Source organism: Coenobita brevimanus, chromosome 88 (genome assembly GCF_032717465.1).
Source record: "Coenobita brevimanus isolate Jiangsu-jjx chromosome 88, ASM3271746v2, whole genome shotgun sequence".
NCBI classification, from domain to species: Eukaryota; Metazoa; Arthropoda; class Malacostraca; order Decapoda; family Coenobitidae; genus Coenobita; species Coenobita brevimanus.
In genome coordinates, this window is record NC_137041.1 from 1119958 (window position 1) to 1192046 (window position 72089).

At 43.6% G+C, this 72089-nt stretch overlaps 2 protein-coding genes across 2 annotated transcripts; one reads left to right on the forward strand and one right to left on the reverse strand.

Moving 5' to 3' along the window:
• Window positions 1–29707: 29707 nt before the first annotated feature.
• LOC145411154 (uncharacterized) lies at window positions 29708–46721 on the reverse strand. Its single transcript, XM_080281209.1, has 12 exons — window positions 46361–46721; window positions 44200–44336; window positions 42454–42563; window positions 41088–41308; window positions 39474–39636; window positions 38545–38654; window positions 35562–35694; window positions 34682–34829; window positions 33316–33426; window positions 32701–32831; window positions 31580–31742; window positions 29708–29797 (listed from the first exon to the last, which is right to left on the reverse strand). Exons 1-12 carry the CDS (start codon window positions 46719–46721, stop codon window positions 29708–29710), a joined length of 1878 nt encoding a protein of 625 aa, XP_080137335.1.
• Window positions 46722–64897: 18176 nt separating this feature from the next.
• On the forward strand, window positions 64898–65740 carry LOC145411156 (uncharacterized). The gene has a single exon (XM_080281210.1). The coding sequence runs from the start codon at window positions 64898–64900 to the stop codon at window positions 65738–65740; it is 843 nt and encodes a 280-aa protein (XP_080137336.1).
• The last annotated feature ends 6349 nt before the right edge of the window (window positions 65741–72089 follow it).

Below are 72089 nucleotides of genomic sequence, written 5' to 3' on the forward strand. Positions count from 1 at the left end.
AACAAATAAATAATATAAACAAACGACAAACAACTACAACGAAACTACATTTGTGTATTAACTCTTTTACTATAACGTCATCTAATTTCATTCTTCTTATAACCACACGAATTAGTTCAGCATAGGACTTCCTCTGACCTGGCGAAGATCCCTAACCCTCTTCAACTCGAGTGATGCCCAGGTGTAGTCAGACCGGAAGATTGATTTGACTAGTAACCAAGGAGACACATTCGTATCTCGGGACTGTGGCTCGTTAAATTTCATGCAGACAAGACAGTATTCAAACTGCAGGAGTGACCCAGTTCTATCAAGTGAAAACAAATAGACTATAGAGGTGAAGGGGTAAAAAATATATGCCTTTTTTTTTCTTTGGCACACAATATATAAAAATATCCAAACCTCCATTAAATATTCAGTACCGTTACTATGACGTCACACTATTTTCCTGACTCTGCAAGAAGAATTTAATCTATTTTGGCAATTTCACTGTGTGGGAATGAATATATCTGGTCTGGGTACACTAAAGGAGTTTGGAAACTAGTGTGTGTGTATGTGTGTGTGTGTGTGTTTGAGAGAGAGAGGGGGGGGAGGGGAACAATAAAGAAAAAGGAGAAAACGGAGATGACAGTGAAGAAAGAGGAGAAAATGAAGATGATGAAGAAAAATGAGAAAATGGAGACGATAAAGATAAAGGAGAAGGAGGAGGAAGAGGAGGGGGAGCAAGAGGAGGAGGCTGGAAGAGCTGGAGATAAGCAATACAGCGTAACTTTCCCGAAACGAGAAGAAAAAGAGAAGATTCCGTAAGGGCTATCTGGGCACTGCAGTAGTGACTTCCCTGAATCCGGCTAAAGTGTTGTTATTGATCTGGCGACTGACATACCTGCTTATTATTTGTACGGGAGAGAGAGAGAGAGAGAGAGAGAGAGAGAATTTTGTCACCAGTCATTTCTATTCGCCTGTTTTCTCTCCAAATCTAATTCCATCTTAATTTCTTTCATTATCTTACTCTTTTCCTTCATCTGATTTCCAGCCATCATAGAAGAAACCTCTAACCCGCAATTCAGCTCAAGAGATCCTGGGCAGAGAACAATATCATCTCAGTGGAAAATGAGTCATCGTAGTGAAGGGACTGATTAGGCACATTATAATCTCAAACTAATCTGCGTCACTGTACTCTTCTCCCTGCACTCTAAACTCTCTCTCTCTCTCACACACACACACAGACACACACACACAAATCTTTAAAATACGATGCTCACTACGGGTACGCCAAGATAGTAACACTTGTCAAATAAACTTGCTCTTATCATCACTGCATGTTTTATTTTCTAAATTCACTTACCTCCTTACACAGGCTTTGTCTCACGGTATCCACAACTTAAAAACCACTCGAAGATGCGAAAACAATCACTCCTTTAACGTAAAATACGACCACACTTCACGAAAATAACATAAAAACTTCTTCGTGGATGCGACACTGAGGATTCAAACGCTATGTGAATGGCTCCCAAATGTTGTACTCACGATGCAAAATTATAAAACAAGCATATTTTGTATATCATAATAGCTCGTCATTTCAGTCACATAGGATGTAGTTATATACAACGAGTATCAGAAAGAAATCTTTCCATGTTATTAGAAAAGGATATAAACAAGAAAATAAATCGTACGTCCGCCAGCTACATACAACAGTTGGTGCCCATGTTGCTATAAAAAGTGTAAAGTAGAGTAAAATAATACGAAAATGGTATATATAATTAAATTTCCTAACTATCTATAAATCGGACTATGAATGGCTGCAGTTTAACCATTACGTGTCCTACAATTAACTCAAAACTGACGTTGCACGGAGTAATGTTGCCGTATGTGTACGTTACAAACCTACCCCCGTGATATCCCGACCCCCAACAAACCTCCGCCAGCTTCCCTCCCTCTGCAGTTGTATCTCATTATTTCATTTTTGGCATCATCGCACTATTTTTATAGAAAACCTCCTGTGCAATGCTATTTATTGTACTGCAGTTATTAATTCCCTTTGTTTTATATAAGACAGATCAGTTGTATGCAGAAATTATTTGAGTAACACGATTCGGAAGCTAAGGCACGAAGAGTGCATAATTTCCCGTATTACATGTACACAAAACCAGCATTACAATATTGTTTTTGTATGGCAATGTTTAATTATGCTTAGTTTATACGGCATAACTAAATACTGCACAGACGTGATTCGAACAGCACTGCTGGCTACGGCATTCAACTGCAGTATTCTTCTCCGTAACATCTAACTTTACGTGGTGCTGTCTTGGTAAGGTGTCTCACAGGGCCTAACCTTTCCTACAGGGACGATGTGGGTGTGTCGGCGCTGCAGTGTGCCAGGACGGCTAGTATATATTGATGGTGGAGCAGATCACCATGCCAACCAACCCCACCTGGTCACTAGGACAACACCGCCTACCCACACCCCCACCTGCATAAATCACGCTACACCTCATTATGGATGCGAAATAAACAATGATAATGATGTTGGCTAAAACAGAGGAGGACGAAAGCAGAACCAAGGAAGAGAAGAGGAAGGCAATATTCAACCGTTCCAGTTCTAAATCCCCCTAAACTGAAGAAAATCGTCTGAAGATAGCAAGAATGAAAAGACGTTCCTGTACTGAAGGGGTTAAGGGGTTACACAGAGCACACAGACCTTGCAAGTCCCTACGAAGGTGATCCGGTATTAGTGCTAAGAGAATAAGGTATATCAATCGTACAAGCATAAGAGAGAGAGAGAGAGAGAGGGAGGGAGGGGAGGGGAAGGGGGAATAAATGAGATAGAGAAATGGGAAAGGAGACGTCAAGAGAAAAGTTAGTGAAAAAGTTGAAAGACAAACGAAGGTGCTGGAGAAAAAATGGGCACTGAGAGAGAGAGAGAGAGAGAGTTCCAAAAAGGCCTTAATAAAAGAATACTTAACCCCTCTCCCCATTTGTTTTTCCCGCCAAAAGAACAGAGCGAAACAGATGCGCCTGTTTGTCTTATAACTCAAAGCCACGATAGTCATTTGTCTCCCGGGAAGCAGGAAGGGCTTGGAAAAAACACAAGGAGTCGTTATCGCCGCGGTTTAGAGCAATTAGAGGATGTAATGAGGGTGGGAGAAGGGGGGGGGGTAGGTGGGTTGAGGAAGTGCGGTGATGGATGTTGCTGCTGTTTGGAAAGTCATGCTCCCGGGGTTCAAATATGGAGGCTCAAAGTACGTGATTTTAAATGGATTAGCCACATCATTATCCACTTACGGTACCCACGTGAATTTTATACAAACCTGTCAGGATTAAGTCTAAACTTTCCCGGCATTCGACTCAGGTGTGCATCTATCCTTAATGAGTTGGTGGTTAACATAAATACCCACGATAACACCTAAGGGGGTAACTGCGGTAACCTAGAGGATGCAATGGTGTTGTATCACAGGTCCAGAGATGACTACCGCCGCTATGTGACTTGTGTTTGTCCCACCTTTACCCATTCACCCTTACTGATACCAAGAATTAAATTTATTCCGATTCAGATAGACTTTTCGCAATGTAGTTAAATTATAGAGTCGCCTTCATTAACCTCTTCACTACTAGAAATGTCGTAAATTAAATGAAACTTTGAGTTAAGAATACAGGCAGTTTTCTTCCATCGCCCGTGTGTGTGTGTGTGTGTGTGTGTGTGTGTGTGTGTGTGTTTGACGGATCACCCACTCATACACCATCAACCCAGCCAACACCTATGATTACCTCACATCCACTTGACCCCCTAGTGACCTCCTGCACCCCTCTTCCTTCAGTAGTGACCTCTGTGACCCTAGAGGCTGTTATTGAAGCATTACATCACATAAAAGTCACATACATCACCTTGCTCTTGCTCTTAGGGAAGGAGTAAAAAGTAATGATGATTTGGGCAGAAATTCACTTGGGAATCATTTTTTCCTTTCATTGCTTGCTCGAACTCCCCCCCCCTCTCTCTCTCTCCATTCATCCATCTATCTATTTTTAAATCTGTCGCTACTACTCCTTCGCTATGATCACGTCAAAGTTACGCACTGCTTGAAGAGGACCACACACACACACACACACACACACACAGTCGGAGCAGTAGTTGTGTTGGGTGGATGAGTAGAAGGCAGGAATAAGAAAGAGAGAGAGAGAGAGAGAGAGAGAGAGGAAGAAGGAGAGACAGGTAGAGGAAAGGAAGGAAAAAGAAATTGTATACCTAGATTTAGCGACCCTCTGGCATGCTACTGTTGGAATGTCAATGGCTGTGTGGTTAGGTAGGAAGGGAGGAAGGAAGGAGGGAGGGAGGGAGGGAAGGAAGGAAGGAAGGAAGGAAGGAAGGCAGGTAGGTAGAAAAGAATGAATGAATGAATGAAGGAAGGTTGGTAGGCAGGAAAGAATGAATGAATGAATAAATGAAGACAAGAAAGAAACTTGGTAGGTAGGTAGGCAGGTAAGGTATGGGTGGACGCGTTGTTGAGGTACGAATGTGACAGGTAGGCTTGACTGACAGGTACAGATGGTGCTGGGTTGCCGTACCTTCATGACGATAATGGCACGAGTTTTGTTATTTATTATTAATGTGTTTATTTCATTATTTTTATCGGTATTATTATTATTATTATTTTGGAGTGACAGGAGGTCTTGGTGTTAAATTCTACACTTGATAATACTGATAGTAATTATTTTAATGGAGAGAGAGAGAGAGAGAGAGAGAGAGAGAGAGAGAGAGAGCAGATGCAGTGAGGAGATCAAATATGTAATCCTCTCTCGTCTATCCTTCATGACAAATATAATAAATACAGAATTACAGCGTCAGCCTTAAATATGGATTACGAGGCGGATATAAAAGACAGCATCTGCATTCATGTGTGTGTGTGTGTGTGTGTGTGTGTGTGTGTGTGTGTGTGTGTGTGTGTGTGTGTGTCCAGAAGCAGGGCCGGGCTCCAAATAAATGCAAGAATGGGAGGTTTGGGGGGGTCGGGAGGGGGGTGCTGAGGGGGGGGGGATTGCAAGCGACACTGTCTCTGAATATTGCATGAGTACACAGAGACATACATTCTCTCTCTCTCTCTCTCTCTCTCTCTCTCTCTCTCTCTCTCTCTCTCTCTCAAGGAATATAAATGGTAGACTGCCCATATAAGGAACCCAGAGGAGTGGCTTAGAAAAGGGGAGGAAGAAGAAATGAGAGAGAGAGAGAGAGAGAGAGAGAGAGAGAGAGAGGAAACAGGATGAGAAAAAAAACTCTCTCTCTTTCCCTCCCCTCCTTAACACTCCATCTTCCAAGCCACAAGGAAGCATAAATGAGATCGATGGTGAGACCGCGTTCACCTCCTGCATTAACACTTCTTCGTGACTAGCAAAACCTTATATGTTCATCCCCTTCAATCTAATCGCGTATTCTTTATTACATCCTCGCTACCTCCATACGATTTAATTTATGTATAGATGATGATGGTGATGATGATGATGATGATGATGATGATGAGGAGGAGGAGGAGGAGGAGATGAAGGAGGAAGAAGAGGAAGAGGAGGAGATGAAGAAGGAGGAAGAGGAGGAGGAGAAGGGATGATAGGAAATGGAGAAGGAAGAGGAAGATGATGAGAAGGAGGAAGGACAGGAAGGGGAACAGGAGGAAGATGAAAATGACTTAAGAAGAGGAAGGTGTGTGTGTGTGTGTGTGTGTGTGTGTGTGTGTGTGTGTGTGTGTGTGTGTGTGTGTGTGTGTGTGTGAGAGGTGTGTGTGTGAGAGAGAGAGAGAGAGAGAAGGAGGGCAGGAAAATTATTGATAACTTATTCGACATGTGTGTGTGTGTGTGTGTGTGTGTGTGTGTGTGTGTGTGTGTGTGTGTGTTACTGCTCCTGACGGCGCCGGAGTGTCGCAGGGAAGGTTCTTGGCTACACGCGACTTGGGGAGGAAGGAAGGGGAGGTGAGGTGGGGGTGGGGAGGAAGGAGCGGGGGAGGCAGGTAGAAGGGTTGGAAGCTAGGAAAGGGGGAGGGGGAAGAATGAGGAGAGGTGAGGAGGAAGAGAGGGGAGGAGAGGTAAGGGGGAGGAGGAGGAGAAGGAAGGGTAGGAACCGATGGGGAGGAGGAAGAGAAGGAAGGCTAAGGACTAAGGAAGAAGAGATAGGAGAGAAGGGGAGGAAGAAAAGATACTAGTGAGGAGAAAGAATTTTAGGACGAGAAAAAGGTGAGGAATGAGCTGGGAAGAAAGGCAGGTAAGTTAATAAGCAAAGACGAGGAGCTAAGATGGGGAGATGAGGGAGAAAAGGAGGAGAGGAGGGGGGCTGAGACAGGGAGGAGGGGTGGGGGAGGAAGAGGTGGAGAAGAGATGAGGAGGAAAGTTGGAGAGAAACTTGAAATAATAGCTGGCGAAAAAATGAGAGAGAAATGGAGACAAGAGTAAGTGAAAAGAACTGAATATAAAAGCTAGGGAGAGAAAAATTGGAGGAAGAGTTAGAGGGAAAAATTTAGAGGGAAGTGTTGGAGAGAGAAATTTGGAGAGAAAAGGTGGAGGAAGAGAGATGGAGGGAAGTGGTGGAGGAGAAGGATAGATGAAAAAGTTAAACTGAATTGGAGGAAAGATCTGGACAGGTTAGAATAATAATAATAATAATAATAATAAAAATAATAATGAGAGAGAGAGAGAGAGAGGGAGAGAGAGAGAGAGAAAGAGAAAGAGAGAGAGAGAGAGAAAGGACTAAATCACCTCAATAAAAATCCTTAACTTCGACTGCTTGTGCTTTCATTATTTCTAACCTCATCCACCCATCCATCCATCCATCTATCCATCCATCTACCCATCCATCCATCCATCTATCCATCCATCTACCCATCCATCCATCCATCTATCCATCCATCTACCCATCCATCCATCCATCTATTTATCTATCTATCCATCCATCCATCCTTCTCATTCATTCATCTATCCCTTCAATCTATCCAGCCAGCATACACCCAATAACTCACCTATCCAGCCATCCACTAACGCACAGTTTAATCCAGCGAGTAATCCAGCCACTAATCCAGCATATCCACCCCACCTATCCCCTCCCCACGGTCCAGCATATCCACCCCACCTATCCCTCCCATGGTCCAGCATATCCACCCCACCTATCCCCTCCCCACGGTCTAGACGGGGTTAGGAGGGGTATTGATCCCTATGACGTCATTCCCCGCACCATGCAGAGGTTGGGGAGGGAGAGGGGAGGGGAGGGGAGGGATAGAGAGAAAGAAGGGGAGGGGGAGAAATAAGGAAAGGGGAGGGAGGGAGAGAAGATGAGGGTGAGAAAAAAGAGGAAGAGGAGAAAGAATACAGTTAAGGTAAGGATAGAGGAAGGGGGAGGCAGGAGAGAAGTGGGAGAGGGAAGGGAAAGGTGGGTAGGGGATGGGTGGGCAGGGGGAGAGAGAACCTTAGGGATGGAAGGGTAGGGGAGGTAAGGAGGAGGGGAAGAAAAGGAGGAGGGGGGGAAAGGAGAGGTGCAGGACGGGGGATGTAGGGGGAGGGAAAGAGGGGAGGGGAGGGGAGGGGAGGGGAGGGGAGGGGAGGGGAGGGGAATGGAGCAGTGAGAGTAAAGTTAAAGAGGATGGGAAGAACTGTACGGGATGAAGGGGAGCTGTGGTGAGGGGAAGGGGAAGGGGGGACAGTATAGGAGAGGGAAGGGTAGGGGAAGAAGAGGTGGGAGAGGGGAAATGGGGCGAAGGGTGGGTGGGAGAAGAGATGAGACGAGGGAGAAGAAATGTGAGTGGGAGGGGAGGGAAGGAGAAATGAGGGAGAAGGAGGGGAGACACTGACAGGGGATATAAAGATTAGGGGGAAGACAGTTCGGCTAAGGGGAAGGGGGAGAGAGGGGAAGGGGAGGGAGAGAGGGGAAGGGGAGGGAGAGAGGGGAAGGGATGATAGGGGGAGAAGGGAGAACGAACAGAGGGGGAAAGAGGGGGAATGAGGGGAGACGACAGGGTAGGAGGGAAATCGGAAAGAAAGGAGGGGGGAAAGGGATAGAAAAGGGAAGAGGGTAGAGAAGGGAGATAAGAAATAAGGTAGATAAGAAAATGGAAAGAATGGGAGATGAAATAAGAGAAGAGATGGGGAGAAGAGACAAGGGAAGAAGAAGAAGAGACAGGAGAGCTAGATAAAAAAAGGAGAGGAATGAAAGGAAGAGGTGAAAAGCAAGGCAGAGAGGCAGGAAGGGGAAGAGGAATGAAAGAGGAGGGAAAGTGAAATGGCGATGACTGAGTAGGATGACGTGGCAGAGAGAGAGAGAGAAAGAGACAGATAGACAGACAATCAGACAGACAGATAGACAGACAGAGGAAGATTTGTAGATACAGATCATACAGACCTTGTGGGAAAATTTCTTACAAGGAAGAAGTTAAAAGTCTCTATTACATTAATCTCTCTCTCTCTCCTTCTGCAGGAAGGTGACGGAGGTTTTTTTTTTTTCCCCTGCAACACTCCAAGGCTCTGTATCTATCTGACTGTCTTTATCTATCTGTCTGTCTTAATGTAAAGGGATTTGTGTGTTTGTGTGTGTGTGTGTAATTCACCGGGTGGGTCAGGATCACTTGATGGCCGTGATGGTCAGCTTTTACCCTCCCGGAAGGGAGCTGAGAGCTCATATAGTTCGATCTAAGGGCAAGGCTGTGACCTTCACACACTCGTCCCCTTGCTCCAGGGGGACAGTAACCACCCACTTCGTCAGTGAAACTTTTCGCAACCTGAGCGAGGCGCGAACTCCCGTCCACCAGTTGGCAAGCGAGAACGTTACCACTGCACCAGCGAGCGGTGAGAGAGAGAGAGAGTCTGCCTTAAGGATGTGCTGGAGCTAGAGAAGTATGGAAAGTATGTATTTGCACAAGAGACAGTATTTATTATTACGTTATGTTAGTATTAAAAACAACACAAAATATAAAATGATCCCCTCTCCCTCGCTACTTATCTATCTATCTATCTGCCCCCCCCCTCCCTCTCTCTCTCTCTCTGTTTTCTTCGTAACTTCTCTCTCTCTCTTCTCAAACAGGGTGTTCCAGAAAAGCATCTTATCAACAAGAATCTCTCTCTCTCTCTCTCTCTCTCTCTCTCTCTCTCTCTCTCTCTCTCTCTCAAAACAATTTAGTTAACCTTAAGAAAGCACATTTTCTTCCAAAAACAAAAGAGAAAACGTTGCAGCTTGCAGGGTTAACTATCAAATAATTTTCACATTCCTGCTAATATACAAGATTTCCAGAATAATTACAATGTTTCTTAGCGTCAGTGTGGGTAGACTAGAGAATATGAAGCACAAAGTAACTATAAGTAACTATAAAAAGATGTGAATAATAAAAATGAATCTGTTTCCGGTATTCCAGCAAAACATGAAATATCTCCAGCCTCAAATTTGTTCCCCCCTCACTGCACCGCCCATTTCAAATATCGGATTAAATATGTAGCATTACGTCCCCTCAGAAATATGGCTTGGCCCCACCTTGCACCCCCTCCTGTCAATCCATCTAGATCTACGCTACATTTCATAGCACGTCTAATGGTGGCTACATAGACCAAATTTAAGCACTGTCGATCAAAGGGCAAACGAATAAATAAATAAAAGTAATAGGCAAAAGTAAATAAAGTATATAAATATCTCAATTCTATCTATCTACTACCAAACGATGCATCATGTAAGGGGTAGCCAGGACACACAAACGTCCAGGCGCCTCTGTCCTTACTCATCAACGACCCTCTTTCCTAAAACACACCACCACCCTTCAATATACACAGGCCCACTCTCGTTCGCCATCTCCCCCCTAACCATATATCTTCAACACTTCCCCGCCTCTCTCGACTATCACCCAGTAGGCTACCAATCACACTCACCTCCTCGTCCCAGCCTCTTACGCCTGTAGTTCCGAGTCAAAAGGAATTCCAAACTTATCTTATTGTTTTCTTCATTAGATTCACAAGATCATTACCAGTCCCTCTCTCTCTCTCTTTCTCTCTCTCTCTCGACCCCATATGATTTTTTTATTTCCTTTTTTTTTATCCCCAATTACTGTAATAACAGTTTCTATGGTACCTACTGCTACTTACTACCACTACCACTATTACAACAACAACAACAACTACTACTACTACTTACTACTACTACTACTACTACCACTTTTACTTCTACTACTACTACCAGTACTACTACACCTGTTACTGCTAATACTACTACCACAAATACTACTACTACTACTACTACTACTACTAATAATAATAATAATAACAACACGTCATCGCAGTGCTAAGTTTAACATTATTCTCCTATGACAAAAAATCGCTAAAAACACCAAGGAACACATTTCACTTTATTTCACTGTTTTTTCTTAATGTCACGATGCTTAAGTTTATTATATACACTATTTACAAGTGACTGTGTTTGATAAGAAAAAGCGATTGTGTGTGTGTGTGTGTGTGTGTGTGTAATTCACCGGGTCGGTCAGGATCACTTGATGGTCGTGATCGTCAGCTTTTTACCCTCCCGGAAGGGAGCTGAGAGCTCATATAGTCCTATCTAAGGGCAAGGCTGTGACCTTCACACACGCACACACCCGTCCCCTTGCTCAAGGGGGACAGTAACCACCCACTTCGTCAGTGAAACTTTTCGCAACCTGAGCGAGGCGCGAACTCCCGTCCACCAGTTGGCAAGCGAGAGCGTTACCACTGCACCAGCGAGCGGTGTGTGTGTGTGTGTGAAGTCAGTAACGTTACACTAATAAATAAAAACCTACGCTGCATCTGGTTTAATGTCAATAACTATGAAGATGTGGTTTTAGCGTGGTATGTGCCTCTGTTATGTCCCTCCCCCAGTGTTATGTGTTATGTTCCACCCCCAGAGTGTTATGTTATGTGTTATACTTGGTGCAGAACATATCAATAACATCACAGTCGAGCAGTGTGGGTGAGGTGGATAGAGTGGATGAAATACCTCCACATCCACCTCCTCTGTCCATTTCCATTCTGTCCAGATCACGAGAGGCCAGATGGAGGAGTGGGTAACTGTGTGGCTGTGTGGAAGGTTCTGGTTGTGGAAGTGGTGGTAGCTGTGGTGCTGGTGGTGGTTGTAATTGTGGTTGGGATGATGATAATGGTGACGAATGGAGATGTGGTTGTGGTAGTGATGAAGGTTGTTGTAACAGTTGTGGTGTTTGTGGTGGTGAGTGCTGTGAAGACTGCTGGAATATTTGTGGTTGTGGTGAAGAATACTGCTGTGGCAGTGATGGTGAGTGACTGTGTGGTTGTTGTGGTGGTGAATGGTGATGGAAGTGTGGTGGTGAGAGTTGGAATACCTGTGGCTGAGGTGGTGAGGTGTCTGATGGTTGTGGTGACGAGTTGTATTGTGGTGACGAATTATTTGAGTGTGGTGACTGATACTGTGACTGTGTATAGAGGTTTTGTGGTGACTGAGAGTGGGATTGTGGTGATGGCGGGTGGCTCAGAGATTGTGGTGATGGTGAACTGTGTAGTGAATGTAGTGGTGAAATGCTCTGCTGTGATGATGGGCAGAACTCTGAAAATGCGTGTTGTGGTGTGTGGTGTGGCAGGTGTGGTGGCGGTGGTGATGTGTGGGGTTGTTGGTGTGGTGGTGATGGTGTGTGGTGTGACTGTGGCGCTGAGGGTGTGTGGTGTGACTGTGGTGGTGATGGTGTGTGGTATGGCTGTGGTGGTGATGGTGCGTGGTGTGACTGTGGTGGTGACGGTGTGTGGTATGGCTGTGGTGGTGATGGTGTGTGGTGGGGCAGGTGTTGTGAAGATGAGTGATGCAATTGCTGACGTGAATAGTGCAGTAATGGTGATGAGTTAAGTTGCTGTGATGATACAGAATGTGATGTTACCTCCTGTGATGAATGTTGAACTGGTGCTCCGTTCTCTTGCCTGACAAATAACTGCTCATGATTCTGAGTGTTGGACTGCTGATTGTGTAGGGGGGATTCTTGCTGATTCTCACAGTGGTTAATTGGTGATTTTTGTTGACTCTGACTGTGACTGTGTGTAGGTAACTGATGGTGGTTACTCACAGACTGTTTTTGGTGACTTTGATGGCTGGGAAAGGACTGTTGTAGAGAATAGTCATAGTTTCCTAGGTGGGTTAGGTCTGTGTTGTGGTTATTTTTGGAGCTGTGGTAGTTGTGATGAAGGGTCTGGTGGTAACTGTGGTAGCCTGATTGTGGAATCATGGAATGGTCTTTGTAGGTAGGGTGGCTATTGGCTGTGGTAGCTGTGGTTGCGCCAGTTGTGGCAGGAATGAAGGTTGCATCCACTTCTGAAACGCCCTTCCTCTCTTGGTCTTCGTCTTGTTGTTGTAGTTGAAACTGCTGTAGTTGTTGTTGGTGGTGGTAGTAAAGGTACTGCTGGCTTGTAAATGCTTCCTTCTGCTGCTGCTGTTGTTGCTGCTGATGCTGAAGATGTTGTTGTTGTACATGAAGTTGCTGAGGCTGAAGGATTTGTAGTCCCAGTGATGACTGATGATGCATTTCAGGAGAAGGGCAAACAGCATCATTTGATAAGGGCACTTGTAGTTTTTGTTGTTGCTGCAGGTGATGCTGTATATCTTGATGCTGTTGTTGTTGATGATGATTCCTTTGTTGCTGTAGCTGCAGCTGTTGATTCTGCTTCTCTTGCAGCAGTGCTTTTGTTTCCTGATATTGCGACTGCATTTGATGTTGATGATGTAACAACTGATGCTGCAACTGTATTTCTTTCTGGGATTCCTCTTGCAGTAGGAAATTAGAATCCTGACACTGTTGCTGTTGTTCATATGGTTCGTCGTGGTGTTGTGCCTCCTGATACACTGGCCTGGTCTCTTGATATTGCTGATGTTCCTGCTGCTGATGGAAATGCTGACTCTGCAACTGGATTCCTTTTTGCTCCTCCTCTTGCTGCTGCTGATGATGATGATGAAACAAAAGCTGATGTTGTACTGGCATCCCTTGTTGTTCTTCCTTCTGCTTCATTGCTTGCTGTGGATGTCCTTCTTGTCTCCTTTGGCTTCCCTGTGCCTTCTCCAGCACCCCCTTTAAATCCTGCTGTACTTCATGTTGCTGATTTTGATGCTCCTGTTCCTGTTGATGTTGCACTGATATATCTTGATGTGTTTCCTGCTTATTTTGCCTCTGTGGATTTGCTTCACCTCCCTGCGCCCCGTTCACCAAGCCTTCAAAGCCCTGCGAGTTGAGGATGGACAGGAGTGAGCATCTTAACTGCTGGACTACGAGACGCTGAAGGACAGGGTTGGAGGTCAGCTCTTCCTCTAGGTCAAGGGAGGTCAGCACAGAGGCAAGGTCAGCAGTCAGACTGGAGATGGAGGAAAAGGAGGAGGATTTGCTGAGGTCAGGACACGAAGAGGCTGAATGTTGCTCCAGGCTGAAGGACTTTGTCTTGGAACATGGCTGATGTGTATTCGAATATGCATGAATTGTGTTCAGATGTGGCTGGTCTGTGTTTAAATGTGACTGGCCTGTTTCAGAATACTGTTGCTCCGTCTCTGAAAATCGTTGTTCTGATTCTGATTTGTATGTTGATGACTCTGTCTGGATAGGTTGGCCTTCACTTTCACAGCGAGATGAAGCAGAAAGGCTTGATTCGCAGACAGATGACTGATGGACGCCGATTGCTGGGAAAACACTTCCGCTGTGGCCTGGATGGGTGTTGGGATTTACTTCAGTTGGCAAGGTGACTGGCTGCAAATATGCTTCTGCACTGGCTTGGAAGGGTGACTGAGCATGTCCAGTAGTGATATCAGGAAGGGGCAGAGGTGGTAGGGAGGGCCGGGTGGTGGGCAGATGGAAGGGAGGTGACCATGGGCTGCAGGAGGCAGGGTCAAGGTCACACAGCTGTGTCTGTATCTCCGTCACCTGGCCAGGTAAGAGGTCACAGCTCAGAACAAGATGATCCTGGACTTATCCTACAGTAAAGCAAGCAGGCCCACATTATCTCTTAAGGAAGCTGAACCTTGGCTACCACAGTCCAGAGCATTAAAGCAGGTGTCAGGCCTACACCCCTGGGAGAATGTCATGACTGAAAACTTCCAGCTGCCTCTTAGGAAACTGAACTGATGTGCAGAGAACCTGATCTTCATCCCAACTGGTGTCTGAGACTAGTAGGTCATATTCTAGTATTCCTTATATATCCATCTCGTCCCTCCTCTGATTTTCTAATGCTTGTCATCAAAATTTCTTTAAAAGATTTTTTTTTTTCCCCGCAGTGCTAATAAGCAGTACATTCCTGATGTTCTGAAGAACATCAGTGCTTTTGCGCTGACACCCTGCCGAGGCAAACTCTTGCATCTTTGTCTACTTCTACCTTTCCTTCTGCTAGACCTTGGCTCTTATTCAGCCTGTGCCAAAAAAGGATGACCACTCCCAGCCCGCTAACAATCACCTAATTGCTGTAACATTTTTTATTTCCAAAGTCTCTGAAGTTATTCGTAAGGGAATATTTTGCGACATCTTTCCTTTCCCACTGGCAATCTTCTAACATCCCTCTATTCCCTCTATCTTCTGGTCATCATGTCTTAAGGATTTTGGTGAAACTTTTGCTGTTGTGGCAGACATCTCAAAGGCTTCTGACAGTCTCTATACTGCAGAGCGGCATCTCTCTTCTATCACTATTATTCTAGTCACTGTTTTTCTGAACTCTCTGCTTGCATCCCTTCCCATTACAGCAGGCATGCAACACCCGCCTAGCTGCAGACTCTCATCCTTTGTCTCTTCAGCTCATGCAGGGGTAACTGGTGCTCCTATTCTTTCATGTACACAACTGGTAAACTCTGGAACCGTCTTTCTGAAGTTCTGTCTGTCTTTCTCGCTGCCTATGCTCTCCATTCTTTTAAGTGCAATGTGTCCAGGCATCTTGAATGAATCCTGAATCTGGCTTTCTTTTTTGTGCAATTTTAAAATTCGTAAAGGACGATTTTTGCACAGTTTCAGCTTGGGTTCCTTCCTTTCTATATTTTGCATATGCATATGTATATATACATATACTGGTGTATCTATATCTATCTACCCGTATCTATACATTATCTACATCTAAATCTGTCTACTAGTATCTATGAAGCATCTACATCTATCTATCAATACATACACATAAATTATTTTCACACAGCCCAGTTTCATCCATATTTTGTGCAATCAACCAAGGTTCTACATCCATACCGATATTTTAAGAACAACACCACAGAGTTCAAGGTCAGATTGATTTAGCACACAGTATAATGCATTGTTAAAGAGCCTACTGCACATACCAGTACTTCCAGCTCTTCCTAACTCACTTCCCTCTTCCCGCCTCTCATCATTTTCCCTCCCTCTCTCCCACTTACCTCCTTCTTGGCCAGCCTGAGATTGTAGTCGTTGTGCTGGTCATTGAGTTCCCTAAGGTCTGTCAGTTTAAGGAGGAGGCGAGGGTAGAGGAGTGGTGCGTTGTGGGCTCCATACCGCCATCCCACGTACTTCCTGCAGAGATAAGGTAGTGTTCAGGGCATACCCACATCTGCCTTTCTGTGTGTGCCCCTACATCATGCTTACCACCTTCATCCCTCCACATATTCACACATTACTTCTACGCCTCTTAGTGCAATCCTCACCCCCATTTACACTCCAAACACAATCATATCCAAACACACTTTTTCACATAACCACACACCACTTCACATTCACCTCCACACCTCTTCTACACCCCACCACATCATTATACCCACCTTGATTACACCTTTTCCACATCCCACCACATCAACATACGCCTATACACCCCACTACATCACCTCCACACCCCCATACATCCCTCCAGATCACCTCTACACCCCATGCACCCCTCTACACCACCCCTACACCTCTTTCACACCCCCTCACCTCAGCAAGTGAAGGTAGTGGTCCTGCCTGGCCTGCACCAAATCAGCGGCCAGCAGGGAGGGATGCTCGCTAGTGAACAGCACAATCAGTAGCAGCAACATCATTACTGGCTCATCCACACCTAACTCCTTCAGGCTGTGGAGAGAGGGAAAGTGTGAGGGAGGGAAAGAGATAGAGAGGGAGAGTGTGACGGAGGGAATGTGAGAGAAAGGAAGGGAGATTGTGAGGGAGGGAAAGAGACAGAGAGGGAGAGTGTGAAGGAGGGACTGAGAGAGAGAGAGGAAGGGTGTGAGGGAGGGAACAATAGATGGTAATAGAGAAAGTATAAGAATATATGGGAAGGAGTGAATAAGGGAAGGATGATGGCATAGTGGACATGGAGAGCTATGATTAATACTGACGTAAATTGACAAAAAGATCCAGCTTCCATTATACATTAGCGATCTCTAGTACAGTACAGATATTCCACTTTATGCTTCCAGTCCTACCAACCTACCTGTGTATAAACTTCATATGCATCTCGTACAGTTCACACGACACGAGCTTCTTCATGTCCTCAACGTGCAGTGTGGGGGCATCGTGGTACAGGGTGTGGGAGGTGTCTGGCCATCTATTATTGCTGGTGTCAAACGTCTGTACGCCACGGATCAAAGACATTTCAAGGATACCACTGCGCAGGAGGATTTCTTGGTCCTGGAAGAAAGATTCTTGGTTAGTGATGAAGGGTGAGTAATCTTAATCTGGAAAGCATGTAGGCTCCTTCCACAAGTGTGTGGTTAATTTCAAACCTTTGATTTGGTGCATTAGTGGTATATGAACTGTAAAAGGAAGTTAAATATACGTAACCAAGGAATAGATCAGCACAAGCCAAAAAATTATAACATGAATGATCGTAAGGATGATGATAATACTCCTGATGATAACGGCCATCTGATCAACAACAACAGTAAGTCAAGATAAAATATATAAACTAATTCCTTTCCTATACATTCTCCCCCCCCCTCTCTCTCTCACCTGCTGCGGTAGACAGGTAAACTCCGGGAACAGCGTGGCAAAATAAGCAAATCTTCTAATGATGGTGGTAAACATGGCAATTATCTGCACACTGGGCCGACCCACTCTAAGCCCGAGAAGCTCTCTCACGTAGGGCACCTCGCTGTAGGCACGCTGGTAGTTCCGCACCGCACGCTCTATCTCGTCCCTCTCCTGTGTGAAAAAGGTGGTTGTACTGTGTGTGTGTGTGTGTGTGTGTGTGTGTGTGTGTGTGTGTGTGTGTGTGTGTGTGTGTGTGTGTGTGTGTGTGTGTGTGTGTGTGTGTGTGTGTGTGTGTGTGTGTGTGTGTGTGTGTGTGTGTGTGTGTGTGTGTGTGTGTGTGTGCATACATGTCTTTTCCATGCATGGGAGGGACTGGTTCATAAGGAGTGCCAAGGAAAAAAGATACAAGCAATTATTCTTAGTTTTGATTATACATTTATCCTTTCCCAAGAGAAATTTAGGATTATTTTGAGTAATTTTGACAAACTGTTATTTTAATTCCTTTGATCTGTTTTGAGATTACTCTGAAACGGGTATTTTGAGACAGAATCATTTAAATTTTTGTTCTTTAGTCACATCAGATCTATCCCAAAATCTTTCAAAACCAACCCACACCACGCACCTCCGTCATGTGTATTTTGAAATTGAATCCTTTTAATCTTTATTCCTTAGTCAGAAAACATGAAATCTGTCCCAAAGTCTTTTAAAAACCAACCCCACCACGCACCTCAGCCGTCATGTGGTCCAAGATGGCTGCTGGATCTGGTTCAAACGGCACCAACTCCCTCTTCTGGTCCTTCAGCACCGCCCTGCCCCGCCCACCGCCACCCATCCCCCCTACAGATGTCAGCTGCGACCTCCTGGCCCTCCTCTCAGCCCTTTGACGCATCCTGTGGTGACGTTCCTCCTCCGACATAACCCAAGAGGACTCCATGCCGATTGAGAGGCACTTTTTGTACCTGTGGAAAGGGGTGGGTGAGGAAGGCATAGATCGATGGTTAGATGGATTGATTTTATTTAGCAGTTGGCTCAATTAATTAAAGATATGGATTGGAGAGGATGGAGATTGAAAGACTAACTAAGGGAGTGTATGTGAGTGAGGTGGATGGGAGTGAAAAGGAGAGGGAGGCCGAGGATGAGACGGAGGGATGAAGTGGAGAGGTTTATGAGAGAGGGGGGGAGGTTGTAAGTTGGGGGCATGGCAGCGAATTGGAAGGGGACAGGGCAACATGATGTCGCTTTGTTTATGGCCACCCCTTACGGGATCAAAGCGTCTGGCTACAGATAGATAAACAGAGATGAGACAGAGTATTAGTGCCAACATACCACCACTTGCTGTTAGTCCCCCACCTGCAGAACTGACAACACCTTCTGGATGCGATGTTGATGACACAGGTACGCACGTAGGGGCAGGTGAAGTTGAGGTAGGCGTCGTTGTGGACAGCACGACGGAAGAACGCCTTACACGAATCACAAGAAAGACCTGAGAAAGATAAAGTGTGTTGGTGTGAGGTCTCCGGGTTATATAACGGAACAGTGAAGGACAGGGAAGAACAGTGAAGAAAGTTGTACCATTTTAGTGCAGTAACATCCCTCTAGTGCTGGAGAGGGGCGCCTTTATGTGGTGACATCAACATAACCGGTTGGCTCAACTGCCTGGTAGTGCAGGCGACTCTTAACTACTTCCCTATCCCTCAAAAGGATGATGGTGAACTGCAGGAGTGGGCAACCTCAGCAAGCAACCAACTGGTCTCACAGTATGATGGACCTGGGGATACAACTACAACAACAACTACTACTACCACTGCCACTGCTATTCTTTGCCACCTGAATGCACTTGTTTATACTGTATTGCAAAGTTCGTAGCTCTCTCTCTCTCTCTCTCTCTCCCACCTCCACCATCACAGAGCAGATCCTTTTACACCTTCCTACAAGTCCCACAACGTCTGTATACTCTATGTAACCCACCTCCGAAGTGCATGCTCTTGGCCCTGTCCCCACACACACGACACACCCTTCCTCTTCTTCCCCTGAGGCCTTCGCTCGGTGTCGGGGAGGGGGGACTGCCTGAGAAAGAGGGAGGAAAAATGAATTGCTGATGAAAAATGATAAAATATGAGGTTGTAATAATAATGGGAAAAAGATGAATACGTGAGAAAATAGATGCAGAATTATTTACTTTATCAGTGGGAAATACACGACTGCTGCTGCTGGATAATTAGATGATGATGATGATGCTATAATAACTGTCACTGAATTATACTAAGTCACCTCATTTCAACCCACCCAGTATAAACAAACAAACAGATAAATAAATAGACATACGTAGAAATAGGCCTCTTCCTCTCACTCCTTCATCAAACCTGCTTTTTTGGTACTTCAACAGCCACACCTAGTCGATAAAGTTAATAGGTCACAACGAGAAAAAAGGCAAATCCTCTCTCTCTCTCTCTAAACAGGACGGAGGAGGGTTGGGTGCTCCTACCTGACACCTCCATATCTAGGTCTTTGCTGCTCACACACAGATCCTCTGTCCCCACCGCCACACTGACGCAGCTGCTGGGGGCTGTGGTGGCTGTGGAAAATAGTGTGGTAGGTGTGGTGGTACCTTCATTTTCCTCCTCCATACTTGTACTCCTTCTCCCACTCTCCCTTGCTCCTTGCTCGCTCTTGATGTCTCCGGCCTGCCTGTGGACAGATAATAGTAAACATGAAGACAACTTAACACCCCACGCTGTGTTCCCACCTTCATTTTAATCCCCACCCCCCGTATTTATTTACGTTCACGTAGAAGTATATAGATAAATAGATAGATATATATGTGTGTGTGTTTGTGTATGTGTGCGTGCTTGTGTGTGTGTGTCAATAATCAAGTGAGGAGATTAAAAACAAACAATCATCAAAGCCAAGGCCATTTACGTCCACGTGCGGGTGCATAACAAACGATAAGCAAAACAAGACCTGATGAGGAATTATTTATACTCTTTACCTTGCCCCAGATTTTTGTCTCTTGGCTGCTTATTTCGTCTTTTGGCTGCTTATTTCGTCTTTTGGCTGCTTATTTCGTCTTCTGGCTGCTTATTTCGTCTTTTTACTCTAACTTGCCTCAGACTTTCACCCTTTTGCAGTTTATTTCCGTTAACTCCAGAGAGATAAAGACAATACTGCCACTCTATTCCATTTTTATACACTTCTTCGTGACGAGCATCGTATCTAGCGTTAATTCATTGTTACGACTTGGTACTCGCGCAGCTGACAGCCACTAAGGAAGAAAATTTTGTGCGAGAGAGAGAGAGAGAGAGAGACGTGGGAATAGAACCAGCCTGTGAGATAGCATATCAAAGAAACTATAAGCCTATCTCTCTCTCTCTCTCTCACTGAAACACACACACACACACACACACACACACACACACACACACACACACACACACACACACACACACACACACACACACACACACACACACACACACTCGTCTTCAACCTCACATATAAATATTTAGTGATAACCAACACTTACATGATGGTGGTAGCTGTGATGGTGCTGGTGGTAGTTGTGGTAGTGGTGGTGGTAGTTGAGGTGGTGGTGAAAAATAATTGTGATAGTGATGGTGTTGTTAGTGGTAGCAATGATGGTAGAGAGTGTGATAGTAGTGGTGATAGTTGTGGTAATATTGCAAACAGATGTGGTAGTGGTAAGCGTGAATGGTAGGAGTGGCTGTGGTAGCAAGGGTGATAGTAGTGGTTGTGGTAGTGGTGGTGAGTTGTGGTTTTAGTGGCTGTGGTAGCCGTGGAAGTACTGATGGTAGTTAATGGTAGTGGTGGGTGGTAGCAGTAGTGATAACAGTAACTAGTCCCCTTATATTTCCTCGACCCTTCTTCTACGGCTGTTGGGCAGATACTGAGTATGAGTGTCTGTGGCAGGTACTTCTATGTCCACCCCCACCCCTACCCCTTCCCCCTCTCTAAACCCCTACCCCTTCCCCATGTCCCTCTCTAAACCCCCACCCCTTCCCCCTTTCCCTCTCTAAACCCCTACCCCTTCCCCATGTCCCTCTCTAAACCCCCACCCCTTCCCCCTCTCCCTCTCTAAACCCCTACCCCTTCCCTCTCTCTATATCTCTCCCCCTTCCCTTCTGTATACCCCCTACCCCCAACCAGTCCATCCCCCTCCTCTATAAACCCCTACCCCTTCCCCCTCCCCCTATACCCCTTCCCTACTCTCCTCCTTGTCCCTACCAGTCCTTTTTCTCCCCTCCCCTCTCCTCCCCTTCCCCCCTCTCTATGCCCCCTCCCCCTTCAATCCTTCTCCCTATGGATCAATTTTGGGCTAGTTATATACCACATTACAGTAACAGTGGCGAACCTGAAAGAAAGATAGATAGATAGACAGATAGAGAAAGATATGCACAGGTAGATAGATAGATAGACAACTAGATAGATACACAGATAGACGTACAGATAGATAGATATACAGACAGATAGACCAATTTTAGGCCAGTTATATTCATTATATTAACACGATACAGTATTTGGAACACGTTGCTGAGGTACAGTGTCTAGAATAAATCAGTAAGGAAGAGACGTTACGAAATATACGCAGTGGAATGCAAGACTAAAAGAGAAGATGCCTGTTTTGCTCAGTAATGCACGAGAGGGTACTGAGGTGTGATGGGTAGAAGAAATCGGTAAGGAGGGCTTGTCACGACATCCTCACAAGCACTCAGAACACGACTGAAGCAAAATATATGATGGTACTCAGCAAATGGCCTTATTTTTGGTGATATCAGTATTACGCATTATTTTTTTATTTATTTATTCAGCTATATCAACGCGCAAAAAGTCCACTGCACCACTGCAAGGAGAGTGATAGCTAAAAATAGTAATCTTGTCCCAAGCTAACCATGCACGGAACCAGGAGGGCATTGCCGCGTGTGGGGCGGGGCGGGGCTGGCCAGAGCGACACAGGCGGTCATCACAATTGCAGTCATGGTGGTAGCGGGCGGTCAGGTGGGCTGGGGTCAAGAGGGGTCACGCGTGCCGGACACTACACACACCTGCACGCCCACCGCCACCACCTCCATACCAACACAACCCCACTTCCCTACCCACACCCCGGCCCCACCTCTCGTCAGCATATCTACGACCTTAGGCGCCAGACGTTATATTCCCCCCCCCCTTTTTCTTGGGGGTGGGGGGGGTAATTCAGCTTTTGGGAGACATCTCAAAAGGGGTGAATCAAGGCTATATCAAACGTCTCCAGTTCAGGGTCCCTCCTAAGATACCCAACACCGTCTGAAGGTGGCAAATATATATACGTCCTTGGTGTCATGGCGGAAACTTAGTGACAACGTGAAGAACCAATACTCCCACACCCAGACGAATAATTTAATCAACCTGTCCAATTTAGTTTAGGACAAAAGCGGTCATCCATGGTTCAGTACAGAAATGCAAGATGTACCGAATGTGCATCACCTCCTGAGACCGAGGAGTCTTTTGAAGCTTCACTTTGCCTGGCAGTAACACACATCAAACACACGATTCCATATGCCTTGACCCCTTCATGTATAGACACTTCCCCCCCCCAAAAAAAAAAAAAGCTACAGGAATTAAATGTCAATGCTATACTTTTCAAAAAAAAAAAAATAAATAAATAAATGTGATAAGCGCCGTAAATTACATGCCACTCCTCCCTCGCTGTATCAGAAATTTTCCACATAGCCTACACAACCCCCCACTGCGCCACCTCCCTCCCCGCCCCGTGATTGCAGGTGGCACAGGTAGACAGCAGAGGCAGGTGAGGCAGGCAAAGAGGGAAGGCTGGACAGGAATGAGGAAGCGTAGAGAGAGAGAGAGAGAGAGAGAGTACCGAAACTACAATAACTTTCACATTAAATACAAACTATCAAGATGATGTTGATGACGACGACAATGATGCTGATGATGTGTACAACTGACTTAGTCCAGGTCTTCATTATTACACACACACACACACACACACACCTGCACACTCATGACAAACTCAGGACGCGTGTTGGTAATAATGTATACAGTGGCTCATGCGGAAAATACTCCTAAAGTTTTCTACACCCTAGTCATGGCAAGTGAGGGGGGACTTCTTTTCAGATTTCTAGATTTTTCACCACACAACGCATTTAATATCCTGCTGCTGGTGAGGTAGGCCTTCACGTGGTGGCACTGATATTGACCCGGCGGTGGACCTGCCCGGTTATACTGTATAAACGTCCCTCAACCCCCTCTCTATCCTCCCAAATGAGGATGGTGGATTACAGGACAACTTCAGCCTGCTGTCCACGGGGTTCACATTCAGATGAGCCTGGGGTTACAACTACTGTATCTTGCTAAAATCTTACCTTACCTTAGATGTCTGATGGAGATGATATTCTTACGTCTATTAAACTTCAGGAGGAGATCGTTTATCTTCTTAATATTCTTGTGAAATTATACTAACCCCTTAAAGATACGGCATTCCATTCTTCTATTCCAGTGGGTTATATTATCAGGAGGCACTGGTGGGTCGGGAAGGAGCCCTTCTAGTTTCCTACCGTTCTCTATTATCACGTAAATTGCGGGGGTAACTGGCGCGTCCATCCATATTCACAAGGGCGGGACACTTCACTGGGACGGCGAGATCTGTCGTTTTATACTCCTTTCCCTACCACCGACCGCGTCTCCTCTCTCCAAACCCTTCTCTGTCTGTCTCGTTTTCTCTCATCCATCTACATCTCGTGTATTTTCTTCTCATTGTCTTACCCATCTTGTCTCAAGCGTATCCTCTCCTTTTGTCTCGTTCATCTAGCTATCTGTATCTCTAGCGTATTCTATCTGTGTTTCGTCTACCTACCTATAACTCTGACGTATTCTTTCGCATATACTGTACAATTTTTATGAACTCGCCTTTCTTTGTAATGTACCGAAAACAATAATTCGCAGACACTTCAATGATCGACAGAATGGGAAGGAAAGTAACGCGATTTAAGTGACCCCACAGTTGTCTGGCATCAAAGGGAGAGAAATGGAGGTAATGGAAGGCGGGGGGAACATGCTGGCGAGGGAGGGATGGGGAAATGGGTGGAGGACATGATAGGGGGTTATTTGCTGACGAGTGGGAGGGGAGGGGGTGGAATGCGAGCGCTACCCCACGTGGACCGACTGAACAATTAGTATTTCTCATCGTGGAAACAATCTTAGTTTTAGGCAATATTTTCATTACACTTGACTCAGATGTTCATCCACCCTTTCTGGTTGGTACGTAAAAAGAGTACCTAGAGTAATACGCTGGGTAAATAGGGGTAACGATGGTAACCTTAAAGAGTAACCTTGTACCCCATGACAGTGGGTGAAGAAACTCACCATAAGCTTAATGGCCAAAGACTCTATGTTACGGAGATGAGCACCACGGCAAAGTGTCTCAAGGCATCTGCCCCATTACCGTACTGTTCTTACTCGACGCTCATCATTAAATTTCCTATGATTTTGACCTAGTTAGACTGCAATTTCCTTCAGCTGAATAAAACTGCCTGGAAATATCCAATATACTCCTAAATCTGATATAGTTTCTAACCTACATTAAGACTGAAATTTCACTCACCTCATCTCAGTAAAACGATGTGGCAGTGTCTGAAAAAGATAAAATTAAGTAAATATCCATCATACCGTGCTTCACAACAGGTCTACAAATCATGAATTCGTAATGGAGGATAATTATGCAGATTTATACAGCGTTGGTCAGTCGTTAAATTTTCTGGGCCGTCAACCTCAAGAGAAGAGTAAATATTGCCAATTCTTATCCTGTCTTTCTTCTGTACCATCAAGATTGTGTAGTAAATACGTTCATGTTAAATCTAAATTCTCACACACACACACACACAATCTATTGCCAAATGCTTTAATCCCAAAGAGGTGGCCACAATAAATCGCTTCCATAAAAAGCAGAGGAAAGGCTGAGAAGCGTGAAATCACAGAAGCTAGAAACAAAAAAGTATAATGGAGGTACAAAAATAATTAAGGAAATCATCACCCTGACCTCATTTTCCCATTAAAAAAACAAGAGGTCAACAATGACAGGAAAGTTAAGAGGAAGAACAAACGTCAGCATGCTCGTTCACTACTATTCAAGCCCCCTAAATCCTGACTCCACCTCATAGGCATAACTATCTACTAATTTTGTTCTTATATTTCTTCATGGACTTGCTTCACAATACCTACGATATCGGTCAACTAAGTTGAAAAGGCATGGACTACCCTTGTCATGTTCTCCATAAATAATTCAGTCAACTCGATGCTTTACCATTTACCTAACCTCCATTGCTATGCCACACTTTCTCACACTTATTTACCAAGTGCACAAGAAAACAGTAACGTACAGTACATTAATTTGCTTTCCTATGTCCAATGATAAGGGATCAATGGCTCAAGTGACCACTAACATAATTTATGTAGAAAAAACAAGTGTTCACCTGAGTGGCTGGTGGCCAGAGAGTAGCCACATAATTTATGTCCGGAGGGTATTGAGAGCAATTTAACATCATTCAAATGTTAGCAAGATGTGGTAGGCTTTGAGTGTGTTGTGTAGAAATAAGCAAAGTATGCCAAGCATGTCATGTTAGAATTAGTAGATATGTCCTAACACTAAGTGGTCAGAACTTTGTTTTTACTCTAATAGAAATGGTATGCTATACTTGAGACTAGTGTAATACTGTACTTTATGGTGGTGAAACTTGGACATTAAACAGGGACGTGCATAGCAATCAGGAGGGCCAGACGGACAAGCACTACTGCCCTGAATGACAATAGTAAATGAGCAGCCAAGAGATCAACTGAATATGTACTAAAGGCACTGGGTATCTAATACACAAGGGAGGGCTGATATGGTTACTGTTGATCAGCTTGTCTGTCTGGCCAACCAGACCATTTATTGCAGGCAACTGCCTCTACAAGGTTGTCCCATGCAGGAAACTGATGTCCCCTTACAGCTGACAGCCTCACCACAGCAAGGCACAAGTAATAAGAATGAAGGTTTGGTTCCTGGATGGACCCTGCATTTGTCTCTCACCATCTAATTAATGGGCACCCCAGCAGGCTCCAGTTTACCCAGTAATTTGATTATATAGTTACCATCCATTGTAATTAATTTCCTAGGTTACAGGAAACCATTAGGATAATCACACACTGTAGAGCCACCTGAAGTGGAAAGAAGAGTGATAAAAAGTGACAGGAAGGAAAGAAAGGGGTAGGAAGAGAGGAGGGGACACACACACATGGAATAAGAAAGGTAAAAAAAAGAAAGGGCTGCACTGAATCAAGTGAGTAGATGATGGTTGCCAAGACTGACGGATGAAATTTGGATGAAAACATCTAAAAATGTGTATGCAGAAGGTAAAATACCGAGATACATCCATGACGACTCAGGATGAGGTCTTACACAATGATGTGAGGTTCCCACAAAAAGTGGAGCAATATAATAGTTATAGAGAAGGACAAGAAACAGGAATGCTCGAGTCAGAGGTATGTGAGGATAGAGTAGCTCGAGACATTTATGTCTCGGCCATCCAATTCAGGAGTTACCAGGAGGGAGCACATTTTTGGATATGATTATGAAGAGAGACGCTGTGAGGGACTGTGCAACACGGACTGCTGTCATCAGCAGAACAAGGCTGACATACAAGCATGTAAAAAGTCTTCCAAAACAAAACTAGTTAAAACAAATAAGTGGTGGTCTTTGAAAAAACATTCAAATACAGTACTATGCAATTACACTTTAATAACCAATCACTTTCATTACAAAAATGAACCTGACCTTTAAATCAGTCAGCTGTGCACTGCTAATTGGGCTGTAAATAAATTTTTATGCCTTCAATATGGTAATTAACCTTTATATGGTGGTTGGGAAAAATCACAATCTTGTCCTTATTACCCACTTTACTTAGATGGGGAAAACATCCATCCTTGAGAGGTTAAAAAATATATATATATATATTTTTTTTTCAATGATACCATGCTAATATCTCTCCACTTGAAAAGAGACGATTAATAAGAGGGTATTACACCACCACAGTTAATAACATCCAACCCTATACCCTTCTGTAGTAGAAGCCAGAAGTCGTTATTAAGGCTGTTAATAAAGTAAAATACATAATGCAACGGTGATGAACTTAAAAACTTGGTCTAATTACCGTTTCAAAAATACATCCAGTTACCTCTGGGAGATTCAAATCTTTGTGTGGATGGCAAAGCCATCATTTTAACTGAAGTATACTTAAAACACATTATACATACTGCAGTTACATAAAGCACATTCACATACAGTGCACTATTTGATTCTTGCTCAGTAACTTCCACAAAAAATAATAATGTAGTTATACCTTATACTGAGAAGATCTAAAGGCAAAATTAATTGTTGTTGTTCTAATATTTGGCTACTACAGAATGAGAACATAATGGGGTTGGTGACTTGCCTACACCCCTAATGACACTACATAATCATCCACCTACCATTTGAGGATCCAAACCTGCACACCATCCAATCTTTATCCTAACTAGTGCATCACATCAATACAATAAACAAAAAAAGGGGATATGTACTGGCTAATATGAACAAAGTACAGTACAGTATAAATGCAGTAATTAGCTAGACTTTACTGCAACTACATTACATGCCATCTGAATATATTGTATCCATTACTTACTACAACTCAAAACAATAACCTAATACTCAAATGGTGCTTACAAGACAGCAACAGGCACCATCATAAAGGACATGCATCACTCAAACACAAGATAATACTCTGTTTAGAAAATTTAAAAAAGAGGTTGTTTTTAATGTATAAAATCCCACCTCTTTAATAATGCTATACAATCTACAGAGAGTGCTTGCTTGAGGTGGGGACAACCCCCCACACACACTAATTGAGAAAACAACCTAATTAGCCTATAATTTGTACTTTACCTAAGGCTACAAGAAACATAACTCATCTATTGTAACATACAGTATAAGTCCTGTAATCCAAACGTCAGGGGACCAAGGGTCTTTCGAATTAGTTTTTTTTCTAACTATTGGGAGGGACTTACAAATATGTACACCCTCTCAAAATTTTTTTGGCACCCCTTGCTCTGATACTTTTCGCAACGATCACTGTTACAGACGGCGAGAATACGTGGTGTGGTTGATACCCCTGTACCTCTCTCCCTCTCCCACTGGGTTTTATCATTAGCAGATGAACTGACACATACCAGCAACACAAGGCTAGAGATAACAACGCAACATACTTCAGGAATTGATTCAGAATGCTTCGTGTGGTGTGGCATAATATATCATGCCGTAAGAGTGCCAAAAAAAATTTTATGGCCTGTACATCATCATTAAAAAAACACTTCATATGATATGGGTGATTGTTTTACTCACTGGAAATTAACAGAAATGTAGCTCAGTAGTTGGTACATCCAAGTACAAGCCAGATAAATCCCCCCAAAAAAAATCCACTTGGTTCACTTTGTTTTCACTCAATTCACTCAACAATAACTCACTGTAACCACCCCTTACGGGATTATGGCGTCTGGCAATAGATGGATAGATAGAATTCACTAAATTTTCACTCAATACGCTTAAATTTATTACTGCATTTAAAATTACCTTATCACTACAGTATTCTTTAAAACTACAGTGGTGTCAGTAAGTCACCCGATAAATCCACTGGTAAAGCCCATATAAAGCCGCCTTGAAAATTCAGAGTATTGGAATATACAAATTATTGGTGGTCAGATTAAAGGACTTTTACTGGAGAAACTTTCACTATAAGCAAGGAGCCTGTGAAAAGACTGAGCATAAACTAAACTCAATTTTTTCCAATAACATTAAAATTCTAGGAAACTCACCTGGGATACATGGAAATTATAATCTTTAGTGCTGTAATTCCAACACTTATTTTCTCCCAAGTGATACTTTTTCACATACTCTCCCTAACAAAAGTTCTTGGAGTATAAGAAGCCAAATGAACAAACATTTTCTCAACATCGGAATGAATATCTTACTTATAAGAAAATATCTTAGCAAAAAATACATGCTAGAAGCCTTAAACACAGCCTCCTCTCTCCCTGAGTCTTAAGGCCACCTTTAAACTCAAAATAATACTGAGGTTGCTACATCACTAGGCTGATGAGTGATGGAAGCCCAAACATCTCTTCCAGCTTCATACAAAGGGTAAGACTACTTGCAGCTCAAATACAGTAATACTAAGGTTGCCAAATGACTGGCCTAATACTAAGGATCCCTCAATAATACTAACCCCTCCACCCTGAACACACACGTTGTTCAGTGGCGGTGGAAATAAACAAAAAAATCAACATTATGGTAGAGGGATTAATGTAGGCTGAGTTTATCCCTTCAGCATTACAGGGTTGTCCACAGCAGACTATAATCAACTAAGGAAGAATAAATGAGAAATCACGACTGCAGTGAGAAAACTAAACAATTTGCTGTTACTGGCGCACTTTGGTGTTTTTTCAGGCTAACATCACACATTACAGTACTGATGATATAAGCACTAGCAGTTGGAGGGATCAATACCATCCGCACTGATTCTCAGGACTGCTGGAATTTCCATTAGCAGAATAAAATCATCCGGTCTTAGCCTGAATAAAAAAAAACAAAGTGAGTAAACTGTGGACAAAAGGGACAGACTAGCCAAAATTACAAACAGCAGACAATACACTGCCATAAAATATAAAAGATTACCCTGTATCTAATCTTATCCATTGCTAGGGCTTCACTGCCAGTTTCTCCTCCACCTGCTGCCTCTATTGAGCTGTTGTTGCTCCAGCTCCTTTGACCAGGACTGTAGTGCAGGACTTACCGCCTGAAAGGGACCACATTCAAGGTAAGCAAAATCTCAAACATTACATGTATCTGCTTTGTGAGAAATGTCACAGATGATCTGACCGTTCAATTTGGCCCGTTCACTTCAAGAATGCACTGTACAGTATCTATTATTCTTGTCACCACCTTCACTGACAGGCCTGGGACTGTTAGAATTGCAAATGAAGAGCTGAGAGGAATGACAGGACGTTACAGTGTTGTGATGAAAAGAGGTGGATTGAGATGCTTAGGGAATGTGGAGAGGAAGGAGCATGACAACTGGGTGCAGAGGGTATAGGGTGTGAACATGAGGATAGCAGAGGCAGACCAAAAAAAGACCTGGGATGAGGTCACTGAGTACGACCCCAAGGATAAGGGACTAATAAGAGTGCCTACAAGAGACTGAGCGGCGTGGAGAGCCACCATTATGTGACCAAGGCCAACACATACAAGCATGCTGGTGCCTTTATAAACAAACTAACACGAAGAATGAATGAATCATCTGACCATTTTATTCAATATTTTTTGAAAGATCTCTCAAAATGGAGGGGTGATACAACAGCCTTCTTCTATACTATCATTGCAACAGATCCTTCTCAGCTTGAATAAAATAATCTGATGATGATGATGATGATAAAAAATGTCATCGGACTGAACGAGTTAATGGTTTACACTAAAGGTCCTACACTCATTGTACTCTAACTTGGCCTATAATTGCCATCTCCATCTTGAATGCTGAGCTGTAACAGTAAATCAACACAAGATTATTCTGCTAACCATGAAGAAGTGTTATGGACAGCATTTATTGCTGTAACACTGTCTTTTTCTGCCACTGAGCTATGAGAAGTATGCTGTAGAGGTACGAAATCTGTGTAGAGTTATTGTAAAACAAGGAAAGTTGGGCACAGATTGTCATATCATCTCAATAACATGACTTCAATATACTGGTATAATTTATCATTTGCACAACTCAATGCATTGATATAAAGACCCCAAAAGGTACCTATATATTTATTGTCTGACGCTGCATCCTGTAAAAGGTACCCTTAAGAATATGACCTCTGGGTATTTCTGTTTCTGCTCAGTAACAAACCATTATCCTACAACACATCATCCTCTCACTGTATTCCTCCATCTCATTTCCGGTGTCCTTTTCTTTACTCTCTCCTTGCTAATTCTGTTATATTATTCAGCTTCAGGGAGACACCACTTTGGTATTTTACACTGATTATGCATTTCACAATGATAATACAATTTACTCCGATCTAAAGTTACAAAACAAAATAATGAGCACAACGATGGATGTGTTATGTGTACAGGCAGGCTGAGGGAGATACAGGACGAGGTGGTGTAAGTCTGATAATGCTGACAATTAACTAAAAAATTCAAAGAAAATGAACTAACTTCAACCTGACGTTATAAAATACTGTACAATAATGAACATCCAGAAGGCTGTGCTATCCTGTTTTTGTGTAAAGGCAGACCATGAAAAACAAGGGACAAGGTGGTCTGTGCTGACCTCAGAGCTAAAAGAATGCAATATTAAAAAGCTGGTGGGGGACCGATTGAGGTGAAGTGGTGAAATGATGATGATGATAACCCAAACCATGGAAAAGATGTAAATTCATAGTGGTGGTTGTCATAATGACATATATTATGTGGGGTGGGGTGGGGTGGGGGGAAGGAGTGACAATGATGATGACAAGGAGGATGACCCATTCAACATGGAAAACAGGCATAAAACAAAGTAGTGGAGATGGTGATGATGATAATAAACACTCACTTGTCCAGCCTTCTCAAGGATATCCACAAGTTTGCTAGACATCTTAAAGTCCCGGCGGGTGACGTAGGTAAAGGCAATCCCCTTCCGGCCAGCCCTGCCTGTGCGGCCCACTCGATGGACATATTCCTCCAAGTCTTGGGGGCAGTCATAATTCAAGATGTGCCTGTTTAGCAAGAAAACTTATTAGTATTTTTGGACTGTACTTGTCTATATACCCTACCTACTACCTGATACCATATAAACTCCAGCACCCTACCTCTACATACAACACGAGAGAGAGAGAGAGAGAGAGAGAGAGAGAGAGAGAGGTGGGGGGAGGGTCTATTTCAGGCCAGTCTTCAATATCCATACCTACATTTTGAGTTTCCATCACATGAATAGCAACCATTCAAACCACACAACCACAACTTAGTATTCAAGTCATGAGGGTGGCCCAGATTCATCACTAGAACATAAACTGGTTATACTGAACAACACATAATTCATGATACAAAGGAGATGTAGCACCTTGGACTTGGTTGGTTTTTTCTCCTTTTCTTGGAGGGAGCAACTTTGCAGGTGGCTAGTGTTTGGTAAATAATATAATAATAATCATCATCATCAGCTAATCCTGTGCTGCCCCATGAGAAATGTAGGAGTCCACGGCTTGGCAAGTTGGTCCTGACACTGAAGATGAGTGACCAGCCTCACTCATCCCTGAGTAGCATTACCTGGGTAATAAACCACAACCACACCTTGGATATAAACCTGCACCACCTCAATCCAACTAGAGCACCTTAACTGCCCACTGAACCACCAGGCGCCATAATCTGGTTATATGGTTACCACCCAGCATAATAATGGTTTCCTGGTGTACAGGAAACCACTGGCTTGTCACTCAGTGTTGGGTCACCGGTAGACAGAAGGAAGAGGAAAGAATGAAGGAAAGAGAGCCAGAAGAGGAAGAATGGAAAGAAGGAAGGAAGAGAGAAAAAAGCAGGCACCTGAGAGCAGCACTACATTGAGTGAGTGGATGGTGAGTGCCCCCACCAACCACTATTATAATAGCAATAATAATAATAATAAAAATAATAATATGATAATAATAATAATAATAATAATAATACAATAATAAAACTTACGTAACATCGGTGACATCAATGCCCCGTGCGGCAATATCTGTGGCCAACAGCACGTTTGTTCGTCCAGTACGCAGATCATACAGTGCTGCCTCTCTGTCTTCCTGCTCCCTACCGCCATGCATGCTTTGGACCTGGATATTAAAGCACAACTCAGGTATATGGAGCAGATGGAGAATGAGAGATACCTGATGAGTGTATGTGAGTGAGGTGGAGGGGCAGAGGAAGAGGGTGAGGCTAAAGATAAAATGGTGTGATGAAGTGGAGATACATGATGGGGCAGGGTGCAAGATGGAGGGAGAGCAGCCAAATTGCAATGTCAGGGCAACATGGTAATGTCTGTGGTCACCCATTACAGAATTAGTGCATCAGACAATAGGTAGAAATGTCATTTCACTCACCAATGTCAGCTTAACATTATTTTCCACTACAAAATGAAGTGCAGGGGCTCTGCAAAGGGACAGCATAAATGAAGAACTATCAACAGAATGCTTCCAACCACAGTGCTTCAATGTAAAGCTGTCACAGTGTCTTCTATCATTGAACTAAGAGAAAGAAATTTCCAAGGGAGAAAAATAAAGTTAAGACAAAAGGACTATGATAAATCTGATAACTTACATTGAGTCCCTGCTCTAACATGTCCACAGAGAGATAGTCCACTGTATTCTTTGTCGCCACAAACACAATGGCCTTGTCATCTTTACCCAGCCTCTTGATAAACTTCACCAGCTGGAAGATAACACGTCATATTAAGACCGGCCCCACTAAACACCATTCCTACTTAAATTGGGTAAACAGTGTAATCCATGGCTGTAGGTAACAATTTAATACATACAGCAAACCTATCAGCATATTTTGGCATATTATGACAAGCAAGTACCTATCTAAATCACTGAATTCTCAAATGCAATACAGTTAACCCTTGATATAAGAAACTAATTGGGGAAAAGGGTGTGGCGTTACATCCAAAAGTTCTCTATATCCGATGGTTGTTATTAACCGAGGGATTACCAACCCAAGGTCGCTACATCCGTGAAGTCGGGTGATCCTGCGTGCGCAACCATAACTTACTCTAAGAAGTTTCACATGGAGAATTCACTGGTTTATGTCGTTATACAGTACATGTACAGTAAATACCATCCAGTATGAAGTTGTACATATAAGTACAATGCCTATAATGTGATGTAGTACTGTTACAGTACACTTACCATGCCAGGGAGAGAACTTCCGCCAGATATAGCAACCTTTGGTAGCTATATCCAGCGGAAGTTTGCTCTGGAAATGGTGGGTCGTTATATCCAAATTTCGCTATAAAAGGTTCGTTATATCAAGGGTTTATTGTACCTGTAAAAAATTTGGCATGCATCATAACTGTACTAATTTCCATGAACAGTGAGCACTCACACATGCACACACAAATAAAAATAATTACTTCCAACACTAAAATTCTACAACTTCAAAACTTTAGGTGCACTGAAATGCATGCTGATTAGCATGTCACGTAGTCTGAATTTGACATCAACGGTAAAGTATGAAAATGAAGCGTAGCACGTACGTGGTATAGAACAAACGAGTGAAAAAGATTTTTAGTGGAAAGAGGAATGAAATATGCTTGCTCTCCTGTTAAGAAAATTCTACAGGGAGTTCTCAGATGACACCAAGGCACTGAATGTGATGATTTATACTGGGGGGTGGGGGGAACTTTCCTGTGTGTGTGTGTGTGTGTGTGTGTGTGTGTGTGTGTGTGAGAGAGAGAGAGAGAGAGAGAGAGAGAGAATTAACACCTGAATATGGTGCTAGTCACAAAGAGGTACTACAGGAAGTATATACAGCTGTAACACTGTCTTACTTGGTCACCAAGCTACAAGAAAAATTGTAAACTGCAAGAGAAAAAGTCTCAACCTAGTATAGGGAGACAAACTGTAACTGATTAAAAAAATAAATACCTGGTAAGTAAATAAATAAATAAGTTGTCACAGCTTACCATACTCTTCTTCTCGGCTGCCCTGCATACGATGACATGCTGAGTCACAGTGTGTGTGGCCCTCAGCTCCAGAGTGCCCACAATAACATGGACGGGGTCCTTCAGCAGTTTCTCCGCCAAGTGATGCACTTCCTCAGGCCAGGTGGCACTGTGGAGGAAAGACACTAGTTATGTTAACATCTTTTTTATGGTATGGTTGATGAACATAAATTCACCCCCTCCAAACATTATATATATATATATATATACATTTCTGTCTCTCATTCCTTCATTCTTTCCTCTTTCTTCTGCCTATGGGTGACTCTACATTGTGTGACAAGCCAAATGATTTCCTGTACAACAGGACACTATTTACTAAACTGGGTGGTAACCATATAACCAAATTTTGGCGCCTGGTGGTTTAGTGGGTAATTATTGTGCTCCAATCGGATTGAGAAGGTGAAGGTTTATATCCAAGGGATGGTTGGGTTTTATTGCTCACATAATGCCACTCAGGGATGAGTGAGGTTGGTCACTCTCATCTTAAATGTCAGGACCAACTACCTAGCCCCGGGCTCCTACGCTCCTCATGGGGCAACGTAGGATTGGATGATGGATGGATATATATATATATATATATATATATATATATAATATACTGTCCAAAAAGGGACAACACAAAACAGCTTTCAACAGTATGAAATTACGAAACCTGTCTTATGAACAGATTTACAAAAACTAGTCTATAGGTATGACAAACATTTAGTGCTGTACACAGCAAAGTGGAAGAGTGCTACATGTATATAGGGCATAAAATAGAAAATGATGATGATGATATGATGGCTCTCTCTCTCATAAAATAATGCTATCTTTCAACAAGTGGTGCCATGTGTTAAGTTACCTGGTCATCACTGTCTGGCGATCAGGGCGTATGTCTAATACAATTTTGCGTATCTGTGGCTCAAACCCCATATCCAGCATACAGTCGGCCTCGTCCAGAACCAGATACGACACCGAACTCAGGTTGATAATACCTGCAATGCCATTCACATCATTACAACCAAAATCTTACCATTACAAAGGGGTCTGGTTGGCTTACATGACAAGAATCCCAAGGACGGTGAATGAACTTAAAGAAAACTCAATATAACTCTAACCTCTCATCCCTTTTCTGTCCAACTCTCTAATGCAAGGGTTAACCGTTACTCCCAGTCCTTCATTTATGCAACAGGTCAATTCTGGAACTGTCTCCCTCTGTCTGTATTTCCTGCTTCTTATGATCTCCAGTCTTTCAAACGCAGCATGTCCAGGCATCTCGAAATGATCGGATCTTGAATTTGACTCTCTCTTGTAGTTTGATTTTCTCTTGGATGGAACAGTTATTGTGGGCTCGTGGTCTTTGGTTCCTTCTTCCTCGCATAGAAATATATAAGCAGCATTTGAAAACATATAGAGAAAATATCAAAAGACCTTAGTTTGGGGTGTAATGCAGTGTAGTTTATGAATCAGTGATACAAAAAACACCGGGACTTACCATACCATTATCACTGAATACTCTAATAAATGAATAAACTGATAAACAGAACACTGAGGGATTACTACCATTACTGAATGCACTGACACCATTAAGTAAATTACACTGCACATTTGTTGTCATCGACAAAGATCCATAACCACTTTAAGACATATCTAATGGTCAAGTGTAGTCAGACTGAAGGATAAATCTGACTGGCACCCATGGAGACAAATTCCTACCTCATACCTAAGATTCATCATATTCCATTCAAGGTGTGGATGGCTAGGGTGGTTATGACCATGTATATGGGTGCTTGCACCCAGCTAAGGATGAATGGAGCTTTAAGTGAGGAGTTTTCTGTGAATGTTGGTGTGCATCTGAGGTCAGTCTTGAGCCCCTTGTTGTTTATTATGGTACTTGAAGCTCTCTCACGTGACTTCAGAAATGGATTCCCATAGGAGATGTTGTGTGCTGATGATTTGGTGTTGACTGCAGGGAATGAAAGGGAGGCAGAGGAAAGAGTTAGGAAATGGAGATCAGATGGAGCACTAGGGCTTAAAGTAAATGCTGATACAACAAAAGTGATGGTATCTAGGGCTGGGGGCTGTACTGTCAAAAAAAGAGGAGAAGCAGCCATGTGCGATTTGCCACAAGGGCGTGGGAAGTACAGTAATCCCTTTAAGACCCAGATGCTCAAGTCCCAGACTCCGTCCTAGATATTTTAGGCATTATTTAATTTAAAAAAAAAAAAAAAAAAAAAAAAAAGTATATGTTCATCCCTACTCAAAATTTGCCGCGTGGTGGCAAACGGCTGTGTTTTGGCACAAACTTCCGGCAACGTCTGCTAGAGTGCCCCTAAATCCTCTCCTCCCAAGTTCCTGCCTACCTACCATCGTGACAGCACGCTCATCGCCATGGCTGCGCCACGTGCTCATTTTTGTGAATAAACTGCAATACCTCGCCACTAGATCACATGGTAATTAACAGTGTTGTGCAGTGTTAAGAAATTAGAATTCAAAGTGCAAAGGATTAAGTGCACAGTGCAACATTGGTGTGTTGCAAGTGGCATGGCACAAGTAAGAACAGAATGTGCAGTTAAACAATTATAATTCACAGTGCACAGGATTAAGTGACGCGCAACACTGGAGTACTATACGTGCTTCAAGTGCACCTTCACCACCGTTAGAGCCATAGAGGAGGCAGGTTAATTTTCACAACGTTCACAGACACGTCGTAGGTACCCTGTACAGTGCTAAGTATTTTCCATACTCTCTAATTTCTCATTCTCTGGTTCCTTTTCATTTATTTTGTGGTTTCTGTCCCTTATCTGTGTGACTAGGGTCTTACAATAGGTGCTGTGCATGTCCAGTGGGAAGCTATTTAGGTGGCTTTCAAAGTCAGGTTGGGTTGGGGTCTATAAGTACCTGTCCAGGGACATTTTTCCCAAGTCCCAGATGTTGCTTGGGCTCCATTATGTCGGATCTTGGAGGGATTACTGTAATTCCATCTCGTGCAGCGTTTGTGATAAGTGGGTGCATAAGAGATGAAGTACTAGAAGCAGACTGCAAGATAACGCTGAATTCATGTGTGCGGTGTGTCAGGGAGAGCATGTGGATACTGCCAGGCATGAAAGGATTGAACTTGCTGGTGAGTCTCTTTAGTATGTGGAAGAGTATTGTTATTTGGGAGACATGTTATGTCCTGGAGGTGGGACTGGAGCTAACTCTGTGGCTAAAGTGAGGAGTGGTTGGAAGAAGTTCAGGGAGCAGTTCCCTCTCCTGACACTGAGAGGGCTCTCCCTCTGTGCTAAAGGATTTTTGTGTGGCATGTGTTAGGAGTGTAATGCTGTATGGTTGTGAGACCTGGGCAGTAAAGGAAGAGGATATCTGGAGACTCAAAAATACAGAAATGGCAATGATTAAGTGGATGTGCAGTGCATCCCCAAGTGCGAGGCTTGGGGGGACTAGATTTACGATGAAAGAGTAGAGAGATAGGATGGGACTGGAGTGTATTGGTACTGTGATGAGGATAGATACACTGAGATAGTTTGGGCATATGGGGAGGATGGGGGATGATAACTGGGTGCAGAAAGTGAGAAATCTTAATGTTGGGGGTAGGATAGCAAAAGGCAGACCGAAAAAGACGTGGGATGAGGTCACTGAGTGTGACCTTAGGGATAAGGGACTAAATAAGGAAGCTGCCAGAGATCGAACAGCATGGACAACTGCCATTAAGTGACCACAGGCAATGCATGCAAGCATGCTTAAGCCTTCAAAAACTAAATGAAACACGAGTTACTACTTAAGCTGTGGGAGAGTCACAGTCCCATCAGAATAAAACAAACCAGCTATAATACAATACAACTTACCCTTCTGACTGAAATCATTGAGACGTCCAGGTGTGGCCACAACAATCTCCGCCATCGCGTTTATCTTTCTGATCTGAGCACGCCTGTCTCCCTGGCCATATACACACACACTACAAGGACACAAAAATATTAGCAGTTAGTTTCTATGTGAGTTTCTAGCAGAGTACTATTTATGGGATACACTGTACAGTACTGAATTTCAGTCTTACTACTATTCTATTTTATTCAGGTTCAGACATACTCTTTGAACCAGAGGTCAGATAATTCTTTCACTAACTCTTTAACTATATTCTAACTTGATCTAGATTTTCACCTCATTTCAGCTTATCTCACACAGATCAATGATAGACAGACACTACTACAGCTCTACATTCTCTCAATAGCACTTCCCAGTGACTATCATCATAATTATATTGCTAATTCAGTTACAGCTGAGCATTCATGATGCAAGGATGTCAATTTAGCCCAAGTTAGAGTAAAAAGAGTTTACAAGAAACCCTCCTCTACATTAACTACAATTACTTGGTGATAGTAAAACAAAGTACTATGGAAAAAAATGTCACCGTAAGACTGATACTCAAGCAACTGGAGGGAGGCCACATTCTACTTATGTGACACGATTATGTACAACAACGTCATGCCAAAATATTATAAAAATACCCCATGTATTGATAGAAATATACATTACATATAAAAATGTGACTGAATGATAACTGATGATGTGTATAGATTTACACTTTGAAAAAAATATCAGAATGGGTGATGAATGATGATAACATGCAAAGTTCAGTTTAGTGTTGAGAGAGAGAGAGAGAGAGAGAGAGAGAGAGAGAGAGAATGAATCTCTTTGTGCAGATATCAACTTCAAATAAAAATAAAAGTCTGAATGAATTATGATTCTGTTGAGATAACGCGAGTACAGTACCAACCATCTAACATCACCGCAGAACTTTGATATTTCTCTCTCGATCTGTTGTGCTAATTCTCTAGTAGGAGCAACCACGAGGCAGGTGGGGCCTTTACGCTTCCACCGTGGCGTGGGTTGTGAGAGAAGGTGTGCAAGTGCTGGAAGTATGAATCCCAGAGTCTTGCCTGTGGACAAATGGGTAACAGGGAATAAATATCATGATCCATATTGTCAAGTAGTAACATGTGTTAGTAATAATATGGTAATAGTAACAGGTGCAGCAGTAACAGAAATAGGTGCTTGTGGTAATAGTAATACTGTAAATGCTAGAAGTAATAATAGTAACAGGTGCTAGAAGTACTTATAACAGAAATACTGTACCGGTAGGTGTTGGTAGAAACAATAGTAATACGTGTTAGTTCTAATAATAATATTAGATGTTAGTAATAGTAATAGGTGTTTGTAGTGGTGATAACAGTAAAAGGTGTTAGTAGTCCTAATAATAGTAGTAAGTGTAGCCCTAGGGTCTTCTGAGTGAAATGTGAACCCAGTGGACTGCAGGCCAAAGTACTCTTCTCTAGCAGACTATCTTCCTCCTTTCAGGGATAAGAAGAGAGTTAAAGAATGTTTTTACAACCAGGCAACAGATATTTCTCTCCCTGGCCTGAATAAAATCATGTAAAGGGAGCTAGAACAAATTTAACAACAATGTATTCAGATCAGAGAGGTTAGGTTTAGGTCAATGAAGGAAAAGCTCTTCTATTCTATCTATCTATAGCCCGACGCCCTAATCCCGCAAAGGGTGGCCGCAGACAAAACGCCTCCAAGTCACTCTGTCACCCACCATTTGACTCCCCTCCCCCCAACTCACCCCCCCCTCCCTCATATACCTCTCAACTCCATCCCTCCACCTCATCCTCGGTCTTACATTTAAAATAATCATGGAAAAAAGTTCAGGTTTTAAGGAGAATCATAGAAAAAAAATCTTTTAAGTTTAATCATTCTTTTTCTGTGTCTGCCCTCCTCTCCTCCTATTTCTCCCATCTTTCCTGTCACTTCTTATTGCTTTTCTTTCCTTTACAGGTGGCTTTACATTGAGTGACAAGCCAAAGGGTTTCCTGGAAGCCAAGAAACCATTTACATCGCTGGGTGGTAACCATATAACAAAACCATACGTGCTCCCTACGTGTCAACAAGTGGGTTGGTGGAGCGTTAGTGCCCCTCCCCGTAAATCAAATAACTCAAAAGTAAAATGGCCACCCCTTACGGGATTATGGCATCTGGCAATAGATAGATAAACAGAAGTTTAAAATAACCAGAGAAAAGATATTTCCTATGCATACTCAAGCAAAAAACTCCGAAGTTTAAAATAATCAAGGGAAAAAATCTAATACATCTAACATCTCAAAAGCTTAAAATAATCATGAAATAAATCTTGTTTAAAATAATTATGGCAAAAATATTGTAAGTTTAAAATTATCAGGGAAAAAATCTCAGAAGTCACAGAAATAAATGTTGTAAGTCTACAATGGCCATTGAAAAATCTTGTACACCTGCAATGGCCACAGAAAAATCTTACATTCAAAATAATTACCAGTATGGGAAACAAAACTCATACTAGCCACCTATCACTCACCTGTACCAGTCTGCGCTATCCCTATCATATCGTAACCTTGCATCAGGACGGGCCAGGCCTGAGACTGGATGGGGGTTGGGTGCTCATACCCTTCTTTCTCTAGTTCATAAAGAATTCCCGGGTAATGCTTGAAAGCTTGTTTGAACGTCTTCACTGGGTTCGGGATTGGCTCCTTGCAGCTTGAGTTGTTATGATACACTTCTATGTTGAATGATTTCTTCCTGAGGACATGAAACACAGTTTGTGAGGAAACCTATTGCATACTCTGGGGATATGCAAGCGGGTCAGTAAATAAACCTACTGCACAGTTGGCATTCAAAGTCCAGTCACCTTTCCCAATCATCTCTTCAAGTACACCCGCTAAAAAAATTATATAGATATTCCTTACCCTAGGGTGCAGCAACTTTGAAATGGTTTGTAAAAGTGAAACCACATTTGTTTGGTACTGGGAGTAAGTTCAGAATCCTTGATCCCTATGTCCACACCACAAGGGTAATGATTTTTATTTTTTAAGTACATGTATTGTACGTTGAAAATCAGTGTGGTGAATCTGTAACAACTGACAACAATGATCACTTTATTTAACAACTGACAACAATGATCACTTTATTTAGCTATAGGTCTGTGTCTATGGATTTACCACACCGATTTTCAAAGCCTGTGGGGGGGGGGGAAGGTGAGGGGGGGGGGAAGAACTTCTGATGCAAAATGTACCAAGACAGAAATTACTATCTTCCCATAGCTTGACAAAAAACATAGTGGAAAAGTCAAACCATGTGAAACACGCACCAGAAGAGACGGGGTTTTTATTGTTCACCAGTTGTAAATTTTCTTCAGATGGAACTGAAAGATGGTTGTGTCTCTGACTATACAGAACTAGAGCTGTCTTCATCATCCTCACCCAAACATCTTTTTCCCAGTTATGTTTAGAAAGCAAGAAACACAAAGATAAAACAGAAGGAGAACTAATAAACAGTGTGTCCAATGAAATGGGCCACGTGCTCATTCACGTCTATGGGACAGACTCCATCCCACAGGCATAACCATTAAAACATGCATTTTTTATTACCTATTATAAATAACTACAGTTCTTTCACCTTGACTTGCCACGTGTTCATCCTTCTGGAGCTTATTTTACATTGCTCGATGGCAGAAAAGACAATGCTATGACTACAGCTTTCCACTGCACTTCTCATGAGCAGCATCAAATTCTTGTGTTATTATTTTGCTATAATTTAAATTTCAAGACAAAAGAGATGGAAATTATAGGACAAGTTAGAGTAAAAGAAAATTAACACCTACAAAATCTTTCGTTATCCTTTAATATGATCAAATAGCCAAACAAATCATTAATATGGTCACATACCTGAAGGAATCAACCTCTTCCTGTGTCATGTTTTTCACTTCAGGATCTTCAGAATATGTGTTTTTCATGATAGCCGGCAAGTGAGCCCATCGTTCTGCCTCCAATCTATCCTGTGAATTTACTGAGGCATTAAACTACCATTCATTCATTTACCATTCATCACCTAATCCTATGGTGCCCCATGAGAAGCGTAACAGCCCACGGCTAAGCATGGTGGTCCTGACATTTAAGATGAAAGTGACCAGCCTCACTCATCCCCGAGTGGCATTACGTGAGCAAAAACACCCCAACCACCCGTTGGATATGAACCTGTACCGGCTCAATCTGACTGGAGCGCCTTAATTACCCACTAACCCACCAGGGATGATAATTTGGTTATATGGTTACCATGCAGTGTAGTGAATGGAAACCACTTGGCTTGTCACTCAGTGTAGAGTCACCCGCAGACAGAAGGAAGAGAAAAGAACGATGGGGGGGGGGGGAACAGAAGAGGAAGGATGGAAAGAAGGAAGGAGGAGAGGAAAGAAGTGGCACCCGAGAGCAGCACAATACTGGATAAGTGGATGGGAAATGCCCCAACCAATCACATTTCCAAATCAAATCAAATAAATACAATGCCATGCTTCCTCTTAATTTCTTCAATATAATGACATAGCTTTAATTCTTTTCTTGCCACAATCAAATAATTAAATTCAACCCAGTAAGGATTCCTACAAGTGGTAGAGTTAAATGAAGATATTCCTAACTCGTCCAGTTTGAAAAGCCTCTCCTGGGCTGAATAAAGTCATCTGGATAGAGTACCAGTGAAATGTACAGTATGTCTTTATACTTAAGGAGATAACAAACACCCAAAACAAGAGTGAAATGTACAGTATAGAGTACTGGTATATGTTATCTATCTGATGGAGTTAAGAAATGATTGTACAGGGACTTGGAGTGGTACAACTGAAGCTTACTATGGGCTAGAAGCATAAACAAAGTCCCAAAACCACCTACTTACTATAGCACACATCCAGACAGCTGATATAGTCCATTCACTTTAACTTGGTCAGGCTTTTGTCCTTTTTAGCATTATCGGCAGAATAAGACAATGCAATGGCTCTAGTTCATTTTCACAGCACTTCTTTGTGACTAGGATCAGATTCTATTGGTACTACATTGCAAAAAGCTCAGCATTCAAGACAGATAGGAATTTTTGGGCCAAGTCAAACTGAATATAGTAGAGAAACTGGAGAAAAATGAAATCATGATGTAGAATACAACTTGTAATAATGTGTCTCATCTTGGACATTAAGTAGAGGTTTTGGCCTGAGATTCAAACTTATGATCAATTCACAGTTATAACTACAATGGCAAAGAGATTAGAGAAGGATACATCCAACCCCTCCATGTCAGCTGCTCCTAAGCTGAATACAATTGTCAAAAAATATCTTTCTATGGCTAAATGCCTTATTACTAGATGGTGTGTCTACAAACAAATTGCCTCCATATTATCCTGTCCTCTGCCATCAGACTGCATTCTCTCCAACTCACATCACCCTCATTCATATATAGTTCCTTTTCACTCCATCCCTCTACCTAAACCCTTTCCCCTACCCCTCATTCACCCACCTTGTCTCTCCCTCCTCACTCTCACTATCCAAACCAATTTCTCACTCACTCTTCTCTCCATGTCAGTCCACGACCCAAGGATGGCAAGAATAGAAAGATTATGTTACTGGTTTAATACATTAAAAGATTACTCACACAGTTGGTGTTGACTGCATCCCAATTGACAATTTCAATGCCATCTTTGTTGAGAATGGTTGGGGCTTTCCAGTTCTGAATTTTAGGGCTTGAATAGTCTTCAGATGGTTTTGAATCTTCATAAAAACATATGGTGGCTGCAAGAGATAAGAGGATGATTGTATTTTAGCATAATGGTTGACCCACGCCATGCACCTCCTGTAAGTGTGTGACTAAACAATGAGAATAAGAATAATACTGAAGAAGATGAAGGACACATGCACACTGAAATACCTTTTGATTCAAAAAAAAAAAAAAGTGAATCACAATATATCAAGTAAAAATCCAAACAAATAATAATAAAACAAACATAAGAAAAAAGGAGGAATAGAAGAACATAGGCACACTGAGAAATATTTTGATTTGCACTTCAGTATTACCAAAAATAAAACAAGAATAATAAAAAAAGGAGAAGAGGCAAAGAACACAGGCACACTACAACATATTAAGTACTGTAAAAAAAATATGGCCTTCTCTACCAATTAAAGATAATAAGAAAAAAAATAAATAATAATAATGATAATAATAATAATAATCTATCTTTCTATCTATCTATAGCCCAACACCCTAATCCCGCAAAGGGTGGCCACAGACAAAACGCCTCCAAGTCGCTCTGTCACCCACCATTTGACTACCCTCCCCCCAACTTACTCCCCCCTCCCTCATATACCTCTCAACTCCATCCCTCCACCTCATTCTCGGTCTACCCCTCCCTTTCCCTCCCTCCACCTCACCTACATACACCCTCTTAGTCAGTCGTTCATTCTCCATTCTCTCCACATGCCCAAACCACCTCAGTGTATTTCTCCTAATCTTCTCAACCACATCCATATCCACCCCACAACGTTCCTTCATTTTGTCAATAATAATAATAATAATAATAATCCATCCATCCATCATCCAATCCTACATTGCCCCATAAGGAGCATTAGAGCCTGGGGCTAGGCAAGTTGGTCCTGACATTAAGATGAGAGTGACCAGCCTCACTCATCCCTGAGTTGTATTACGTGAGCAATAACCCCAACCACCCCTTGGATATAACCCTTCACCGGATCAATCCGATTGGAGTGCCTTTATTACCCATTAAACCACCAGGCTCCATAATTTGGTTATATGATTACCACCCAGTGTAGTAAGTTGTTTTCTGGTGTACAAGAAACCATTCGCTTTGTCACTCAGTGCAGTCACCCACAGGCAGAAGGAACAGGAAAGAACGAAGGAAAGACAAAAGAGGGAGTGTAAAGTCACCTGTAGGCAGAAGGACGGGGAAAGAATGAAGTAAAGAAAGACTGAAGAGGAAGGAAGGAATAATAATAATAATCCAACCATCATCCATTCCTATGCTGCCCCATGAGAAGCATAGGAGCCCGGGGCTAGGCAAGCTGGTCCTGACATTTAAGATGAGTGATTGTAATAATAATAATAATAAATAATACTGTAATAAAAACAATACAGAAATAAAAAGCTGCTATTATATTCATCTATGCAAATATACATATGGACTGTACAGTACACAGGTAAAATCAACAGCACATACAAGCCATCAGGTATGAAAAAAAAAAAAAAAGTAAAGCTGAACTATCTAATGTATGTTACCAGGCTCATATTTTCTTATTTATAATGAAAAGTGACAGTACCGGATGTTAAATCAATCTACTGTATCAGTTTATTTATAGCCATATAACATACCTTAGTCATAAAAAAGGGTAGCCAAAAATTAATAGCCTCCATGTCACCAACTCCTCTGCCACCAGACTACCCTCTCTCCAACTTATACTTCCCTCTCTCATTACTGTACCTCTCCACCCCATCCCTCCATCTCATCCTCAAAGACTGTATGGCCATGTGGAGATAATGGAGAATGAAAGACTGACAAGAAGATGTAAGATGGAAAGTGAGTCCAAGAACGAGGTGGAGAGGTACAGAAACAGAGACCAAGAATGAAGTGGAGGGGTACAGTATATGGAATGAGTGTGGTGTGAGTCAGAGGAAGGCAATCCAATAGTGGAGGACAGGTTGCGATGAAGGTGGTTTGTTCATGTCCACCCTGTCTCCTCTCTGCAACTGAGGTGTCTGGATATAAACAGATTAAAGGAGGCTTAATACCCAAGTCAATACTAACCTTTAAGAGTGCTGCACTGTTTACAAACAGTCTCCCGCTGAAAGTTGAGAGCATTGCAGATTGAACACATCCAGTCTCTCCTCGGTCCCATGTAAGTGCGGATCCTACAATTATCCCAGAATTGTTCTGGCAAGCTCTGAATGTGCGATGAGTTGTCTTGACTGGGAAAACTGCCTTTCTGATCATGCTGGAAAGTCTTACCCCATCCAGTATCATCCCTCCACTGATGGTCATCAATGGACTGTGAGGTGCTGGCTTGGCTTTTGCCAGTCTTTAGTGAAAATTTACTAGTTTGGTTTCTTGATGTAGAACTGCGGCTTCTGCTACCGGACCAACCTCTGTGCTCCACCCATTCCGCCATCTTAGTGTCAAGAGAGGAAAGAAATACTGTATTACCATCCTTGTGTCACGCAGGGAATGAAAAATTACAATCTAAATGTCATAAGGGGAAGGAAAAATTACTATCCAAGTGTCATAAGGAGAGAGAAAAATTACTATCCAAGTGTCATGAGAGAAAATTACTATCCAAGAGTAATGGGGAGAGAGAAAAATTATATACTAAATTGTATACAGCAATACCTCGATATACGATACCCTTAGATGCAATACGCTGGCTTAACAATGAGGAGAGAAATTGCACCAAACCCTGCCAAACGACGGCCAAACCCCAGTTTAACAATGGGTTTTTATTTTTCTTACCGATTTTGATGATACTTTAGACTAAAATTCTGCTTAGTTTGATTTATAGACTGTTTTTAGATTTTGATCAATGTGTTTTAGACATAGGTGGGGTGAACACTGTCATTCTGGGGTACAGTTTACTATGCCTGATTTTTTCCAGACTTATATCTGACGATATTCAGATCTGATTTGTTGGGTTTAGTGAGTTATTTACAGGTGTCAGGCTTAGGTTGGCTTCCTTGACAGCTGTTAGGCCATTTAAATTGCCTGTAATCCTGTTTGAAGGCTCATCTGGCTGGGTTTTGGACTTGGTTTCGGGGAAACCCAAGGCTGGTAAACGGTCCACATTGAAATACACGCTAAATGTACCCCAATATACGATACACCGCCTAACGATGGGGTTTTACCAAACCAATTAGATCGTTAAATCGGGGTATGCCTGTACCATCCAAGTGTCATAAGGAGATGGAAACACTACCTTCCAAGTATCCTGATGACAAAGAAATATTAAATCCACGTCATGAAGGGAGAGAAAAGTTACCATCCAATTGTTATGAGGGAAGATAAAAATGGCAGGTTTCAAAACCCCCTACAGTAATTGCAAACCCCAGGAAAGCAGTGCCCTAATCATTGGTATTACGGTACTCTATCCAAAACACTGTCATGGCCTCAGGTAACAAAATTTTGTTCTAAAGAGAAAAATAATATAGATGAACTAACACTGGCCGTGGACCTTCTGGTAACTAGCTGTGACCTGACAGCCCCTTCTGCAGTAGAGCATCATAATATACTGCGACCGCATTAACAGCATGGCTATTACTGGCATTACAGAAGGATTATACAGAGATGTAAAAAAACATTCTTGGCAGTACACACAAAAATTCATAGTCGCAGTGCAATGGGGTGCACATAAGTCTACATTTCCAAAGGCAACATGGGGATCCTCTATTTAGCCTGTGGACATGCGGAATGCGAGGGCCTACATTTGTATCCTGGCCACTACGGTGACTGATCCAGTAAGTTTTGCAATGTCTTTACAATGGAGGCTTTATGACTAGGTCCTGGATTTGGTATGCAAGAGACAGTAAAAATAGATTAACACTAATAGAAGTCATTACAAGAAGTTCACATCACAAACTGAACAGACATATTACTTATTCCAAGTTTACTGCAGGTGTTGTGCTTCTGTAAATGTTATGACAAGATACAGTATGTACTTGGGTGAGGGTGAGCTGTCACACATGAGTAACCCTTCATGGCCACCTGACATAATATATAACTCATGTCTTACTGTTACCCAAATTCTGTGGACGTACTGTATTGTGCTGCTGGAAGTGTGTAATAAGAATATTATAAATGGATACTTTCCTCTTCCTCTGCCTATAGGTGACTCTACACTGAGTGACAAGCCAAATGGTTTCCTGTACACCAGGAAACCATGTACTATGCTGGGTGGTAACCATATAACCAAACTATAGAGCCTGGTGATTCAGTGGGTAATTAAGGCGCTCAAATCGTACTGAGCCTGTGTAGGTTTATATCCAAGGGGTGGTTGGGGTTTATTGCTCAAGTAATGCCACTCAGGGATGAGTGAGGCTGGTCACTCTCATCTTAAATATCAGGACAAACTTGCCTAGCCCTGGGCTCCTATGCTCCTCATGGGGTGGCATAGGATTGGGCAATGGACGGATGGATGGATACTTTATATAGCTACTTAGGGTGGTTGGGGTGACTAAAGATACACAAGAGTATGCCTTATGGCCACTTAATATAATCCCATATATGGTAACTGTTATATGCATCTGTGGCCATTCTGAATGAATGATGACTGTCTGCCTGTGGCTGGGTGGTTCAGTGGGATTTAGCTTTTAGTATTTCATGTTTATTTTTTTTCCCCCCCTGCAGTTCTGTGGTAGGTGGGGGCACTCACCATCCAGTCACTCAATGTAGTGCTGCTTTCGGGTTATGCCCTTTCCTCTCCTCCATCCTTTCCTTCCTTCTTTCTGTACTTCATTCTTTCCTCGTCCTTCTGCCCACGGGTGACTTTACACTCCTTCTTTTGTCTTTCTTTCCTGTTCCTTCTGCCTATGGTAACTCTACACTGAATGACAAGCCAAATGGTTTCCTGTATACCAGGAAACCATATACTACACTGTGTGGTAACCATATAACCAAATTATGGTGCCTGGTGGTTTAGTGGGTAATTGCGACACTCCAATCGGATTGAGCCGGTGAAGGTTTATATCCAAGGGACGGTTGGGGTCACTCAGGGATAAGTGAGGCTGGTCACTCTCATCTTGAGTGTCAAGACCAACTTGCCTAGCCACGGGCTCCTACACTCCTTGTGGGGCAATGTAGGATCGGATGGATGGATAGATTAGACATCATTACTGCAAGTGTACTTCAGAAAAAAAGTGGCACCAATTTTATATTATAAACAATCAGTCATTACCTAATATGTTTCCCAAACACGTATCCTGACCTTAAAGCAACAGCTGTTTGTACTGACACTAATATGGGATACTGTTCTTCCGAAAGCATATCAGTATAATCTTGGGGGTTTATTATTACAAAATAAAAATGTGTAGTACCGGTAATGATGAAACACTGTTACACTTCACGGTATATTTCTCACGTACTTGTAACAGTTACAAAGCATCAGGAAACGAAGCAACTGCATTTCTTTGGTGTTGTACTGAACCATTTCATAAGATCAGTGGTGTGTTCTGAAAGTGATGGCTCACCCTTCCACAAAAATACTCCAAACTTTTGAAGGGCCCATCAATTTTAAAATTTAACAGGTCAATCTGGCCCCAAAACCAATCTGTTCTCAATGTAGTCAGGTCCAAAAACATAACAGAACAATATTTTGAAGAAGAGTGATACAGTATAGCTGTAACCACAAACAGCACCTTCAGTAAGTTCTGTTTCGCAGTTCCCTCAGAGCAAACCCATCTCAGTAAGCACAATATCTATATGTAATGCACACAAGTGTACTTTTAAAAACTGTACATAATATACAAAAGGGTATGTTAGGCTTGGCTACACTGAAATATCTTTAAGTGCAAAAGGCTCCGTCTGTCTATGGTAACTGAAGCTGCTCTGACTTGCATATAAAAACAACTGGGGTCAGACTATGATAGTTTTGCGCACACACACACACACACACACACACACACACACACACAAAACTCAGCTTCTAGGGACTAAAGAACACATACTTACAAGACCTTATAAAGAAACCTAACCAGGGACTGTGTGTGAAAAACTGAGGAAGAGTGAACATCTTGTACAGAACTGATTAGGGGAACTGCTGCTTGGAAAACAGGCTAAGGAAATATAACTGCACCTTGGCTTACAAAATACATAAAAGGTCTGACTGCAACATATCCTCACTGAACCTATGCTACATCGACCTCAGTATACGATAAATTGTTATGCAACGAGTCTTCACTTACCGTAACCTGATCGCATACTGAGACATGACTGCATGTAAAGTATATAAACAGTATACAACACTACAGTAAGCGCTATATGTGTTTTTTTAAAGCCATGTCCCCTTTTTTCAACAAGTGCTAACGCGTTGCCCCTGGGTAGAGGACTTAGGTTTGGAGCGTGCAGCGCTTTATGACTGGATGCCCTCCCTGATATCTACCAATGACCCTTGGGTGAACTCAAACCTCCAACCCTTCAGCCAAAACGCTCTAACTCACTGAGCCACAGCTGCTACAGCATATACTATATATATATATATATATATATATATATATATATGTGTGTGTGTGTGTGTGTGTGTGTGTGTGTGTATAAAATACATACAGTAAAACCTCACTTTAACGGACTAATTGGGGCCCAAGCCTTTCTGAAAAAAAAGCTGTAAGTCCAATAAAAGGACACCAGGATTTCCCCCTGCTCACCCAGACATTTTCCGGTATATCAGATATTAGTCCAGATCGCACCAACAGTTTTTCACTACCACTGCAGTACTGTACTGTATTATACATTCACTACAATAATCAAATGGTATAATGTATATAATAATACTGTACAGATAAACATGTCTTTTTTTATTTTACTGTGGCGAATATAGGTGAAGTGGTCAGGCAGTCTGAAGTGGACCGCTTCTGGCTTTATCAGACTTTCTCTGATATATAAAAATTTAGTCCGGTCAGCTCCTCGATTCCGATAAAAGCGAATTCTGATATATTGCAGTACGTTATATCAAGGTTTTACTGTACAGCATATTTTATAAATATACGTTTTACACTGTACATGAAAAAGGTAAGGGAATTATCATTTGTTAACTATGTTATGGAGAAAGCAGACACATTACTATACATGCACTGTCAAGAGAAATATAAAAACCTGTTAGCTCAATCTGGGGCCAAAAGCAATACAGTATGCCTACAACGGAAAGGTCAATAAAAAGTGGCATTCATTTAGCTTAATACAATCCTGTATTTTGGGCTCTGATATCCAGTTCTTCTGAGAATGAGAATAAAAAAAACATTTAAAACATATGAAACATGAAAACCCATAAGAAACAACAGAAATCAATACAAAAATAAAGGACTGTTAAGCTCAACAGATTCCCCTTTTTCCTCCCTGTTTCTATAACCTATTTGCTCACTTCATCATGAGAACATGAACTATATACACTGTATATTTTGCTTGTGCTATCTCCTTATAATTTTACATAACTCAGAGAATGCTTTTCAAACTGCAGGGGTTGGATACAGCCTTCACTGACCTATCACAGCCTGGTCTTTCCTGAAGTTAATAAGCTAAAGGTAGCATTAAATTAGGAATATCATGGTTCTGAAGATGGTGTGTCAATTTCTACCATAATTAAGTCAAAAGAGGCATGGACAACACAACAACCATGACTAAAAAATACCTTTACCTGAACCTCATCCAAATTTGACCTATCTAACCTGGAGTTGAAGCAACCATTGCTGTTAAAGAAAAAATTTACCGTCAACACTACAATGAACAAAACGCGAAAAATGAAATACCTTACTCTACAATAGCAAAAACTGACTACAATACCTTAACTAACCTTGACCTAATCTAGCCTAAACAAACCAAACATAAACGAACTGGGCAGACATACCGCTGGCCTCGTCTCCAGTGCCCTAACTTTAAGCTAACACATCTTAAATTACGGACATCATAAGAGCAATGTTTCTGGACCCAACCAATTACAAAGCTGGACTAGTGGAAAATAATAAGGCAGACATGCTAACCTATCGCGTGGCTAGACCCAAACTTGAGAGGAAAAGAACCGCCAAGTAGGCTTAAACTGTGAATAATTCCTTCACTTATCTACCCACGCATCACATCAAACACCACATAATAATCTGTAGACAATCATGTTCACCTGGCCAGGATATGTGATGAAGATGAAGAAAATCGGAGATGAACTGCCAAGGTTACCCAACACGCACGACCGCCGCTCCTACTTCAACTACGAAATGGGCATCAGGATCAGGAACTGCAGTCTGCACTAGTTCTTGGAGCGCATTCCATAGATTTTCTAACTATAACAATATGTAAGCATTATTTAAGCAAAGTATGTCGTGCTATCCGTTAAAATTAAACTTCTGAACTTCTCTGCTGCCAACACGGCGTTGAAGTTCGCCGAAATTATTCCTCGGCGTCCCCAAGCGAAGAGGCTGGGATACACGTGACTCGAGAATAATGGCGCGATGCGCACCACGCCACGGCCTGAACTAACCTGTTGTTCAGCACCATTTCTTTACGTAGTACTTTAGAAATAATTTATTCTAGTTTAGATTACCAAAAATCATGCTAATACTCGGTTTTAAACAATCCAGCGTTTACAGCATCATTGGAAGAGATCTATTCCCACACGCTCTAACTTAGCGCGATTTATAGCTAATAATTAAAAAAAAAATGAATACATTAAAAAAAATCACGCATTGAACTAATATTTAAGGGCCCAAATATATGGGTGTCACAACCAGCAGAACTTTATAACACGTGTCACAAAATATTGTTAAATAAATCCCATAGGAACCAACGTTCGACCTAATCAGCACTAAGGGGTGTGGATAAAGGTACACCCACGCTCGTTCTCATTCTTGGAGTAGTGGTGGATATATAGCAGCCAACATAGCCTTGCACGCTATATAGTTGGGGTCAAGATAATTCTTATGCGTTACCCTCGTAATAGCTAAAGCTCCATTTTCTATCTTTCGTTTTCATAAAAAATGAAACTCAGAAAAAGGTTAACTTACGTAATTATGAACAAATTTCCCTGCGTAATTGTACTACGATAATTCTGGCCCAATGTATACATCAATATATACATCTCTTCCTTATGTATAACCTTCTCCTTATCGGCACTGAGCGACAAGTTCCCCATACACTTTCAAGTCGTCCAATTGCAAACCCTCCCCATACACACCTGCCTCATACAACTCACCCCCTTACACTCTATAAACATCTCACTCACTAATCTCACACAACAAGCATGGGATGGCATAAACTCTGCCACACTAGAACAACGGACACTTCTTATAACAACAGATACAGTATTGGTAAAGCCCTCGATGCCATCCCCAGAGGCAAACTAATCACCAAGATGCTCAGATGTATTACACACACATGGAGAAAAACACCAAACGCTGGAGTGCTGACCATTTGTCTGATAGACAAGCACATGTTGCATTCAAGGGCATGTCATCACCAACAGGAAATTTCCCTAATGGAGTTCCACATAGGTCAGTTACCTCAGCCACACTCTTTATCCCATACATGCATGACCTCACACCACAGCCACCCACAATCACTGCCTCATATGCAGATGACATCACCATAACAACCACACACTCAGACACAGCCTGCACTCTGCAACACGACTACCTTAACACACTGCAGACTTAAGGTCAAAGACACCAGGCTAACGATCGCCCCAGCCAAATCCACCAGCACGCTCATCACCAACAGTAAATATGAACACAAGTACTCCACCAACATCACATATAACAATGTGCGTATACCACACACCCTACACTAAGATCCTTACAGTGATATGACACCCGACTCACCTTCAAGGACCATGTGCAGGACATCAAAAGGCGATGCACCCCGGACTCAGTGCATCAAGGGGAAGTACAGGGCTAGACTTTGGCCAACAAAAAGAAACGGAACGCTCTCCTTACTCTACAAACAATACATTAAATGAGTGATGCCCTATTACTCCCTGACATGGGCTCCCATCCTATCTAGTAATTACACCATCTTGCAAACCAAACAACACAACGCCTTACCCAGCACCACTCCCACAGCTCACCTACACCCTGAAACTAAAGTCCTCCCTGTCAGACTCTACCTTAACATGAGGGGCACACAATTCCCTGCAGCAGCCTGTTCCCATATACGACACCCCAGTTATTACATGACAGACACACAAAACATCTAGGCACATAAAACCACCACCACACGAACATTATCAAACGCTCTACAACAATATCCCACCTCCATACATTCCAACACTAATAATGAAAAACCACCAACATACTCACCACACACGTAGGGCAATACACCTCGATCACATCACACTGCAAGCACCCCCCCTCCACACACACACACACACACACTCTCCTGATCTCCAGCCATCGGAGGTAAGAGAGTTCCCCTGGCTAGGCTTAGAGCAGAACATTATCCAGTCTCCTCCGTTTCCAGCTTTGATCTGGGTTGGGTGGAATAGCATAACACGTGCCCTGCTGGTAAAGTACACGCAAACATAACACACAATGCAGCACACACACCAAAACACACACCATGCAGCACCACACAGCACATACCACAAACATACTGTACTTTCAATATGGAGCTAATTGATTTTCCCAATACCTCACCGTTCCTCTTCGCTTCTCCTGTGCCATATAGCCTAATAAAAGGGAATCACCAGCAAATAACATTATAAACTTTTCTTTTTTAACGCAAGGAAGAAGGAATCGCAAGACTGAGAGAGAGAGAGAGAGAGAGAGAGAGCATTAAAGACAGATTCAGTACAGGAATTTGAAAACTCATTTAAAAAAATAATAATTCTTTTATCACATCAAATCAGCATTCTTCACTATTAATAACATCCCTATTTCAGATCTTACCTTTTTTCCTCTCGAATCTCATTTAACACAAAGGGAATCACCAGAAAATAAGAGGGAAAAATCCAAAGGGGTGATGCTTACCTGACTTTGGTGGTGGAGAGGGACGCCTTCACGTCGTGGCACCGATTTGGCAGGGCGGTGGAGCTGCCCAGTTACACAAACGTCCTTCGGTCTGCATCCTGTCCCCGAATGCATGATGGTGGCCTGCGGAAGAACGGAAACAAGAACATAAGAACATAAGAAGAGAGGATAACTGCAGTAGGCCGGTTGGCCCATGCTAGGCAGCTCCTAGAAGAGTAACTGAACTACTAGAATGAGATAAGGATAGCAAAGAAGAAGGCTCTCCCCCGCCCTCCAAACCCTCCAGCCGAAGCCGGCAGGAAAAAGTCAGAAAGAACACCACGCCGTATAGAAAAACTGGCGTGGACATTTTACAGGAAAGTGTGAAAGGAGAATAGAGACTATCATAGTGTAACCTGAAAAGAAAATTTATTTTTTAGTTAGTATTGGTTATAATATTTTCTTTATTCTATATCCACCCCTTATTTGTCATATGCTTATCTAGCCTATGCTTGAAACTCTCAATGGAAGAGGCAGCAACTACTTTACTAGGTAGCTTATTCCATTCGTCTACTACTCTATTACCAAACCAATTTCTACCGATTTCCTTTCTGAAACGGAATTTTTCTAGTTTGAAACCATTATTTCTAGTTCTATCCTGTATGCTCACTTTAAGTACCTTGCTAATATCTCCCTTATTTATACCATTCATCCACTTAAAAACCTCAATTAAGTCTCCCCTTACTCTACGCCTCTCTAGCGAATGCAGACTTAGTCTTTTCAGTCTGTCTTCATATGACAGGTTCCGGACGTCATGTATCATTTTAGTCATTCTTCTCTGTACATTTTCTAACGAATTAATATCCATTCTATAGTAAGGACACCAAAATTGTACTGCGTAGTCTAAATGTGGCCTTACTAATGCTAGATAAAGTTTCAGTATTACTTTAGATGATCTATTGCTCACGCTTCTCGAAATAAATCCTAGGACCCTATTTGCTTTATTTCTCGCATTAATGCACTGTTGCCTAGGTTTAAGGTCGTTACTAATCATAACTCCTAGATCTCTCTCGCATTCAGATTTGCTAATTTCTTTGTTATCTAAGCTGTATTTAGTATCTCCAATGGTCTTGCCTACGTTAAGTACTTTACATTTTTCAAACCAGCATGCAGTCTACCGGGTTCGACTTCAGATGAGCCTACTACTACGACTACTAGTACTACTAATAAAAAATAATAATAATAATAAAAATAATAACAACAATAATAATAATAATAATAATTATAATAATAATAATAATAATAACGCAAGGGTCAGGACGAACGTAGAGATGGAGGATGGGGGGTGTACACCCTTACATGTCAGAGTACAGAAATAAGGACACACACACACACACACACACACACACACACACACACACACACACACACACACACCTCTAACACTATTCACTCAGCCAGTGTCTCTTCAGCAAACCTCTTCCCCTGACACTAACCACACCCTAGACTAGAGGGAGAGGGTCGGGGGGACCCTTTTTAACCCTTTCACTACGAGATATCCCTTCAGCTGAATAAAATCAAAAGGAATTGGAAAGCACAGAATAACATTACACACCATCCTAGTGACAGATTTATCGCCAAAAGAAGGAACCAAAGGCTGAAATCCGGCCAAACTACAAGAGGACGAAAATCAAGACCACTTCCCCTCAGGATACATGAACACGCTGCTTACTTCCCGCAGTTCAGTGGCACAGTGAGACAATGCTACGGCTCAACATCCATTTCTATAGCACTTCTTCGTGACTAGCATCATATTCTAAAGTTAATCTCTTGCTAAAGCTCAGCATTCAAGATGGCAAGACGGCGATTTTACGTCTAGTTAAAGTGAACAGAGTGTAGCTGAGGACATGAAGGACTGAGAATACCGTTTAACTCTTGAATCTGAGAATAGTGCGTAAAAGAAGTGGGAATGAGTAGACACACGGGTGCTGCGTGCCCGCCTTTAAGTCCAGCAATCAAAATGAGATAGAGAGAATTTTTTAAAGGCCGAATCGAGCCCCCCAACTCCATTGCCGGGATTTCCGTCCATTTGAACTGTTTTATCCGAGCGGTTAAATTGGACGGTCACGCCGCCGACCGGTACGCGTTCCCGTTAAGGCGGTTATGGCCGTTACCGGGGGGGGGGGAAAGAGGGTGGAGGCGGCTAAAAGAATTATCCTCCCTCCATTTTCTTTTCTTTTTTTTATTTCTATTAGGACCTCAAGGGAGCCGGTGTACATTATCAGAGAGAGAGAGAGAGAGAGAGAGAGAGAGAGTTACCAGGACAAGTAATAACTCAAAGATCAAACCAAATCAAGGTCTTGCAAACCATATCGAGAAGGTACCATGACAGAGAGCGAGAGAGAGAGAGAGAGAGTCGTAATAATAAAAAGGAAGCTCGGGATTAAAAAAGCGGCAATATTATGACACAGGCACAGCAATGGTAAGGTCATAAAACCCACATATGAGTGAAGTAGCCGAGCCGAACGCACCACAACAAACACTTCCCGCCAATTTCACACTCCACGCCGCCACCTCCCACAAAAGCCTCCCCACCACAACACAAGCTCCCGGGGGCCCCCAAACTGCTCCCTTTGGCCCTATTTTCCCTTTTTCCTCCCTATTCACTACCCCTCCAGCGCCAGAAAGGGAAGGGAGAACGCAGAAGGCAATAATTCACAGGCTTAAGAGTGAGGGCGTTCGCGTGAAGTTGGATTCATGTTCCCAAAGACAAAGAATCGCGTAGGATCTTCTGTCAGCGATTTATTTTGCATGCTACGCCTATATATTTTCATGTATATCAAATCAACTTTTTATAATATCGATAAAGATTGCATAAATAACACAAGAATCTATTACTATCCCCCCAGATGGAGGAATACACTGTTGAGGGAGCCGACAAGAACGCGAGACAAAAGGAACAAGGTTGTTGATGCGCGCGTCTCCTCTGGGATTCAAGGAGGATTGATTTATGCGAACAAATACGTCAGACGGGAGGCGGGCATTTCACGCTCTCCTCACGGTCAGTTTAACACAGGGAGACAGTATTAGGTGAAGGAGGGAGGGCACGGCAAGAATGAGTGAGAGTGAATGGGGAGGAATGTTCGTGTGACAAAGAAGAAAGAAGGAAGGAAGGTTGGAAGGAAGTAAGAAGATAGAAAGGATGGAAGAATGGGAGAAAGTAAGAAGGTAGAAAGGAAGAAAGTAGGAAGGCAGAAAGGAAGGAAGTAGGAAGGAAGGAATAATAAAGAATTAGCACCAAGGCAGAAAATGGCCATACCTGTAAGGCACTAGGGTAGCAAGAGGTAGGGTCCGTGTGTGTGTGTGTGTGTGTGTGTGTGTGTGTGTGTGTGTGTGTGTGTGTGTGTGATAAAGACGGTACATTCAGCTCTATGTTTGAGGTCAACAGGATAAACCTTTAAAATTCAGACACACACACACACACACACACACACACACTCTATCTCCTCCACCATTTCTGTCTGCCACCTCTTGGCTCGTCTATTTACCTTTCTATCCCTTTCTCTCTTTATGTCTGTCTCTACATATCTCCAGCCACCAATATCTTTCCCTATCCGCCTATAATTATCTATCTGTCTATCTCCCATCCACCTGTCTATCTCCCATCTACCTGTCTGTCTCCCATCTACCTGTCTGTCTCCCGTCTACCTGTCATTTGAGGCTTCCCATCACCATACGGGATTAAGATGATCGTTTAGATGTATTGAGGTGATTGTTATTAGAGAGGTTCCCATGGCTCTCTCTCTCTCTCTCTCTCTCTCCCCACTTATCACACTTCTCTCCTCTCTTCACCCCTTATTCCTCCCTTCTGTTTCCTCTCCTCCTTCTCCAGCAGCCCTCCTCCTCCATTCTCTCTCTCTCTCTCTCTTTTCCTCCTCCCTTTTCTCCCTTACCTCCCTCCTTTCCCATTTTCCCTTCCTCACTCCTCTTTCTTGTTTCTCTTCAACCCTTCTTACCCCCCCTCCCATCCCTCTTTCATCTCTTTCCCTTCTCCCTCTAGGTCTCATCTCACTTCTCTCCCCCTTCCCTCCTCCCTTCCTCTCCCCCCTCCCCTAGCCCTTTCCCTCCTCTTAACTGCTTCATGCTAATTTCTTCTCATTGTGTGTAGTCGACGAGAGGGCAAAACACGATATCAGTAAGCAGGCTTAATGATACCACCCTCTCAAACACACAAGAGGTGTTTTTACTCTCCCTCCCTCCCTCCCTCTCTCTCTCTCTCTCTCTCTCTCTCTCTCTCTCTCTCTCTCTCTAAAGGTAAAACATTTTCAAATAATTCAATCTGATTCGCGAAGGAATTAACATAAATGGTGAGCAACTGAACAATATTTGATCGCTGACAACAAAACGTCTTGAATAAAGGAACAGACGAAGCTAGAAAATATAATCATTAACTATCTATCTATCTATCATTCTATCTATCTATCCACCTATCTGTCTATCTATCTACCTATCTATCTACATATCTACCTACTGATCAGCTGGTGTCCCATATATTTTCATCACAAATAAAAACGAAACATGGAAATGCACCTGGACGTCACACCTTTCCCAGAACATGAGATGATGGATAACACAACAAGATAAAGAAACGGAATTTGCGGAAACTTAACAGGACAGAGACGAGGAAACTTGGAGGGGCCTACGACATGCAGTGGAACGTCTGGTTGATGATGATGATGATGATGATGATGATAATGCAGGGAGGGAATGTGAAGGCAAGTAGGCAGGCCAGGAAGGGGTAAGTAGGGTAGGGTGAAGGCAGGTAGGGTGAAGGTAGATAGGGTGAAATCAGGTAAGGTTAAGGTAGGTAGGGTTAAGGCAGGTAGGGTTAAGGCAGGTAGGGTGAAGTCAGGTAGGGCGAAGGCAGGTAGGGTGAAGGTAGGTCAGGTGAAGTTTTAGAATATTTATTAATAAGGGCAGGCCAAAGACGAGATCTGTTTACACTCGATCAGCTGATTTTGTGGCGGGAGAAATTGATCCGCGTTTGTTTACACTCGATCAGCTGATTTTGTGGCGGGAAAATTGATTGGTGTCTTATCCCTTCCCAGACAAGATACTCCTTCCCATCTGCACCTCAGGGGATTATTGTCGTTGTTGTTGGTATTACTGGTGCTGTTGTGTCTTTGGTCTTACGTCTGTTTTTCCTTTTTAACGCCTTTATTTGAGGCGTCTTTTCTTTGGACCTGTTTTTCGAGATGAGACTGTTTTCTTGTATTTGTAAAGTTAATTGTCTTTGAGTTTCCTTTTCGTTCTTGCTCTCTCTCTCTCTCTCTCTCTCTCTCTCTCTCTCTCTCTCTCTCTCTCTCTCTCTCTCTCTCTCTCACCACCACAAAGGGCTGGGGATGAACGACCAACAGGCATCATTCTTGTCATCAAAATCTCATTAGCGGGGGAGGAGGGGGTGGTGTGGAGGTGGTGGAGGAGGAAATGGGGGAGAAAGGGTTGGGGAAGGAGAAGAAAGGGGGGAGGGAAGAAGAGGGGAGAGAAAAAAGAGAAGGGAGGTAAGGCGAGAGAGCTGTGGGGAGGGATGAGAAAGAATGGGAAAATGAGCGGAGAGGGAAGGGAGGAGCGAAGATGTGGGGAAGGAGAGGAAAAAAGGGGAAAAGAGGAGAAAGAGAAGGAAGGGAAAGAGTTGTGGGGAGGGAGGGGAAAAAGAGAAGGGAGGGAAGGGAAAAGCAGAATTGTGGGGAGGGAGGGGAAAGATGGGAGAAGAGGAGAAATGTTATGTGTGATAATACCCAAAGAAATTCTATACGAACCGGGAATTCCTGGCCGTGAACCCCCAGAAAGTAAAGGTGGGGACGTATAATTAACCAGGCAGGACAGCAGCCTGGTTATGTCAGTGCCACCACGTGAAGGCGTCCCTCTCAAGCAGCTAAGGGGGGATGGTGGTCGAATGAAGAAGCAGGTGTGTAGTTCAAAAGGACGCGGGTTCGAATCTCGGCTGTTGCACTGAAGACCTTGAATATTAGATACCAGACAGTCCTTCCTACGGTATAAACTTCATCAAAACACCGGTATACACGTCATCAAAACACCGATGTACACTTGCTACGGTATTCACTTCATCAAAACACCGGTAATAATACTCTCATATTGATTCCAAATGTGATATTCCAGAGCACAACACACCAGAGTGGGAACAGTGGGTACTGGTGCCCAAGTGGTGACGTGCGAGGGGTGTCGGGGCTCATACATGATTTAAAGGTTACGTACAGGATGATGGCATGATATGGAGACCTTAAAATGTGCTGCACTTCTCTCTCTCTCTCTCTCTCTCTCTCCCTCTCTCTTCTCCGGTACCCAGTGACCCAGTCGGCTCCCTTTGGTTCTGAGAGGGTCAACCACTCGTCACGGGCAAATGGAGGAGAGGGAGGGACAAGGAGGAGGAGAGGGAGAGGCAAGGAGGAGGAGAGGGAGAGGCAAGGAGGAGGAGAGGGAGAGGCAAGGAGGAGGAGAGGGAGAGGGAAGAAGGAGGAGGAGGAGGAGGAGGAAGCAGAGAACAGGGAGTGGAAGCAAGGAAAATGGGAAGAGTCGGGAAACAGTCAAATGAAGCTTTACAACACCGTAAAAAAAAAAGAAAAAAGGAACGCATTTGACTTAATGGCCATCCTTATTGCTATTACTGCTGTGTGTGTGTGTGTGTGTGTGTGTGTGTGTGTGTGTGTGTGTGTGTGTGTGTGTGTGTGTGTGTGTGTGTGTGTGTGTGTGTGTGTGTGTGTGTGCTGGAAGATATATAAAAAGGTAAAACTGAACGTATTCTCAGCAGTAGCATTATTAACCATACAATAAACGCAAACAGACAAGTTCATCACTACAGATGTTAAATAAAAAGCTATATTTATCATTATCATCACCCACAACCACCACCATTCAATCCTCACTCCTCTTCCTCCTCCTCCTCCTCTTCCTCCTCCTCCTCCTCTTCCTCTTCCTCCTCTTCTTCCTTCTCCTCCAAGACTTCTTATCCTCCTCCACCTCCTCCCCCTTCTTCTCCTCCTCATTCGCAGGTGATCTGGGGTAGGGAATTTCTCATTACCTGTACAATACCTTAGTCCCCTGAGCAGGTAAAGGAGAGAGAGAGAGAGAGAGAGAGAGAGAGAGAGAGAGAGAGACAGACAGACAGACAGACAGACAGAGACAGACAGACAGACAGACATAGAGGGGGGGAAGGAATGGTGTGGATGGGACGGAGGGGGCGGAAGAGTACAAAGGGAGGAGGGAGAGAGGGGGAGAGGAGAGAGGAGGGAAGAAGAGGGAGGGAAGAAGAGGGAGGGAGGGAAGAGAGATAGAGTGGAGAGGTAGGGGCAAAGGGAAAGAGAGTACACGTGAAGAGAGGGAGAAGAAGATAAAGACAAGGAGGACGGAGGAACGAAGGAGGAATGAAGGGAGAGAGACAAGAGGGAAAGAGGAAGGAGAGAAGAAAGCTGATAAGAGGAAAGATGGAAGGAGGGAAGAAGGAAGGGAGGGAGAGAGAAAAAAGGGAAGGAGGAGAGAAGGAAACTTATAAGAAGGAAGATAGAAGGACGGAAGAAAGAGAAAAGAGACAAGGAGACAGGGAGGAGGAAGGGGGAAAGGGAGACACAGTGATGAGGGAGGGAGGAGGGGAGGGAGAGACAGTGATGAGGGAGGAAGGGAGGGAGAAAGTCAAAAGGGAGGGAGGAAAGGAGGGAGAGACAGCAAGGAGCGAGGGAGGAAGGTGGAGGGATGGAAGGAGACAGATAAGCGGGAAGGGCCGGGTAGAGTCGATAACCTGAGCTATTTAATCCCAGCCGGAAATCCTGCCTTAGTGTGGGATTACTGGATTGACTCCAACACAACCACTAGACCCCCCACCCCTTCTTATCTCTCTCTCTCTCTCTCTCTCTCTCTCTCTCTTTTAAATAGGCAGGGACAGATAAACGGATAGACAGACATAGATTGATTGCCAGATAGAAATAGATAGAAACATATACAGACAGAGAGAGCAGCAGCGTGTAGAATAAACAAGAAAAAAGTAGTATAATATGTCATTAATTTTAACGCACGCGGGTTTTTAGTTCCTCATCAGGCAGGCGTAACATCACCACGAGGAAGGGTACGCGGGTGTGGGGTAAATTCAAGACTACGATTAGCCTAGCCCCGGGACCCTATACCTCGCAGGGGGCCATAGTGAGACTTATCTACATCATCATTTTTATCACTACTTGAATTTGTGTTATGCTGCTGCTGATGATGATGATAACGTGTGACAAACTTTCTTTTCCCCTGTTCCTTACTTTCTTCCTTCTTTCTTTATCTGTTCTTGTTTCTCCAGTATGTGATAAGCGTAAGAAAAGGTGTATGGGTGTTCATGGATGGGACTCCGAAGGAAGTCTGAAGTGGTGGTGGTGGTGGTAGGATGGGGAGGTAATACAATGGGTCGTGTGTGTGTGTGTGTGTGTGTGTGTGTGTGTGTGTGTGTGTGTGTGTGTGTATGTGTGTGAAGGTGTGGGGAAGTGTGGTGCAGCGGAGTGGGTGTTTTGGTGAGGGTCAGAATGTGGTAAGGGTGAAATAAGTAAAGGTATGGGCTAAGGATGGATGTGAAAGAAATGGGTGGTTAACTAAAGTGAGTATAAGAGTGATGGGGGTTTTGGAGAGGATGGGTGTCGGTGGGGGAGATGGGGTTACTGGGGTGGGGAGAGACAATCATGGTGGTGGAGGGGTGTTAACAATGAGGGGGCGGTAATAAAATGTGATGGGTGGGGGGCAGGGGTGAGGGGGCAAGGCAGGGCAGGGCAGGGCAGGGCAGGGAAGGGCAAGACAAGACAGGACAGTGTAGCAGAGGACAAAGGGAAAACATAGCAAGATAGGGCAAGGCGAGAATGAGATGGACAGGGAAGGGCAAGGCAGGGCAGGGCAGGGCAAGAAGAAGATGGACAAAGCAAGGCAGGGCAAGAGAAAGACAAGGAAGGCAGGACAACTCAAGCCAAAGCAAGACTGGGCAGGGCAAGGGAGGAAGAAGCACGGGAGGGTAAGGGAGAGCAAGGCAAGGCAGGAGATTGCAGGGGAGGGGAAGGGCAGGCAGGGAAGGGCAAAGGAGGGCAAGGGGAGGGCAAGGGGAGGGCAGGGCAAGGCAGGGGAGGGCAAGGGAAGGCAGGCACATTATTGCCAGGCCACACAACTGCTCTTGCTCCCTGGATTCATTTGCGGCGGCACTGGAGTCAAGAATGGAGGCGGCAGTTAATGGCCAGAGAGGAGGGGGCGGGACGGGCTTACAGGGGCTGAGTGTGGCTTCCCAGGCTGGCCAATGGTGCTTCGGGGGGGCTTGGGGGCGGGACTTGGGCGGGGCTTGGACGGGGCAGATTTTAGAGGCGGGCTGGAGCGAGAGGGTAGCAGTCTGGAGAGAGAGAGGGAGCGGGGGAGAGAGCCAAAGCGAGCGAGAGAGAGCGCTAGACAAGAGCCGGAGAGAGATAGAGTGCGGAGAAAAGAGCTAGAGAAAGAGAGGCACAGCAGAAGACAATACCACAGTGCGAGAGAAAGAGAGAGAACTGCATCGGAAGGACAACTACAGTGCCGAAGAGCGAGGCTTCAGACAAGGAGATTGAGCAAGAAAAAGTGAGAAAGTGAGTGAGGCAACATGATCCACGCTACAGGCCTTCCTTTCTTCAACCCGCTGCTCAGTGTGGGCGGGGTGCCGTTCCCATGGGCGCTGCCACAGGGCTCCCCGCCATCGTCACCGCCCTCGTCACCTGTCTCTCAGGGCGGCAGCAGCGCGACGTGGCCCAGACCGCAGCCGCGCGCCGCATCCTTCACCATAGACGCAATTCTTGGCCGCAGACATCACGAGGAGGCAAGGGGACTGCGGCGCGAGATGCGGTCAGCCCCCTACCATACGCCGCAGCAGGAGACCAACGGCGGAGGTAAATCTGCGACGAACGGGGTCAGCGGCGGCAAGAACAAAGTGAAGAGAGTGCGCACGATATTCACAGCAGAGCAGCTGGAGAGACTGGAAGCGGAATTTGCGCGGCAGCAGTATATGGTTGGGCCTGAGAGACTGTATTTGGCCGCTGCGCTGAATCTAACGGAGGCGCAGGTGAAGGTGTGGTTCCAGAACAGGCGCATTAAGTGGCGCAAACAGTACATGGAGCAGCAGCACGCTAGGTTACAGGCGGGAGCGACAGCGGGGGAGAATACCACGCCGATTCCCCGTCAGACACCGGAAAATACCACGGCGATGCCCCGCAACGCCACGGACATACCCACCACCCCGCCCCCACAACTCCCGGACCTGCCTGCCAGCCCCGCCAGCCCAGACCAAGACCAAGACCAGGACTCAGACCATCAGGATAGTGGTGCAAGTGCCGGTGCGGGTGCGGGTTTATCCTATCCACAATACCTTGCCGCCCTTACGCCCGCCTACCCCGCCCACCAGAGCGAGCCCGCGGATCTGTCCACCTGTGGCCCCGGCAGAGCCAAGTGAGCCCTACCAAGCTCCGCTGCACCCACACCTCGCCACTCCACCCCGCCGCAGCCTGACGCACGCCCGTCGCTGCCAGAGGGCGGCCCCGTGCTACTCTCCCCGCCTACTACAAGGTAGAGGACATCCGCAGACCCTGCCCTGCATGGCGCCGTCTGCTCCACCTGGGGCGTCCAGCCCCGCCCCGCCGAAGGCAGACGAGGCCCAGCAGACCCGCCACGGCCCCGTCTGCCCGCTTTAGAGGACTTGCAGACCCCACCAAGGACCAGTCTGCCCCGTCACCCCTCCCCGCCCTGGTAGTGAAGGACCTGCACATCTTTCCTAGGACCCGTCTGCTCCTCAGCCGCCCCAAGGAAGGTAGAAGAGGCCCTGCAGACCCCACCCCGCCCTGCCCCGCCCCGCCACCAAGGCCTCTGAACTGACCCTTCGTGAGTGTCTGTGGCGGTGTACATATATGTGTACATAGTGTCCTGTGTGTACATATTGTGTATGTGTGTGTACTTTAAGTGCTGGGGTGTACACTGTGCTACCCCTCTACACCTTAATATTCTAGTCTTTATAATAAAATTGTCACAAACGTTACTGCCATAGTTTTACCTCACTCCTCTCAATGGCTATACTGCATATAACATTAACTGCTCTGCTTAACCCCTTCACTACCAGACGCCTTCCCTAACTGAGTAATATATGATGCTATACATAATAAAATAAACCATCGTACTGAAGGGGTTGGTGGAGAAATTCAAACCTAGGAAATACTGTTAGATCTGCTTAGCCTAAGTAAGCTTTGGTAAACGTTATCTGCCCCTCCTGTTGTTACTGTCAGATTTCCCTTCCTCCTAAATTGCTCCTTGTATTATTAGTCACATTAAAAGATTCGCAAACCAACCCCGGAGGACGAGAAAAAAAAAAAGAGAGAGAGAGAATATAAAATCAAGAGGAGGAACAAAAACAACGAACGTTTACCTAAGCTCCTAACACCACCTGTCAAAAAATATATATATATATAAATAAAAAAAGATTGAAGGAAAAGAGAAATTACCCTTGACTATTATAAAGAAAAAAAAAAATCCTCTGAATCAAACCACATAGCTATAACCAGAAAAAATATATATAAATAACGTCAATGTACTTTATGGATTAACAAAAACATTAGTATATAATAAAAGTCTGGATTTTCCTTCTGATTTTAACTCCGGGAACAATATTTTTTTCCAAAGTTCCTTCTTGCTGTCTCCAAAGAATTAATTAGTAAAAAAAGTATCTACTGAGATCCAGGTATCACAATGGGGTGTCGGAACTCAATGCTCCCTGTCTCCCTATTTATGCTACGAAGTGGATCAGGATTTATGTCCGGAGCTGTATCTGGCAGCACATAACATCCTGAGATTACACTCTATATGGGTTACTAATATGGGGAACAGAATAAATATATAAATAAATCATCATCATCATCATCATCACCAGGATAAACACAAACATAATAATAATAATGATAATAAAAATCTATCTATCTATCTATTGCCAGACGCCTCAATCCCGTTTGGGGTGGCCACAAATAAATCGCCTCCAAGTACCCCTGTCCCCCGCCATTTCACTGCCCTGCTCCCAACTCACACCCCCCTCTCTCATATACCTCTCCACCCCATCCCTCCATCTCGTCCTCGGCCTCCCCCTCCCTCTTCCTCCCTCCACCTCACTCACATAAACTCTCTTCGTCAGTCTTTCACCCTCCATAATATAATAATAATAAACTTGATATGGAGAATCAGAAAAAAGTAAGATTTGCAAATAAAAATAAAAATGGCAGCAGTGTGGTTATAGATGTAGTGGAAAAATAATTATATATAAAAAAAAAAGATTAGAACACAATATGGATGAGAGAAAGCGAAAGTGAGAGAGAGAGAGAGAGAGAGAGAGAGAGAGAGAGAGAGAGGGGGGGGCTGAAGTGATGTTAATAAGGCATCAAACAGGTAAGGTGATTGCCCCCGTTACCTGCTGAAGGACTTAATTACAGGTATCCATTAGCTGCCTCTCTCTCTCTCTCTCTCTCTCTCTCTCTCTCTCTCTCTCTCTCTCTCTCTCTCTCTCGTGAAATTATGCAATCCTTTTCGTCGACCTTTTTTCCCTTCCATGTCCCCGTCTCCCTTCTCCTTCCTCCCTTTCATCTCTTTCTTTTTCACTCCTGTTCTTTTCCTTCTTCATTCCTCCCTCTTTCCCTCCCTTCCTTCCTTCTCTCCTCTCTCTTATTCTGTCCATACATTCGTTCCTTCCTTCTTTTCCTCCATTCTCTTCTCTCCCTTCCTCCATCTTTTCTTCTCTCCTTCCACTGTTTCCTCCTGTATCTTATTCTCTCCACCCATGCCTTCCTTCCTTCCTTCTCCCCCTCCTGTCTCTCCATCCAATTCTTCCTTCCTTCCCTCCCTCCTTTCCCTCCACCCAATTCTTTCTTCTTTCCCTCCCTCCTTTCTCTCCAACCAACCCCCCCTTTCTTTCCCTCCCTCCTGTCTCTATATCCATTCCTTCCTTCCTTCCCTCCCTCTTTTCTCTCCATCCAATCCTTCCTTCCTTCCCTCCCTCCTTTCTCTCCATCCAATCCTTCCTCCCTTCCCTCCCTCCTTTCTCTCCATCCAATTCTTCCTTCCTTTCCTCCCTCTTTTCTCTCAGTTCAGTTCTTTCTTGCTTCCCTCCCACCTTCCATCCAATTCTTCCTTCCTTCCTTCCCTCCCACCTTCCATCCAATTCTTCCTTCCTTCCTTCCCTCCCACCTTCCATCCAATTCTTCCTTCCTTCTTTCCCTCCCTCCCACCCGATCCCACTTAGAACGATAATAAAGTAGCCTACTATTTTTCGCCTACGAGCTCGTACATCAAAGCCAGGTATACGACATCCGCTGACACCTAATCAATTGAAAGAACACGTCATTACCACCTTAATTAACAGCCACGGTGATAATTACGGCTAATGAGACGAGCAGGAGAGAGAGAGAGAAGTTTTTCCTCTCTCTCTCTCTCTCTCTCTCTCTCTCTCTCTCTCTCTCTCTCCATTTATCTATCGATCTGTCTGACTACTACCTGACGGAACCGTTCAAGGAGTGGCCTCGACAACAACTACTACTGCAATCTACATCTTTTATCAATCTGTCTATCTATCTGCCAAACGATCAATCTATCTATCCATCTATCTATCCGTCTATTTATCTATCTATGTCTACCTACCTAGCACCTATCCCTACTCATCATCACCTCCTCTTAAACATACGTAAAGTCTGTATACTCTACGTATCAATTCACCTTCCTATGACTCCCACTTATAGTCCCAGGTGAGTTCAGTCAGGTAGCCTAAGTTTCCGATTTCATTCTTTCCCATAAAATTCCCGTCAGTTTTTCTAAAGTGAAGTGCTCATACTTTTTTCCTTCCGACTTAGGATGGAGAGTGAAGATGGGTAGTAGTAGTAGTAGTAGTAGAAACAGTAGTAGTAATAGTAGTAGTGGTTTTATATTCACTTTTATTTTTTGTGGCAGGGGACCCACAAGAAGACAGGTCCTTGAGGTCATATGTAAGAGTAAAACCATCAACCTTTACCATGATTAAAATGAAAATAATAATAAGACAACCTGATCATATATAACTCCTCTTTGTCATCCCTCTTCCTGGTCTACCTCTTCTTCTTCCTTCAAGTATTAATTACAGGTGATTATGGCCCTAATTACCCATAAAAACGTGTAATACAGGTAATGAGGCAATCAGGTGAAGAGTAATTAAGGTGTGATGGACGCAGGTGATATTAATAACATGAGATTACATTCACCTGATTATATTATATGGAATTACGAATTTCTCTCTCTCTCTCTCTCTCTCTCTCTCTCTCTCTCTCTCATATTCTCACTACTCACACACACACACACACACACAGAACCACAAAAAAATCATACATACACGTACACACACACACACACACACACACACAACCACAAAAAAAATCATACATACACACACACACACACACGTACACGCACACGCAAAAAAAACACACACACACACAAACGAAAAAACACATCGCACAGGTAAAAAAAAAATCAGGTACGGCCTTAAAACAATAAAAATGGAATGAAACCCAACACACCACACCTGACATTCCTAACAGAGTGGAGGGTGGCGAGGATACACACACACACACACACACACACACACCTCAACTATCCTCATCATCATCATCACTACCATATATCTGATGTGAGCAGGATCCCAAACGGTAGCACATCATCACCATAAAACACACACACACACACACACACACACACACACACACACACACACACACACACACACCTCAACTATCCTCATCACCATCATCACTACCATATATCTGATGTGAACAGGATCCCAAACGGTAGCACATCATCACCATAAAACACACACACACACACACACACACACACACACACACATACACACACACACACACACACACACACACACGATTTTATACACCCTGTTGCTCCTCACGCGCGGGTGTAAAAGTCCTCAGGTTGAAGGGGCTGAAGGAGAAACACGCATGAACCAAAAAAAAAAAAAAATAGTGAGAGAGAGAGAGAGAGAGAGAGAGAGAGAGAGAGCCAAGTCGACATCAAAGCCTTGTTATCAATATCATCAATGTCAAGCCGTGTGGGTGTCGCTGCTGAAAAGGTTAATTATTTTCGCCGAGATAATGAGACGAAATACAAAAATCTCCCTTCATAATGTGGGGAAAAAGGAACAGGATAATAAGAATAAAAAATACAAAAAATTTTCATTTGGGAATGTAGGTGGCGACAGAGACAGTGAGCGGCGGCCACGGGAACTAACTATGAAGGGAGGGGGATGTGTGTGTGTGTGTGTGTGTGTGTGTGTGTGTGTGAACAATGAGGGAGGCTGAATGGAAGGTCAAGATCACAGGATAAGGTCAATGTTGGGGGCAGGTGTTGCACAGGTGTACGGTGCTAATTCCTGTCTATACTCTGTCTGAGGCAATTTGGTCTTGTACTGAAGGGGTTAAGGAAGTCTGCATTGAACCCCTCCAGTTGGAAAAATCTCTCCTGACGTTAACATAATCGTATGGAGATGGCAAGAACGAAATAAGGACAAACGTGGTCTGAGTGGAGGTCTTTCGCCACTGTCCACACACACCCACACCCACACACACACAATCCTCCATATAGTCAGGCTTTGGAGTTCACATATTTTTACACCTAACCTCTCCAAAGCATTATTTTTATCTATATATTTATTTATCTCGTATTGGTGTATTTTTTATGGTGAGGAGAGAGGGCCACCTAACCTCTCCAGCGCATCATTTATTCATTTATCTATTTATTTATTTTTATCTGGTGCTGGGGAATTTTTTATATAATGGAGAGGGGTCGTGGGCAGGTACATTACGCAATAAAAGCTCATCCATTTATACATACGTGGGTGTATTAAATTCTTTGTATGTGACGCGTATTTAAAAAGGCACTGGCGTCATGGCTTTATAATGGAAAAAATAAGGGCGGTGAATTTTGAAACACACACACACACACACACACACACACACACACACACACACACACACGCACACACACACACACACACACACACACACACATACACACACACACACACACACCTCACTGTCACTGTTTCCTCTTCTCCAGCATCTCCGTTTATACATCTCTCTCTTTCCTCTTTTCTTCCTTCCCTATTCGTTCTCTCTCTCTCTCTCTCTCTCTCTCTCTCTCTCTCTCTCTCCTTCCTCCTCCTCCTCCAACTTACTTTCCCACCTCCTTCTCAACACCCCCACTCCCCCCCCTTCTCACCCTCTCCTTTTCCTCCTCTTCCTTCATCCTTTCCTCTCTTCCGTCAGCTACCCCTCCTATTTCCTTCTCACCCTGCCTCCTTCCTCTGTCTTTCTTCCTCTCCTCTTCCTCCTCCTCCTCCTTCTTCCTTTCCCCATTCCTTTCCTCTCTTCCCATTTCCTCCTCCCTCCCCCTTTCCTTCCTCTCTTTCTCTAGCTTCTGCCTCTCTCCCCCTCTCTTCCACCACCACCTCCTCTCTCTTCCTTCCTCTCATACACTAAGCCCTTCCCTCCCTCTCTTCCTCCGTCCAGCTCCTCCACTTCCTCCCTCCCTCCCTCCCCCCTCCCTCTCATTACCCCAGCCACCAGCCCCATTAATTAAAGGCGCCGTAATGGAACTGCTTCATGTAAGGTCCACTCACAACTTTATATTAATTCTCTCTCATTTGTGTTTCCCAGCGACGGCACGGAGAGACAGAGACAGAGAGAGAGAGAGAGAGAGAGAGAGAGAGAGAGAGAGAGAGAGAGACAGAGACA

Coding starts and splice junctions, on each gene's coding strand:
- LOC145411154 (XM_080281209.1), bottom strand. CDS start 46,721: ATGGCGGAATGGGTGGAGCACAGAGGTTGGTCCGGTAGCAGAAGCCGC. Junction 35,695..38,544: donor CAATGATTTCAGTCAGAAGG/GTAAGTTGTATT, acceptor ATGGCATTGCAG/GTATTATCAACCTGAGTTCG. Junction 31,743..32,700: donor ATTGATGTCACCGATGTTAC/GTAAGTTTTATT, acceptor CTTGCTAAACAG/GCACATCTTGAATTATGACT.
- LOC145411156 (XM_080281210.1), top strand. CDS start 64,898: ATGATCCACGCTACAGGCCTTCCTTTCTTCAACCCGCTGCTCAGTGTG.